Source organism: Phyllosticta citriasiana (assembly GCF_038021145.1).
Source record: "Phyllosticta citriasiana strain CBS 120426 chromosome Unknown IWZ02scaffold_25, whole genome shotgun sequence".
Lineage (NCBI taxonomy): Eukaryota > Fungi > Ascomycota > Dothideomycetes > Botryosphaeriales > Phyllostictaceae > Phyllosticta > Phyllosticta citriasiana.
In genome coordinates this window covers 171,971-236,132 of record NW_027117302.1, presented here as the reverse complement: position 1 = coordinate 236,132, position 64,162 = coordinate 171,971, and the positions used below count along the sequence as shown (strand labels likewise).

Below are 64,162 nucleotides of genomic sequence, written 5' to 3'. Positions count from 1 at the left end.
CCTAACCCTAACCCTAACCCTAACCCTAACCCTAACCCTAACCCTAACCCTAACCCTAACCCTAACCCTAACCCTAACCCTAACCCTAACCCTAACCCTAACCCTAACCCTAACCCTAACCCTAACCCTAACCCTAACCCTAACCCTAAGGCCCTAGCTAGACTTATACTTATTAGGTAGCTAGCTAAATAGTAGGATGTTAGTACTAGTAGAGTAGGTAAGGAACTAGGTCTTATAGTTAGGTAGGCTACTAGGGTAGTTAAGGATAAGGCTACCTATAGCCTTAATTATATTACTAAGAGAGAGAAATAGAAAGAGGTAGATATTAGGGTAGTAAATAATAAATATATTACGCTCTAGCTTATTACTATAGATCTACTATAAGTAGATATAGTAGTTAGTAATATAACTAGGTAATAGGTAGCCCTACTAGACCGTAAAGCGCTTATTAATACTAAGGTAAGAGAATAGGGGTAGAGTATAGATTAAATAGTACTAGCCTTAGAATAGCTTAGTAATACTAATAGTAATAAGTATATATAGCTTAGTAGGTAAGATCTAATATATATTATAACTAGGTATAGATAGAGTATTATAAGGAGTAAGACTAATAATAACCTTATCTATAATAATCTAATACTAGGTAGAGCTAGAAGAAAAGGGGCCTAAGTAGTTCTCCTCTTTATTCTTAGTATTACTAAAGTTAGGAAAGGAGAGAATTATACTACTAGTAGTAGTAATAATATTATAGATAGAGTTATTAGGGTTATTCTAACTAGTATCTAATATAATATAAAAGTAGTAACTATAGAGCTTAACGCTAAGAAGGTCTTTAATATTACTAAAGATAGGAGATATATAGAGAGTAGTACTAAAGTAGAAGTTACTAGAGTAAGTATTAGGGTAGATAGTAGGATTAGCCTTATTAGAAGGGAAGGCTAGGTCTATAGAGGTAATAGAAGAAGCTATAGAATCTATAGTATTAACTAGAAGAGGAGGATTTTTAAGTTTAGTAACATAGTTATATAAGTTATATAGGTAGTTATTATTAGTATCTATAGTATAGTAAGATAATAAGGTTATAAGGATTATAGAGTTAGTAGAATAGTAGGTAGAGCGTAAGTAGAGTTTAGTAGTTCTAGGCTTTATTATAGGTAGGCTTATATAGTTAGTATATATTACTAGTAGCCTTCTATTAGTTAGAATTCTAATCTAGCTAGTCTACTTACCTAAGCCTAGCGCTATAGTATCTAGGCGTAGGTAGTACTACTAGTAGCTTATTTAGTTAGTACTAGGACTTATTAGACGTTCTACTACTAGGGTCTACTATTATTTACTTATTATTTAGTAGTACTCCCTTACCTCTAACCTAAACTTATTAACTAGCTTTAAACTTATTAATAGCTACTATATCCTTAAATATAGATACTAGTTTCTATATTAGTCTTATATACCCGGTCTACTTTACTAAGAACTCTTAATAGTTTTAATATTAATACTTATCTAGTATATACTCTACCTTCTACTTATTCTTATTATTAATAATAACTATAGGTAGCTAATAATCTATATATACCTAGCTTAGTAAGGCGTTATTAGATACTAGCTATAGTAGGTCTATATTAAAGATATTATAGATAGTATCTAGGATATTTAACTAGTAGGCCTTATTTAAGATAACTTATATTATAGTATACTTTACTAACTAGTAGTCTAGTTTCTAAATAGGATAGTCTATAGAGATATTATAAAGACTTAGCTAAACTTTATTACCTATCTTATATATAGGTAAGGCGTTATAGTAGTAGTTTACCTACTACTTCTAGGCTACCTAGAACGTAGTTATTATATTTTCTATCTAGATAGTAGCCTCTTAGATCTTTACTATAATAGTATTACCTTATACTACTAGTATTTATAGGTTAGTAATATACTAGAAGCCTTCTAAGAGTCTTATTTATAAGAGGTTAGTATAATAGCTATATAATAAGAAGAATAGGCTAAGGCCTATAGTAGCTAATATTCTATTATTTAACGTAAACTTAATAACTAGTAAGTAGTTAGCCTAATTATTCTATACTTAGTTAACTAATATAGCTAATATCTACTTAACCTCTATATTTACTCTCTTAGTCTAACTATCTATCTCTAGGTAGTAACTAGTTAATAGATACTACTAAATCTTTAATAGTTTATAGACGCGTTCCTATAAAAGACTTATAAAATATAGACCCTAGTCTAATATAATAGCCTTAGATAACCTATAGTACTAGTAGTATATTTATAGAAATAATATTACTATAGTCTTAGCTATTAGATCGTAATAGGGTTCTAGGATTACGCCCTTTAATAGTCTATCTATAATAACTAGTATATAGGTATTCCTCTTACTAGCTATAAGAGGGCCTATAAAATCTATAGATACCTCTTACTACTATTAATCTAGAACTAGAAGTAGTTAGAGTAGTCCTTACTTATAGTCTCTCTAGAATTTAGTCGCTCTATAGATGTTATAATTACGCCTAAACTACTTTACCTACGCGTTATAGTTTAGCTAAAATAACTTAAGATAGTAGAGCTAGAATACTATCTTATTATTACTAGGGTAGATTACCTCTAGAGAGTTATATATTATCTAGAGGATACTAGTTTATAGAGGTTTAGAATCTAGTACCTATAAGTAACTATACTAATAAAGATTACTCTTATTATCTATTATTAGGTTAGATATTAATATCTTACTAAGGGAGAGTTCTACTAGTACTATTAATAGTTCTTCCTTATTAGGGTATTAAGAGCCTAGTAATTATAATAAAACCTTAATTCTCTACTAGGTTTCTTTATAAATAGTACTAGAGCCGTAGCTAGAGAGCTACTTATATATATAAATCCCTTCTCTAGAAGCTTATATAACGTCTTATATAAGATAAGTAACTTCTTATAGCTTATTCTATATAGTAGTCTCTAGAAGGAGTCTAGGTCCTTTCTATTAGATAGCTTATTTAGCTTAATCTTATACTTAATTCCTAGTTAGTTAGAAGGGAGTAAATCTATAAGAGCCTTATTAAATAATAGTAGGTACTTATTACTAATCTACTAAGGTAGATAGTAATAGATCTTATTACTACTAATAACTAGCTTTATTACTAAAGCCTTATTAATATTAGTAAGACTTACTATAAATATATACCCTTTCTACTATTTAGCTACTAATTAGATAAGTAGTTAGTATACTAGAATAGATATAGCCTAAGTAAAATAGACTCTATTCTTAATCTCTAATCTTCCCTCCTCCTATACTATTAGGCTAGTATCCTTAAATATAAGGCTTCTAGCTAATAGATCTAGTAGGACTCTTTCTTAGTAGAGCTATAGTACTTCTATTAGTAGCTTAATACTATTAGGGAGTTAGAGTACTATATAGATAAGAATTATCCTTAAGTATCCTCCTAAATTAAGTATAAACTCTATTACTATCTTTACTAACTATTCTAAGCTCTTTAGACTAAGTATTAGTATAGATATAATTTTATAGACTTAAAGGTTTATATATATTATAAACTAGAAGGTTACTATTATATATAGTTTACTCCCTAAATTAATAAGAGTTCTAGTATAGAATACTTAATTAACTAGTACTAATACTAGTAGGGATTTACCCCTTATATACTACTTAGCCTTATACTAATAGGCTATAATCCTACTATTTAACCTTCTCTAGTTTATAACTTTACTCTAGACTATAACTATAGCTAGAGCTCCTTATTTTCTAATTTAGGCTTCTTAATATCTTTAATCTTATTCTCTAGTAATAGCTAAACTACTATAGCCTAGAGAGGATAAGTAGGCTTATATAGATACTTACTAATAAAGTAAGTATTAGTACTATAATATAGATAGAGCTTAGATATATATTATTAGCTTACCTCTAAGTCTAATACCTACTTAGTATACTAGATAGCTAAGTAGGCTAGACTAGTAGGCTCCTATTCTATAGCCTTAGAGGTAGTACTTATTTAGTTTAATTATCCTTATAGTATTATTATAGTACTACTAGAGGCCTAACCTATTAACCTACCCTTATAGAATTAGCTATTAGCCTATTAACTACTATTATACGCGCTACTATTATTATTTCTAAGTCTTTCTATAGAATTACTAACTTAAGTAAGGAGGGCTATATACTAGTCCTAAGACTCTCCTCCTAAGGCTAACCCTACTATCTAGACTAATAATTTATAGCTTAGTATATTCTCTAGGAGACTAATCTTAGCTAAATCTAGCTACTTATTACTACTAGCTAACTATAAGACCTAATTAAACTTAGTAAAAAACTCTTAGAACGGTACTTCCTACTAGTATAATATATATACCTAGTATTACGCGTTTACTACTTAGTAAGAATCGCTATAGATTAGCTCTAAGTATATAAGTAGTTACTTAAAGGTTATACTAGGATTATCCCTATATTATTTAAACTAGGGCGTTATTTAGTAGGTAGCTTTACTACTAAGTTTAGCCTAGATAGTAAATAACTAAGTCTTTAGCGCGTAGTTAGTATAGTCTAGGCTTATCTTATTATAAACTATATCTATCTATATATCTAGTCTATTCCTATTACCCTTATAAATAGATATCTCTAGTAAGATCTTAGTTAGTTTACCTACTTAGTACTTATACTCCTTCTTATTAGCCTAATAGGCTATCTACTACTATAGTAACTAGATAATATTAGGGTTTAGTAGACTAATAGTTAGTTAGTAGTATAGCTACTAATTCTACTATTATATATAGAGTACTTTCTACTACTATTAGTATGCCTATTCTATAAGGTAGGCCTACTTATCTAGGAGTAACCCCTACTACTACTATAAGGCTACCTATTAGGCAGCCTAATTATCTTACTACTATAAGACTACTTACTAGGTAGCCTAATTATCTTACTACTACTACTCTATTTTTTATTAATAACTAATTAAATATTAGAAGATTAAGATATAGATATATAAGTTAACTTCTTTCTTATAGTAATAATTAGTCGTAGTAAGCTAGTCTTATAATAGTAGGATTAAAGTACTAATCTAAGTAAGTATATATAGAGAATTAGTACTTTAAGCCTAATACTTTAACTATAGGATCTATCTAAGGATATAAATAGTTAGAAACTATAATACTAGGCCTTAGTAATAAGATAATCTAGAATAAGGACTAGAATCTAAAAGAACCTATAGAAATAAGTTCTTAGTAATAGAAGAGGTCTAGAAGAGTCTAGAATAGTCTAGACTTATTCTTAGACCTCTAATAACTTAGTACTAAGCTAATACTAGTAAGTAAGAATACTATAAGGAGGTATTACTTACTTTATTAAATTTAGTTTAAGAATATCTTTACTAGTATCTTAGCTCTAAGTAGGTACTATAACGCGTCTATCTAGCTAGTATCTAGGGGCTTAGTAGTACCTAGTAACTCCTTAAGGTCTTTTACTTAGAGCTTCTATTATAGAGTAGATAATAGAATATCTAATACTAGCTATTTATCTACTTCTTTAAACTCTCTAGTATAGTTAGGGTAGTAGAATAAGCTATTAGTAGAGCTACTTAAGCTAGGCTTATAGCTAATCTTAAAGTTAAACTCTACTAATAATTCTATATACCTAGCCTACCTTATAGTTAGATACTTAGTATCTATAAAATAGTAGAGGTTATTATAATCTATAAGGACTTATATTAGGGTAGGTATATATACTAGGTAGTACTACTATATCTTAAAGTACTCTATAATTATAAGTAACTCCTTATTATAGGTATTATACTATACCTCTATAGTAATAAATTTACGTAAGTAGTAGGTAATTAGGTACTAATATATAGCCCTATTACTACTAGTAGCTAGCTATAGGAGTATTTATATATATATATATAGTTAGATACGTCTATAATTAGGGTTAATAGATACTTTAGATTATAGTACTATAGTAGGAGGCCTTTAAGAAAGGCTACTTATAGCTACTTAAAGACTATCTAGATAGCCTCTAGCTAATACTATAGTTAGTACTACCTTATAGAGCCCTTCCTAGTCTTCTTCTTCTTTACTTCTATAGTATCTAAGAAGGTACTAGCTAGGGCCTAACTAGCCTCCTATAGAAGTTTATATAGGGGTTAGGTTAGTATAGAGTAGTTCTAGATAAACTAGTAATAGAAGTTAGTAAAGCCTAGAAATATCTATATATTCTTATAGCTTTATAGTTCTAGCTATTCTTTAATAGTATAGACTCTTTTAGTATCTATTTAGATACTATTAGGAGTAATTATAAACCCTAGGAACTTAATATATTTTATATAGAGTATATATTTTAAGATTTTAGTATATAGCCTCTATTTCTATAACTATTATAAGACTAGCTTTATATATCTTATATAGTCTACCTTATCTTAGAAGTATATAAGAATATTATCTAAGTAGATAATATAAATAGAGTCTAGGAGCCTAGCTATAGCTTAGTAGATATATACTTAGAAGGATATAGGAGTATTAGCTAGCCTAAAAGGTATTACTAGATACTTATAGTAGCTATATTATATCTTAAAGGCTATCTTCTACTTATTTCTAGTCTTAATCTAGAGTTAATAGTATATATTATAGAGGTCTAACTTTATATATATAGTAGCCCCTAATATATAGTCTATTAGCTCTCTAATAAGTAGTAAGGGGTAATAATTTTTAATAGTAACCCTATTAAGCCCTTAGTAGTCTATATAAAGATATAGGGTTCTATTAGCCTTTAGTATAAAGAGGATTAGAGCCTCTATAGGTAACTTACTTAGTCTAATCTATCTAAGATATAGCGCCTTTTCTAAGTACTCCCTAAGGATACCTAGTTCTTACTTAGATAGATTATATATAGGTAACTATAGTAGTACTTAGCTATCCTTAAGATTAATTATATAGTTATACTCTATATTTTAGGCTAGTATACCTATAAGTTTACTATTAAAGACGTTATTAAACTTAGTATATTACTCTAGAAGGCCTTAGATTAGGCTTCTACTAGTATCTATATAGGCTACTAGATATAGAGTATTACTACCTTTATTAGTATAGGGGGTAGCTATAGGTAATTAAGTACCCTATAGGGTCCTAATAGGACCTAGATAGCTAACCTATTAGAGTTATTATACTATAGACCTATAGGTCTAGGTACTATAGATATATTCCTTAGAGCTAACCTCCTTTTCTAATTCCTCTAATAATACTTACTTAATTATAGGTTTATAGCTAGGGTTAGCCTAGTAGTAAGATAGACTATATTCTTAGAAGTACTTAAAATAGTATTTAGCTTTATTAATCTAGCCTAGGCTAAGAATAAGTTTAAATACTATATCTTAGCTTTTCTAGAATAGCTAGGGGTTAAAAGGTATAGTAAGTAAGATAGTAGCTATCTTACTTAGTTAGTCTATATACTAGAATAGTAGTATAATACTAAGGTTTTATCTAATATCTACTCTAAATATATTATTATTATTACTTAATTTAACCTTCTATAGTATCTAATCTTATAGTAAGCTAGTCTTATACTAGTAGAGTTAAAGTACTAATCTAAGTAATTATATAGGTAGAAAATTAGTACTAAAGTCTAATACTTAGACTATAAAATCTATCTAAGAATATAAATAGTTAGAAACTATACTATTACTTTTCTAAATAAGAGCTATTTATATAACTTAATCTTAGTCTTCTAATAGTAATTACCTAGATAGAGCCTAATAGCTACTAACTAGAATCTAAATAGAGTTATATATAAAAGTAAGAGTATATAAGAAGCTCTTTATAGATAAAATCTTAGTTTAAAAGGTTTTATCTAGTATCTATACTAAATATATTACTACTATTACTTAATTTAACTCTCTATAGTACTAAATCTTATATATAAATACTACTATAGATACTATAATAAATACTACTTTAAATATATCCTAGATACTTCTACTCTTCTAACTATACTAGGTATTCTAAAAGAAGAGTAGATATAAGTAGTAGCCTAAGCTTTTAGACTATTTTATAAATTTATCTAATATATATTAAAGGTAGGCCTACTAGCCTAGTATAACCTAATAGCCCTTACGTACTATAAAAGAATAGATCCGATGGGTATACGTCGAAACATACCATTCATTACTAATAGGTAAATCATGTTAAGCGCTAGTAAAATTGTAAAAGCTTTTCCTAGGGCGATACGACTCTACTTGCTAAGTTGGCCGAGAATCCTCGACGCCTCGTCCATCTCCACTCTCGCCTGTCTGAGCTGCTCTTCATTTTCCTCCATAGCCCTCTCAATCGATTCCTTGAGAGACTGATAACCAGCCTGAATCTCCTTTGCGCAAGCCTGCGCCCTGTCGCGTGATGCCTTGAGACGCCCAACATTAGCCTCCATCCAGCCAAGGACCGAGGCCATTGAGTCGCGTTGGCCGTCCGCTTGAGCTTGTGTGGGAAAGTAGTACGCTAGGCTGAGACGATGGTTCTGAATGTGCGCTGACTGGGTTTCAATGGCGACGCCATCAAGCTTGACACGCTGGTCGGTCTTGACGACGAAATCTAGGAGTGGTCTGGACATGACAGAGAGATCACGGTCAAGCCTCCAGAGCTTTTTCGCCTTTTCGACCACCTCGAGCAGTCCCGAGAGTATTTGCAGGGGTTGGGAGCCATGTGCTGGTTGATCATGTTGAATAAGACGGCCGATTCCAGTTTCGATTTCGCCCAAGAGTAGGTGTTGGAAGAGCAACCGCCACAGTGGTGCATTGACTGCGTCAGGGAGAGGTGCGCGCGCAAGAATGTGGATGGCAAAGATGACGGTAAAGATACCGCAGTCGTCTGTCCCAGTCTGACGTATACACGTCACCGTCTCGACCTGCCACCCACCCCACGACAGGTTCATGCTGCTTGCGATGGCGCGGGCCATATCGGTGGCATCTTGATTGGTTTGGGTGGCCAGTGAATCATAAAGTCTTGCCCTTGAAGCAGTAATGTCCAGGTATAGCAGTACCCAATGATGTCGCAGTTCCATGTGCACCGGCACCAGGACATGTCTGTGCTCAGCCTCGAGCGTGTAGCGGGCAGTCCACTCAGACCAGGGACCACTATCTCCGGAGCGACCAATGTCGAGCAAACGGCAATCGGGCTGCATGAACTTGGAAATCAGTTGAGAGATGTCGGTAGCGCTTAGCCACCCTGACATTGAAAGCCGACGTCGAGTAGCGGCCTCGGGTCGTTGCTCCAGTTGACCAACTTGAGCAGGTTCAAAAAGCCGGCTTAATGAAGCAGCAGGAGGCGAACGTGGATGACGGACTTGGGGTGAAAGCTGACGTTGAGTAGCGATCTCGGATTGCTGCTCCAGTTGACCAACTTGAGCGGGTTCTGAAAGCCGGCTTGATGAAGCAGCAGGAGGCGAAAGTGGACGACGAATTTGAGGTGAAACCTGACGTTGAGTAGCGGCCTCTGGTTGCTGCTCCGGTTGACCAGCTTGAGCGGGTTCTATAAGCCGGCTTGATGAAGCAGCAGGAGGCGAAAGTGGACGACGGATTCGGGGCATGTTGGCATGAGCAGGCAATTTCGACGGCGCAAAAAGTCGTCGGTTGAGTGGCGGTCCGCTTTGACTGTCCAAACCAGTCCCAGTAGGCACATGGTCCATGGGTTTCGCCGCAGGCATCAAGTCATCGGGTCGCGCGTGACTGCCAAAAAGCACATCTTGCTGTTGCTCTTGCTCCTTGTCCAGCGAGTCTTCTATCTTCCGCATCTTGCCCAATCTCCGATGGAGCGCTTTTGGGCTCGCTGGTGTAGGGCTTATCGGAGGCCTGTTCTTTGACGAGCGCTCGAGGTCAGGGTCAGGTGATGTTGGTGAAGCTTGTGGGCTTTCATCGGACGAGGGGTGCGAATCTGCTGTGTTTACTAGTCAGCTTTGGAGTCACGAATAGCTTCGAGGGACATACACACATGTTTGGGAATGGCCATCCGCAAACTCGGCAGCTCCCTCGTCAGAGATGGCGGTCTCAGGAGACATGGCCCCACGACCTTCCTCTTCCACATCCAGCGACTTGTTGCGGGCATGCTCAATGCTGGCCTCGGAGGCTGAATCGCTCAAGTAATCTGCGGCTGCCTAGGGAATTCTTAGTGCCTAGCTTCTTCAAAGACGCACGCACCAGGGTCCCGTCATCCTACATCCAAAGGCCCTTGTGCAGCAGGTGGTGCAGCAGGGGTGCCGGGACGCTTGCGCTTGCGACTCGTGATGTTTCCGATGCACTTTTTCATGGCGGTGCGCACGTCGATGGGCTGGATGTAGTCATTGCGCTGGACTCCACTCTCCTTGCCGGCCAGCCGATTTGCCTGAGCCTCTCGTATCGTTGCCAGCGCGCGTTGCGAGTTGATGATGGGCGGGGCGTGGGTCGCAAACTTTGCCAGCTCGGAAATAAGGTCGCGCGACATGAGGGCGCGAGGCCCGAACTCGCGCAGGAGCTGATGCGCGTCGAGGTTCCATGGCGACTCGACCATTCGCCGCACTTTCGTTGCGCAGTGTGAAGAGGCAAGGTGGCCGAGGGCAACGGTGCACCTGGCGGGGTCATGAAGGCGCGACCAGACGTCTTGTTTGCGGCGAGAGAAGGCGTCTTTCAGTGCGAAGTAATCCTCAAGAAGCGTGGCAGAAGATTCGGTCGCAGCCTGCTCAAAGTCGTTGAGCTGAGCGGTGAGAGACGGCGTTGAAGGAGAAGACATGGCGAAGCCGATGGTGGAGGAGGTAAAGAGAGGGAAAGGACGTGTGGATCGACATTGGCTGAGGGGAGAAGAAGGTGGCTGTCGATGTTTTGGGCGTGTTCGGGTCGAGGTGGACGCGTTGTTGACGTTGTTGCGCGGGCAAGCACAACGCCGGCACCAAGCATCGCCCGGCCCCGGGCGGGCGACAGGGCGGTCGCCGGCGTCTCTTCGGTCTGGGGGTTCTTCGTACAGTGAAGCCCTTACTAGTACATGGAAGACCTTCTCTGTACCAAGAAGAAACCCGCTGCACGTCATCCAACGCCTTCTCTGAGCCTCAACCTTGCCCCGCTCCGCCACCATTTTCCTCCCCGACCGTTGTTAATCCTGCCGTCTCGCTAACCTCGCCCTCGTCACCTCACCTCCACTGCTCTTGTCCGCCAGTCTTGGATCGCTCGCCCTATCTTTCCACTGGCAGCACTTCTAGGCTAACCTCTGCATTCAAGGAAACGCGTCGCCATTTTCCTTGATTGCCTTCAGTGTCATCAAATTAGGCATGCCTGCTTAGAGAAGTACTGCTTCCTCTCAGCAAGCTACCTACGTGGCGAGCTTCAATCCAACCAGCACTTACACTGGTTAGAACATGGCCTCACAGACCATGGCTCCGCCGTCACCGGCCTCACTTACCTACCCGCCTAACAGCCTGAGCACCCGGATCTATGGCAGCACCGATGATGAAATCTAAATATCGTCGATAAACATAGCGACGAGCGCAGTTAAGCAATCACCCAAGCCGTCTGGGCTGCGCTCCACGACCATCTCGACACCGCGTCTACCTTTGTTACACGCCCGACATGCTCCCTTGCGCCTAGTTCATCTATCCCCATCCCCTGTCCACGCTCCACCTCTTTGTCGCCCAGCATGCCAATACGCCACCGTGATTCCGAAACACCATTTTGAGATTGCGACGCCCAGAGCTGACGCTGCTTGTAGTCCCGCTCGACAGCAGCGCGCCCGGCGGTATGCTGCAGCGCCGTCGACGGATGGCGCAACGGCCGTGCGGATCATGGACAAGTTGGCCGTCGGCTTGCTGCCACTACCACCGTCGCCGCCATCGTTAACGTTGCTACTATTGGCGGCGAGGCTCGGTTTCCCAGATTGTCTGATGCTCCCTGTTGTCTCGTTGTGCGCCCGGCTCGTCGCTTGCCTCTGGCTCTGCCGCTGTGATGTTGGGATTTCAGAGAATTCCTGCTCCCGTGGGCTTGGCAAGCCAGAGCTGTGAGTCTCATTTCATTACACATTTCCGCTGCTCTGATTTGGCTTGCCTTTGGTTCATCTCCCCTCACCTGTCTGTCCCATGCAACCCACGCGTGGAACGACCCCCACCCTACGTGAGGATGCGTCTTTCGTCGGCCACTACTTTGACCGCCCCTTGATGACAGGGTTCGTGGGCTGCAGACGCACATGAAATCGCTTCAGGAACCGGGCCATGTAATATGTCTCCCCTCCCGCAGCTAGGACAGAGCATGGGTCGGCGCTTACGGATGACGCTGGTCTCTCCCCGGATCGCCTGTGCTCAAGTTTCGGGATGCGACCGAAGGCCATCGTCATAGCATCTAGTCATGCACAACTCGCTAGGAGTAATGCATCCTTGCAGGCTACATTGATATGCGCATCGGGCGGAATGGCGCCGACGTGGGTGAATGAATAACTACCGCGTACCCTGGTGAGCTCCTCTAGACGCTAGCTGACATTGATGGACTTTGTCCCGGCCTCCGAATGTCGTTGAAAGCTCGCTGCAATTCTACAGCGGTAGCTTTCCATTGCATTCGAGGCTTTTTGGTTGCATTATCCACGCTTGGAGACGTGGTGATGCACAACTTTCTTTATTCACACTCGATACGAATGGTCTCAGCCCTTGCAGGAAGCGAAACATCTGCACCCCAGCTGCAGATTATGTCTTCACAAGGGTACAAAGCCGTTTCGTTTCTTGATAACATCTCTTTAACTGTCGTGTCACTGGCTTGTCAAACGGATGAAGATACTGCTGCTAAGCACTAAGCCACTCGCTTTCCCTTTCATCGCCACCGGCAGACGCATGACTGCAGCGTAACTGCATGCACAATCAAGCAAACAGATGCAGTGCTTGACTGGAACATCTTTTGGTAAACCTGAATACAGTCCCTTGCTTGAGAGAGAAGACTGATTCGATACGGAGCAGCAGTAGCAAACTTCTGTGCCTAGCCGTCTGCTCTATCTGGAAGACACTCCACCTCTCATGGCTGGACTACTTCTCATGGCCGGGTATATATTCAAGTACTTTCTTTACCTCTCCTTGTAATTCTTCGTCGTCGTCGTTGTCAACCATCGCGCCCTCAAATTTTGCCTGCCAAATGCATTGCTTCTTGACCAACATCGAACACCGCCACGGACGTGGCCGATACGTGCCTTCGCCCCACAACACGGAATCAGAGCCGCCGCGGCGACAAAGGGTCTCGGTTGCGGTAAGTCCTTTGCCCCTGCAGCCAGCCTTGAGAAATTATCTTCTGAGACGCGCGTTAAACAGTGCGTACGATGCCGGAAGAGGAGGATCCGATGCAGCGGAGACCGAGGCAACGGGTTGGGCTGCACCAATTGCTCCAGGGCTGGCGTTTTGGATGCATGTCAATTTCACCGGGTGAGTATGGCGCCTTTTCACACAAGCACATATTTCTTGCTGACTGTACAATGATGCAAAGGTCGGAGATTTGTTGCTCGAGTCCTACTTGCAGCAACGACGACTTGCTATACCGACATGCCTTTCCGTCCTTCACGAGCAGCAGCCTATCAAGCCCCACGCGACGCTCTCTACTGGCCCCCTCGATCCATCATCAGATTACTACCAGTTCCCTCTCGTTGGCAACAACAACAACAACAACAACAACAACAACAACAACAACCCATGCACGCGGCAAGACCTGCGGCTACTGCCGCCGCCCCGTTCTTTGACAGCATATCACAACCGCCATGACACTGCCGCCGCCGCCGCCGCACCGTTCCCTCGATGGTGGGATTCTGGAGACCAAGCAAGCCACGCACCACTTGTGCCCCGGACCCCCGACGGCGAAGCGTCGCCGATTTTTTCGTACTGGTCCCCACAATTCACCGCCTCCGACAGTGGCAGCAGTACTACTGCATCGCCTGTCAAGATAGAGCCAGGCGAGGACATGTCAAGGGACTACTGCTACACTGGTAGCAGCAGTATCGGTTCGGGCAATGGCGGGGCGTCGGGGGGCTACTATACATGTAGTAGCAGCGAATATCGCCCGCGGAGCCAAGCACAGGAGTGGATTCATCCTGGACACTTGTTGAGCGAGGACTTTGGGCGATTTGACAACAGTGTGGTGTAGAGTTCGTTTTTTCAACGTCCTCATCCTTGTTGCTCTTGTGATTTTCTTTTCTGTATTTCTTTCTCTCTCTCTCTCTCTCTCTCTCTATTCCCTCAAACAATGAAAATGCCATCATTATAATGATTCTTCAATCCTGGTCCGGTGCCAACTGAATTCAGCCCGCCCTCGCAGAAGCGTCATCATCCCCCACGCTCCTGATTTGTTGCCGATGGAAGCCAATCTCGACCGTGGGACGCCCGCCTGCAAGGGCGACAAGTACAAGCAGCAGACGTCAAGTGCTTCTCTGTATGTAGAAAAGACATGACTTGACGAAATTCAATGGCACCTGCAGCGCTTCGTCCAGGCCTGCCTGCCTGCTCGTCAGCTCACATGCGCGCCGACCGTGTTGTCCACCACCATGCCACATCTTGTACCGGCCGTCCAGTGTGTATGGGATCCGTCGGCATCCTCGCCGACTCGACAGGCAGGCCCTTTCTTGTACCGCATCCAGCTCGCTTGCTTGCAGCTCTTGCAAGTTGCGCGTCGTCGGAACGGCGGCCTCAGCTCAGGTGGGCGCGATGGAATCCGTCCGAATGCCGTCGCTGGAGAGGTAAACTTGGGCCGTCGGATGGATGGCTTTTTGTGCTAGGCCAGGAGCGATGTTGCATGTCGAGGACGAGAAAGCAGAGGTTGCAATTGGCGAGAACAGGAAGCAAAGGTGGTGTGGTGGTGGACGGTCGCGAGTGTTGCCCTCGGTCGGCGGCCCTTGCAGCGCCTGGCCAGCCTATCGGTTAGTGACGACTCGCGGCTCGGCCTCTTCTGTTGTCCTCTTCCTCTTCCTCGGTCTTTCAATCTCGAACCAGTCAACCGTCAACCTCGAATTCTTCGATCGACCCTCTCTCTACCCTTCAAACCGTCTGACGAATCCTTCGACCCTCTGCCCTTCGACCCTCGACCCTCGACCCTCGACCCTCGACCCTCGACCCTCGACCCTCGACCCTCGACCCTTCGACCATTGACCTCAACCCTCGCAATTGACCTCAACCCTCGCCATTGTCCTTGCGACCTCCCTCAACATCCCGGCATTCAAACATGCGCCGTGTGCGACCTCCATCTTCTTCCTGGCCATTTGGTGCATTGCGGTACACTGCCAGCGCCGAAACACCTTGTACTTGCACGTGTCGACCCGCCATGTCAGATCCATGACCTGATACGCCTCTCGTACCTGGGCTATGCATGCCTCAGCGTCCGCGGTGGTGCTGTCTAGCCCATCGCTGCCGGACACGCCAAAAGCTACCATGGGGTCGTGGTGCAGGAGCTGGAAGTCGTCGGATGGTCGCCTTGGATGCTCTGCCGGCGCAGAACCCGGAGCACTCGGAGCACTCGGGACACTCGAGACTTTGGGCGCAGGCAGCGCGTGTCCAAGCAAAAGACCGATAACGAGGCAAAGAATGTACAAGGCTCGCACGCGTTTTGATGGTCCTCGGAGTCCTCGCAGAAGTGCTCCTTCTGCTATTTCGTCGAAGCCTTGGGGGTCTGCCACCACACAGAGGTCAATATCATTAGAGTGGTTGGATGTGGACTTTGGGGACATACATGAGCTTCCGCGGCTGCTGCCAGCGTCGCTCAACTCGTCGACTACATGCAAGCTTAGACGGCCGCGGACGAAAGTCGTGTCGCTGTTGCCATCGCTCGCAACACGCGTGACGGCAGAGTAGAAAGAGCCTGGCCTCAAAAAGATCAACACCAGGGTGGCGGTTGGGTGGACATTGGCGACGCACATGAACTTTTGCGGCTGCTACTGGCATTGCTCAACTCATCTGGGTCCAACTCATCATCAACAACCGAGTTCAAGCGCAGACGGCCAGCAATGTGAGACGTCCGACCCTCGCTCGTGACACGTGTGGCGGCGGCCGCGGCCGCAGCCGCAGCGGCTGTTTGGGAGCGGGTGACGGGGGGCATTTCAGTTTCGGAGCTGCTGAGAGGCCAGGAAGATGCCCTTCTTTTAGGCCGCCGAGACATGCTGGGTTCCATTGTCAAAGGGCGCGGACGAAAAGAGTAACAAAGAAAGAAAGAAAGAGAGAAAGAGCATGTCCCATCTCTCCATCGAGGCAGGGCGAGTGCTACGATGGTCGACCTTTTCGAGGGTGTGCGTGGCGGCTTGTTTGCTCCCATGCATTACCGATCATCCTCATCGTCTCATGGTCGATTCCGCTGTCACGGAAAGGCGCAGGCTACCGGTCCTCTTCCGCAAGCCTGGTCCCAGCTCAGGTCAGCGCCAAGGCCAAGTTTCTTTGTTCCATCGGCTCATCATCGCCGCTCGTTTCCCCCGCCACCGACTCCCAAGCAACTTGGGGTCGGTCTGGTTGTTGAAGTTCTGGAGAACGCACGCACGCACGCACGCACGCCCGGAACAAGCGCCAGCTTAAAAAAAACACCGGCGGGCCATTACTCTCGACGCCGACGTGTATAAGTGTTTCTCAAGGCCGTGCTGACCCGACTCTGACTGTCGGCCCGCCTCTGCTCGTACTGAAAACATGCCGACTGGCCCTTCGTGCAGGAGCCGTGGACCCAATAACGGCCGATGCCACCACCATCGGCGCCAATCTGCTGCACCATCCGACGTCAGTCACCAAGAACCAATCCATGGCCACGCTTGCTAGGACGAGAGCATGGACGACGGTCAGGACGAGAACATCGACAAAGGAGAGTCTAGCCTGCAGACCTTGCTTACACGGAGGAGCGAGATGGACAAGAATAAGAACGGCAACAAGATGGCCAACAAAGAGAAGGGCATGGTGACCTCGACAGTGAAGGATAGAGCCGGCATGTCGAGCAACAACAACACCACCACCACCACCATGGCCCATGATGGCTGTTTCTCCGCTCCGTTACGCGCTGACCCCGACAATGATACTCTGGATGACTTGATTGACCTGTCTGAAGCTTCTTGGAGCATGCCAATCCTCACTAAGCCTGCTGCTGCTGCTATAATCTCGTGTAGCACTACGCATGCCAACAAGCCACGCACTCCGTATCTGACCTTGCCCTCGAGCTCAACAACCCCGAGTAGATGGTGCTAACCATGAACGTCGAGCTCGAACCGCTTGACGCTGAATCTCTCTCCGGTCTCGGCCCTTGCGATGATTACCTTCGCGTCATTCTGGCTGTCGTCATTGTTATCGTCCATCTCTCTATGCTTTTCGACCCTTGGGCTTGACTTCCTCCGCCTTTTAGACCGTTGAGCCCCATCTCTTGAGTTCCTTTTCCAGCCGTTTGCATGTTCGGTCGTACTCAGCGACGTCGTCCCGGAGCCGCTCGATGATAGCCTGGTCATGGTTTTTGCACAAGTCAGCAGGGGGAAGGTTCGTAACCTCAATTTCGGGCCCACTGACCTCATCAGTCTTTTGCCTGTCGACCAAGGCCCGGGCAGCTTCGGACATCTGCCGCATCGAACGCTGTGTTTCGTTGTGGTAAACATGGACAAGGAGCGCAACAAGCAGGACTGTCCAACTTACCTCGTCATCCTCGCGTTGCTTGACCAAAGACGTGATAGTCTTGGACATGTGTCGCATTGAAAGCTGCGTTCCCGTTGTCGTGGTCAATAACAACAAAGACAGACCGCACAAGAACAACAACATGCTACTCCCAACGTACCTCCTTCTCGTACAGCTCCCGCCTGAGCCTGTCAATTGTCTGGTTCAGCTCCTGGTTGGCCATGCTGCTTTCGCCCCGGGAACGCGACATTGTTCGTTTTGCGATGGTTTGGTTTCGTTGCGTTGGTTTCCGGGTGCCGTGCTCAGTGTTGACGGCTGAGCGTTTGCGGCGGCTCCTCCTGCACATCTGATGCAGCTTTCCATGGCTGGATGGCTGACTGGCCTGACAGAATGGAATGGGCTCGACCAGACGTCTTCTTGTTGTTTCCATGGCGTGGGCGACGTGCTTCCTCACAGAAGCTCCTGCGCGCACGCATCTTTTCCTACGTTTTCTTTGTTCTTCGCCGCCTTGGAGAGTTGACCGAATGCATGCATACTGTTCTCCTTTCATCGTCTTCGTTCCATCACTTTCTTTGTCCATCGCCCTCAATTGATCGAGAAATCCCATCTGCCTACCTGTCTGCTGCTGCAGCTGCTTGCTACCCTGATGTCTTCTCGGCCTCAAATGAACCCTCGCAAGCGCTTCAAAGCTGCGGCTCCGATGCGCAAGCCAACCCGCAGCAGTGCATCATCATCATCATCATCCGACGAGCCCAAAGACTACTCAGAAACCAGCGACTCCAAGGCGAGCGGCGACTCCCTCCTCAGCCTAGGTAAGCCCCCTCCCTCCCCCAACACCCTCAAGGCAACCACCCACGTGACCACAAATCTGATACCCGAGAGCCGCAGCGACGGCACCGGCCCAAACAATCAATCGCGCAATCATCTGGCTCGTCCTCGGCCTCAGCATCAGTTACGGCCTCCGCCTCTGCCACTACTTCTACTCCACCCCTTCGCCTTCTTCTTCTTCCTCGTCTTCAGGAAGCTCGCCGCTGGACACATTTCGCCACCAAGACTTTCAGATCCTGCACTCAGACAGCCTCACCGCCTTTGGCTTGTCGGGCCGGCCTGGCATGCACGCCACGGTCGAGCAGGTCCAGGAGTGCACGCGCCAGCTGCGCAAGGCGCACCGCACATTGTCGCAGATCTGGCATCCGGACACGTGTAGATATCATGACGTCCTCAAGCGGTGGCAGTGCGAGGAAATGTATCGCTTGGTGCAGGAGAAGAAGGCGTTGGCTGAGTACGATTGTTTGAACCTTGAGATGAAGGCGAGGGCGTGGGATAAGGAGAGGAGGGCGGATAGGGAGATGGAGGAAGAGGGGTAGGAGGACAATGGGAGAGTCAGTCGTCTTTGTGCCGCCTGTGTTGGAAGCTTTGGGTTGGTCGGTCTCTCTCTGCAAGCATCTGACCGAATGTTTCCATTTACAATGAATTCTTTGGTGCCTGCGTGCATGGATGGTAAGTCGTACAGTGCAGCCATTTACCTATCCTACCCACTAAGTTTGACAGGCGAAAAAGATCTGTGCCGCCATCATCACCGGCGTTTCCCATGTTTATCTTTCTCTCCTTCTTCCTCTCTCTTGTCATTAACATCACCACAAGTGTTAGTCCGCGACTTTAGTCCTCGGCTCTGCCTCGCTCCTCCTTCCATCAACAACATGGTTGTCAATTCAAATTCTGCCGTTGATTGAGTATGCGATTCTAGCAAGGAGGGTGCCATTAATCAGGAGGATGAAGTCGAGATTGCCGCTGCCGGCCGCGGCCAGCAGCTGAGCAGCAGGCCGACAAACAAAGAAGCTTCAAAATGACATGGGCGCGGGCAGACTTGACACAACACCGCAGACCACCCACTACGATGCGCAACGGCATGTCCCGCCACCATTTTCCAACAGCGACCACCCACGAGCCGCGAGGGCTTCCCAGGAAGCTTGCCGTGCTCCGAGTCCCAAGGCGTACCTACCTGCATCCCGTTTCCATGACAACGTTAGTTGTTGATCTACGCCTAATCAAAGGGTGTCAAAAAAAAAAAAAAAAAAAAACCGGAAAGAAAGAAAGGCAAACTCAAGTACCGATTGATAAGCGAGCACTGACTGACCGTAGGCAGACCAAAAAATTCAAGACTGGTTGTTTCTCCCCTTGTGCTTGTGTTGCATCCACACCGCCATCCGTCCATCCTCCTCTCCTTGCGCCTTCACTTCAACGTCACTTGCATCCCCTCCACCTCTTCAAGCAACACAGCATAGTTGTCGGCAACAATCCCGCCCACCTTCCCACGGTCCCTAGCGCTCCTCGCCAAGGCACGCAATGCCGCTAGCCGGGTCCAGCGTTTGTGGCTCAGCCCCATGCGCTCGTTTGAAAGCTTGTCGATGAGCTGCTCGTTGAGCATCACGAGGTACGCCTCGAAATTGTCGGCGCAGATGTTGAGGACGCGCTGCGATTCCTTGACGTCCTGTTGCAGCTTCTCAAACGTGGTCAATTCGTCGGCCGCTGCGGCGAATGTTTTGCTGCTGCACGTGATCCATGCCGATGCCTTGCCGTACCAGGTTGTAGGCTTCGTGGCGATCAGCCTGTCAAGAGCCTCGATATAGACTCTGATGAGGCTTTCAACGTCTCCCAATGTGCTCGCCCTTTTCTATCACCAGGGGAGTCAAGTCAGCTTGATTTTTCTATTTCCAAGGAAAAGGGAGAGAGGGTACGGTACGCACGCGGAGATCCGGACACAGTGCATTGCCCTTGAGGGTCTTGGATACGGATTCCATCCTCTCCATGACCATACTGAACCTCTTTTCTAGCTGCGCTACAGAGGTGGCGGCCCCGTTTGCCGATATCGCTGTGCCCTCCAAGACGAGAATTATGCTGCTGATTTCGTTGGCGGCAACCTCTCCAAGGTGCGCAGCAGTAGCCACTGTGTCCCGCGTGTTCTGCAGTATGTTCCTCGTGTATTCGAGCGGTTCAATGTCTTCCTGGAGATTCGGGCTCTGGGATAAGACGCCGTGGGTAGCAATGCAGAGAAAATCTTCCAGCAGTTTGCTTTGAAGCAAATCATCCAACGGCTGAACCAGGTCCATGAGGGTGATGAAGTCGTTGGAGGCCGTGACTGCCGCCGCGTTGGGGGTCCCATGCTGACGATTGGCCGGTTGATCGCCATTGCAGCAGTACCAGCCACTACCTTCGGGTTCGGTTTGGTGTTGGTGTTGTTCGGTCGGATCGCTGGTGTCAATGACCGGTGGGTTGTTGTCGTGTATGTTGCTAAAGATGTTGAGCTTGATGGAGCAGCTGATGGTGAAGACTACCGTGACGAAGGATATGAGCAAAACCCAAGCAAAGATGCGGCTGGTGCGAGTCTCAGTATTCTTCTTCTGCGCCTGGGCGGCTCGGGCACGATCGGCGCGCGACTGTTCAATGGCTTGGTGGTACCGCCGCGGGTCAAACTCCATGCTGCTCGAAGTTGAGTCTGATTTGACCGAATCCCTCGTACTAGCCATGGCGAGAAATGAACAGAGTGATGAGTCGGAAACCGAAATTCAAGTTTACGATTCTGGAAAAGCAAGAACAAATCGACGCTGTGCAAACGCTTGGTTGCGAGGTTGCACAAGCGCCCAAACTTGGGGAAATGGTGGTGGTGTATGTATGCAGCCGTCTCGGTGGCCAGATTGACCTTTGTCCGTTGCGAAAACCTTGGATAAGTGAAGTATGTATGAGAAAAGCAGAAAGAGTGGCTGGTCGAATCTTCCATCTTCTTACCGCGGGTCAATTCGTTTGTTTAGCTTCTCCTGCAGTCGATTCTGCTCTGCTCTGTCTTGGTCCATGACACATGCATACCTCGACAATCAAGAGTTTCTTCCCAATTCCCCCTTGGCAGTGCGAATAAGTATGAAGAATGCTCCTGACTGAAAATGGCAACCAACGGCACCCACCAGTCAAGCATACCTTTCATTCAAAAAAAAAACCCCCCACCCGGACCATGCACCGTTCGGGAAAGAACCATAAAAGCCGCAAAATTCCTGATGCAAGAATTCCCTCTATCCATATGATAGGAACATGTTTGACTGACTCCACCTAGACAGGAAAGAGAGTACAAGACTGGATGCACAGCGTCCATCCTGAAACATCCAACATCCCCAGTGATTCAGACCTGAAGCAGCGCCAACGCAAATTCGATGATGCAGTCAAAGCCGAATCCAAGATCCATGACCAGCTTTTGGCTGTGTTCAACAAAAACTGGGTCGAAGAGCTTCTACGCCACTACAACAAGGTCATGCCGTCAACCGTGTCTGCGGCTGAGACACAAACGGTCGTCTTGGCCGACATCCAGGCTCGCGCTGAAAAGCTGGGCGAGCAATACCTGGAGTGCTCTGCGACAAAGCTCAAGGCCTATCGTGAGCTGCAAATGGTGAAGATAAAGAAGCACTTGGAAGAACGTCTTTGAGGATCGCTGCAAGGAGCATTTCCGGGCGCGCTCACGCGAGAGCGACGTTGAGAACTTGGTTTCAGCCATGAGGAACATGATGAATCGGAATCAATTGGGTCGGAGAATACAGGGACGAGGGAGGTATCGCGTAAAAGTAGAATTAGTGCAATTGGATATCGTGTAGAGAAAAAAAAAAAAAAAAGATAGAGCGAGAAGGACAAAGAAAATGTCGTGGGAAGCGCCTTGCATCCATGAATGCCGACGCCACACCTGAGCCACATAGCCACAGAAATCTCCGGCTGCGGTGCACTGCAAATCCAACCAAGTCATCGTCCTTGTCATCGCTCTTATCATCTCCATCCCACTCCTTCAGCTCGGCCTCATCACGCACATTATTACCTTACTGGCACAGCTTGATCCGGCAAACACGCTCCGCTATGGGTTGCAAGCGAAAGATCTTCATGCAAATTTTGACGCGAAATCGAGCCAGCTGCGCGTCAAGCAGCTGTTGCCAACACTCCGCCTTCGATAGGCACTGGCCAAGTGAACAAAATGACGGTGGCGCACACGCGCTGGGCCATGACACTACAAATCACTAAAGGGACCGTGTACGGTAGGTCATGTGAGCAGGATGGGTAAAACAGGCGCGGTGGGCACAGTGGAGCGTAAGTAGCGACATAGTCCGCGCAACGGGCTCAATGGGTGGTGCAGTGAGCAACGTGGTAGGGGACGCAGCAGGCGACACAGAGGGCGGCGCAGTAGTATCTAACGCGTTGGACAGCGCAGGAGACAGCGCAGGCGGATCAGGGGCGGAACACATGACTAGCTAAGCAAGTGATCTGCTGCGACTTGAGCGACCCATCTCTTCTTGACATCCAAGTCCCTGGTCTCAATCTCGGGGTATTTCTCGTCGTAAGCGGGCGGAGCGGATGAGGGGGGAACGAACTCGTGCCACTTGGAATCTGTCGGAGGATGAGCGGTCTTATCGCTAGTTGAAGACGCAGATAGCTGGAGCGTCACCCGGCAACCCTTCCAGCGGCTCATCCGGCGAGTCGTCCGTCCTGGTGTCTTCCATCCATCGCAGGCGGACTTCCCGTTCCGGGACTCGAAGTACACGCGCCCATTGAGAGTTCGCCTATCATCCTTGCCGAATCTCGTCCTTCATGCCGTCGCGAAGCTTGGATAAGGCAGCATGAAACACGCATCCCGAATCAAGTCGTCTTCGTCGTCATCCGATCGGATTCCGATCGGCTGAGCGCATCCGGCACAACGTGATTTCTTCTCGGGCGATAAAGGACGACGTTGCTGCGCTGCGAGAAGAACTGGGATCCACGGGTCAGGCAGAGGTCCAAGCGCTCTGGGGCTGCTGTAAACAAAGATGACCGTGTTCGCGATCACGCTGGGATGAGCCGGTCCAGGGTGCACGGCCTGAGTGGGAATCCGACCGGTTCCATCGAGTCCACAGGTGGCTCTGGGTCCCAATCGCCCATCCTGACTTCGGGATTACCAATGCCGTGGTAGGCGAAGACGCTCTTTCCCGGCTCGAAGAATCGACGTCAATGTGGAGTGGTCGCGTCTCGTCAAAGTGGACAAGTCACTCTCCCACAAAGATGGCGAATTTCAAGCCCTCAAAGGCGTCCTCAACTTCCTTGGTGCGCTCGACCGACATCGCATTGACTGACTTCCATCAAGCGGACCTGCTCTCGGGCGCGTCCTGCAGTAACAGTGTCATGGCCGCCGCCAATGGTTCGGACAGCACAGCGTAGTATGGCGCACGTTGGCGTAGCCATCCGGCGGGGCGATGGACCGCGGGTCATGCGCGCCGACGCCCGATTTCGGCGAGACTCTGTTCGGTCTCAACAGCGCCGTGAGAGTAGGAATGCCGCTTCCGCTTGTCGGTGTGAGGATGCTGGAGCCTGGGAGCATGCGCGTAAAGTTTCTCGACGCCCCTCGAGAAGTCAAAGTCGTGGGGAAAGTTGGTAGTGTTTCCGTGAGACAAGAACAGCGCTGGCGTGTGATTGCCCGGCCCGCCTAAGGCGTATCTTGTCGTCCGTGGTCCAGGCTTCCCCGAGGCCCCAAGATGGTTCTCCATGTCACAAAGCAGGGCCGTCGCGAGGTTATTCCATTCTGCTCGTCTGCGCAATGGGTCGAAGGCCTCTTCCACCGCGCCGGTCGCGAGCGCCAACGGGTAACCGCGTGTTGTAAACCGCCATCCGCCCTTGAGCAACTGCAATTGGCGGTCGACGATCGTCTGGGCGTCCGTGAAAGGTGTCTTGTCGAATTCTCGTACCAGGTCGCCATCAAACCTCATCTGCAGCTGGAAAATGTAACGACGATGACGATGTCATGGCGACGACGATGTCTGCCGGGATGAGAAGACGCTATGCGCGACCGAGGACGTCGACGAGGGCGAGAATTTCGAGGAGGACGAAGTGGTAGGAGCAGGGCGGAGCTGGCGTCGAGTCGAGTCAGCTTCGTAGAGAAAGGGGAGAACAGAGGCATTGAGGACTTCTCTGTCTGTTGAAGGAATTTCAACAATTAGATAAGGGTCGAAGATGAAGATGAAGACGAAGATGAAGGCGAAAGCGAAGGCGGGAAGACAGAGTGTGATTCGAATTGTCAACCTGTGGGTATCGAAAAGAGGGTGAAGAGGGAGGTGTACTTCTGACTGCTCGAATGAATGTGGACAAGGACGAAGAAAGAGGATGAAGAAAGAGGATGAAGAAGAGGACGTGAAGGGATGCTTGAGTCGGGTCGATTTGAGTTGAATCGGGCCACACGAGTCATGCGCCGCTCGCTGCAGCTCCAGCTCCAGCTCCAGCTTCCCCTCGCCCCGTCCAATCTGACGACACCAACAACAACAAAGCCCAGCTGTCCATGCCACGACGTGCACCACCAACCACTTTTAACTACCGCTTTCACCGCCGACTCCTCCTTGACCCTGAGCCCTCCCATCCCATTTTTGCAAGACGCGCTTTCCGGCCATCGCATCGCCATACCTCCGCCGCCGCGTTGACGACCTTACAACCGGGCTGACAGTGAAAATTAGGAGCAGAATGGGTGGAACACTTTCAAGCCTGGACGAACTAGCCGAGTCGCGACGGTGGATGGCAAGCGCTGCTCCTGTGTGAGCTCGAGCTGCCGGGCTGCTGCGTGCCGATGGCGGAGGCGGCGATGAGGTAGGTTTGCTTGTCGCGGATGATTCAGCAGATTCACTCAAACATGAAGAACCAGAGATGGAGCTGTGCAGATTGACTGGACCCGACGTCGGCTTGGGTTCATCTCCACCCAGCCTCAACCTTCATCGACCGTCTCTTTGCTCCACTGCCATCCTCGTCCGCACACTCGTCCAGGTTCCTTCGCGGGTCTGGTCTTGCCTCACATTTTGACTACTTCAACACTGCAGTCCTTTTGATGTCGGGAGCCGACAAGACGAACAACTGGGCCACCAAATACCGACAAGTTCAGCTCAAAACCTCGGCCCCAGCAGCGAAACCTTTGACAGTGGCGTTGGATTGATCAATGCGCAAAACATATCCCGTGTCGCATTGGACAATTTCGCCTCTCATCAAACTGCAATTGTGAAACCCGCAAAGAAGTTGAGGACCACGAAAAAGTCGTTGGCCGCAATTGCTTGAAGTAGGCACTTCGGGACTTGCCAACAGTACCAACGTGCGGCGATTCTTGTCTGGCGCATTCGTCCCCAAGTCTCCCCAAGGATACGCCAGGGCTGAAATAACTTGGCACGGGACTCACTTCAGCAGTGTGGACATGAAATTTGATGATGATTGGACGCTTGCTTCCTATCGGTTCTGTCTCGCGGCCCCAAACCCCATCCGAATGTATCTAAAGCCATGGAACGAAATTGACAGCCCGGTCGCCGGTTGACGGGTCCGAAATTTACGAGAACCCTTGGATGACGAGCTTGGTCTCACTGGCCTCTTCTGTATAGCTGGAAAAGAAATCAGGTACAGCGCGTGCTTAACGATGGCGTCCTCCATCTCACATGTTGATAGACATGGCGAGCGGCTCTTGATGCTCCTCAGACATGCGGGATGGGCTGTGCAAACGACAACTAATTCACTCCCTCCTGTCTTGCAAGTCTCCTAAGCGGCGATTTCAAAAGTGAGGTATATGTGCCACGGCAAGCTTCTCCCAAAGCGTCCTCGACAACTCCTCTTCATCAACTTTGGACAGACAGGCAGACATGGCGAGCCCGACCACGACGCCGACGAAAAAGCGCAAGGCGGTGAGGAACACCATGGCCATTGACCATACGCAGGCTGACATGTATGTTTCAGTGTGACGAGCCCAGCTCACAACGCCTCTACTTTGTCAACGTTGGACAAACGGAAAACGAAAGCCCAATAACGCCGAAGAGACGCGGCAAGAAACGCAGGGCGGTATGTAGGGAAGCATTACCATAGGCAGGCACAGCTGACCCGCGCGTTTACAGTGCTACGAGTGTTACGCGCAACACCAGCGGTGCATGCCGAACGACAATGATTGGCAGGGCCCTTGTGTAAGGTGCCAGAACAAAGGCCTCAATTGCACCATGACCCCGAGCGCGATTCAGCAACTGAAGAGCTTACACGCCTCTCTGCTTGCCATGGACCCCGATGCTCATCAGGCTCTGCTGCGGGAGCTGCTCAATGACACGAAAGTTGGCGAGGAGCACAACAGTCCTTTGTCCGACGCAGTGACGCGACCACCTGCAGCAATGTCACAGAGCAACAGCCCCCTGTCTAACGGCACGACACAACCACCTGCAGTAGCAGCAGCAGCGTTGCAGACCAACGGGCCCGTGTGCAACGTCGACCTGCTTTTGTTGTGCTGGCAAAAGTTTCTGCTCCAGCAAGGGATACCGGAATTGCTACGCGAGTGGTGCCCTACGACAATCCCGGCGGCTCCTATTTCAGCTGGTGCTGCAGCAGAGCCCGTGCAACATCAGTACGGGAAGAGTGTTGGGAACAGCAGCGGCATCGACTTTTCTGTTTCCACAAACTCAGAATCGTCGTCTTCATCGTCTGTCGGCACGGCACACCTGGATCCTTTCCCAGCCTTTTCCGACTCAGCCATCTCGTCGGGATTGAGTGCAGCATTACTGGATCTCCCCGAGTGCAATTCCGAGTGGTCCACTTCGTCGGCCGCATTGTCGTCTTCATCGCCAATTGGCGGCACAGCACACCAGGGCCCTCCCACTCTCTCTTCTAACTCGGCCACCACCTCATCAGAATTGAGCGCACCGATCGATCTCGATGACCTCCTTTCCAAGTATGATGATGTTGATCTTTTCAATAATGATCTTTTCGAAAATGTTGGCGATATCTTCTCCGGTCATGACACGATGACATCTTGGTTCCCATTGGCCAAGCTTGATGACGGCAACCACAACAATCCCAACGACAACCCAAACCGCCACCACCACGGCGGCGGCGGCGACCCTGACCCTGCCTGCGCCTCAGTTGCTTTTTCTTCTTCTTCATCTACTGCCGCTGCTACCGCTACAGTATCAACCCAGCAGGTCAATAATGGTGGCGCGTGGATCGACAGCAACGACATGCTGGGTTGGCCGTAGGGGACATCTTCATCATTGACATTCAAACGTGACATGGAGGAAGACGGCCGTCCATGAGTAGAATAGCGGCCCGCCGTGGCCTGCGTACATGGTGGGTCAGCAGGCAGGCATCTCTCTCCGGCCCAGCAGGTCTGGCTGGCCACGAGAGTGCAAGTGCGCGAGGGAAGAGGCACCTACGCATATTTTTCTTCTCCAGTTCAGTTCAATTCATTCGCTGTTTGCAGCCAGCCAGCCAGGCTTTCTCGGTGCTTTTTCCTTCTGGTCATTTTCTGAACGGTAGTCTCGCCTTGAGCTTTCAAATCGATATATTGTCCATCTCCAGCCGCATCGCATCGAGAACCGGGCTCGCAGCCACGTGACTATCTCGCTTACATAAACGTGACATCCGCACCACCACTCCGACTCCGCTGCGGCATCGCATCACATCGCTGTCACCACAACCGAACCTGACTACTCTCTCCCTCTCATCCCCGCAGATAGTGAAAGCAAAACTGACTGACAGCCGGACTGTTCAAGCTTACTTGGTTGGCCGAAACAACACAAGGAAGGCAACGCAGTAACACCTCGCTCGCTCGCATCATTAAAACCTCGACTCGGCTGTCACCCTCCCGCCAACACGCCTGCCCTCTCCTCAACCCTCTCTCTCTCCCGCGCGCGTCCTCCACTTTAGCCTGCCCTCCCTCCACCAACACCGCCGCCGCCGCCGCCGCCATGCACCGGCCGAAGCGCCACGTTCGCGTCCTCCACCTCCCCTCATCTTCGTCTGCCTGCGTGCCTGCCTTCCCTCCGCCATCCATGCATACATCCATACATATGTGGGCCATGTCGCCATGTCTTTCGCGCACGAGCGGTGTATCTGAGCTGCAGTGCTTGGCTTGAATCGGACAGAGACAGAGACCGATGAGAATCTGAAGGATCAGAGAGGTCGAGACGGATGGACAGCGAGATGGCAACGTGGTGGGATACGAGATGGTAGAATGGTTGACTCAGTGTTAGAGCGTGTGCTTCCAGCATCAGCATTGTCATCACATCACGCACATCCATGGCTTCTACCTCGACGGTATCAATAGATGATGAAGAAGGAAGGCAGGCGGTCAAGTCATCGTCGTTTTGAGCGCACTATTTGCTGGCGGCGGACGGCAATCTCATTGATACCACACACACACACACAAGTAGTTCTTCATCGCTCCGCAGAAAAGCAGGTAGATCGGTGTTGCGTTGTTAGGAAACACACAAGGCAGGACTGTGTATTTTCTCATTACAGTGAGCAGGCCTGAAGACGCTACGAGTCCAACATTCAGCCCCGTCATGGCCAACAACATTCCGGGGTAAGCAAACAAGCTCAAGAACATGTAATAGATAGACGATGAGAGCCGACACAACTCTCTTTTCTCCTCATTGCTAGAGCTCATGACAGCGCGTAATCAGCTAGGTGCGCCTCTAGAGACGAACTCACTCGCTCACGGCGTTGCCAGACAGCCTCCGTGATGGTGCCTGAATCTACTTTAGAAAAGGTCTGATATGCCTCCAACCAAGTGCGCGTGCAACAGGCCGCCGAGTGCGGTCCTGTATGGAAAACATTTCTTCCTTGTGACCTTTCTTTCAGCTGCCGGTAGATTTATAGGTCCGGAAACTCGTAATTAAATCTGAGGCCAGCTACTACTACCACATACATTTTCCTATTTTTGTACCCATGTTTGTCACTTTTCCCTAACGGAGACGGGTAGGGTGAAACAATAGGCAAATTATGAAGAAGCGTGGCTAGCTAGTAGACATGCCGCCAACATCTTTCTAACACCTAGACTGTTCGAGCAGAGAGCTGCCACCACGAAAATTCATTCATCGACGCTTTTCCTCGCCTCGCTTTGCTTGCCCGCAAACCCTAGACAAGAGTATTAGTAGCATTCATTCACTCCACCTACCAGGATGACAGCGCAGCCCGCTTGCCCGCCAGCCCTTTCCTTAAGTTTAGTTTCCAGTTCTCTCCTGTTTATGTGGCAAGGAAGAACTTATAGCCGGCCGGGCGGCCGAGAGAAGAAGAAAAACACATTCATTAGATGTCTTATGCAGTACATACACAACATGTTAGTCTGCCTGCAAAGTACTGTCCTCTAGTCCACCTGTTCAACACTAACACCACTCTCTACATACACTCAAGACTGCGTTAGACGGGAAATGACAAGACTAGGACAACATTTTAAGCCTAGACGGAGGAGAAGGGTAAAAACAATAACAATAACAACAATAACAATAATAGTGTAAGATGCGAATGGGCTAAGATAAACTGCACGGCGATTAGCAATGTTAGGAACACCACCATTCTAAGGCCGGCCGGCTGGTCAATGGCAAGCAACAACAAAAAAGGGGATGGATGCGTTAAATACACACAGATAAGAGTACGTGCGGGCGGCTCCGACAACTGCTTGCCGTACCTCAACTCAAGCACAACTAACCTCAAGCATCAGAAATGACCCAACAGACGCCTGCGCAAAACCCGTCGACACACCTTTCACTTTTCTCCGAACCAAGGTTTTAAGAAGCTTTCTTCTTCTAGCGCCGCCTTTTTCCATCTCATACCTATCCCACAGCCCGCGCCTCGGTGGTGCCGGGCTTGCCCGTATTGTCCCGCCGCTCTCTGTGTGTCTTTCTTTGCTCTTGCTGGTTATCGGTCGGTCAGTCGGTGGGTCGGTCGGTCGGCCGGGCTGAGCAGGGCATTGGCTGGCTGTTGTTGTCTTCGTCTCTCAAAGTTTCGGTTTTGGCGTGTCATCGGAGGACTGCCGTGGGACAGGAGATGATGCACATATCGATGGCTGCCTGCCTGGACAAGCCAGCATATGAGATGGATGATGACGAGCGCAAGCGACGGGAGCGGACCAGGACGAGATGAATGACGGTAGATTTAATTCGTAGTGGGGAGTGGCGACTGAGCGGGAGGGGAGGGCGAAGACGACGAGGATACATGGTTACCGGTAAGTTGTCAAATGTGTTGTATTGTGCTATGCTGCTGTGTTGCTGGAGTGGGCGCCCGCGCATGGATAGCCAACACCTCCAACCCGGCCTTGGTTATTGCCAGCGGCCAAAAGAAACCTACCCCATTCAGGTACCTCTACCTCCGAGCGCTCGACAGAAGCGCATCTGCCTTTTTCTGCCTGACTGAAACCATACGCAGCTTGGGCGGGCCTTGCGGGAGGCCCTGACACGCTTGCTGTTGCTGTTGCGACAATTGCAGTCCGCCATTTTTGTTGCTGTCGGACTCCTGCTCTGATCCATCACCAAAGCGATAGCTCCAGGTTTTGTCGTCTTTCGCTGTTGTTTCTGGCTTTGGAGCAGAATACTCTCCGATGGAATCATGTGTGACGGAGGCTGTCGAGGGTCGCGATCTTTGACTGGAAACCGGTCTGATTGAAAGGTGAAGAATTTCAAGGGAGAGGGTATGCACCATGCACAGTCAAGGCGGGAGAGACCGTGATGATTCTGGACTCGGACAGAACAGCAATGACCCGAGGTACCCTGGCAGTTGGCGGGGCCGTTCGAGGCGTCTAAAGGTGTAGCAACGGTATTTTCACGCGCCTTGTCATGTTTTACGGCCATTGAAATGGATGTTCGCAATGAGAGCAACCAAGGTGCGTTGCTGCCAGACAATGTGTCGGAGACACGAGAGCACCAGCGGCAAAGGGCGAGCCGTCAGATGGGTTTGGTACTAGGGTCGATGTCGATGGTGGACCCTATGAAGACCTCATCTTCATCGCTGGCAGTCACACGTCTCTGAGCGGCGCGTCAAAGTCGATGTGCATGCGCTTGTTGTTGTCGGCGATGAGCTTGCTGCTAGGGATATCTGGAGCGTGGCCCTTTTCCGCGCAACCGGCGTGACATTGCCAAGCTGGATGTCTTTCTTCTTCCAAAAATGTTCAAAACGTTGTTATGCGACTAGGCCTTGTCAGTTAGAGCCCCATCCGCCGCCTCGCCCTCGTTGTCAGCCCAGGAAAGTATACGACGAGCCGGCAAGCCATTCGAGTTCGGTTTGCGGGTACGCGGAGTAGGACGAGGGGAAGGCCGGACGTGCACGCAGGAGAAAGTGATGGCGTCGGGTAATCTGACGGACCTTTTTTCTCTGCCTTGCGCGTATGTGTCCCATCTGACTTTCGTTCAAATTTTGTCGGCTACCAAGGTCTCGCGGCGCTCTGGTTTCATTTGGGCAGGGAGAGGAAATGCAGTTGGATTCTGGACACATGCGAAAGTCAGTCAGCGCGATCCACAGCCAAAGTGTAGCGTAATGACGAGTATGGTGTACAGTACCATAGAGGATGTGAATGTTGCAGAGGGCGCTTTGACGGCGTGCGCGACATGACGGAAATGACCAAGCGGCAGGTTTGAGGGTGGCGGCGAAGGGAGGTGCGCGAGATGATGATGCTTTTGGCAACAAGTTGACGAAGGGTGGTGCCTGTGGATGCTGTGGATGTTAGAGGAGGAACCGATGTCGGGTGTTTACTTAGTGAGAGACGCCAGATCACGAGATGACATGTCGGGTCGGAATGTCGGAATTTCTCGTGCCGATAGTACCCGGACCTGACTTCTCTGTACAGAAAAGCCACGACATGAACACCACCTGCCCGCCCCGACGTCTTTTCTCTCCACCCGACCCGGACAATTCAACTACTCGTACATTCCACGCCCTCCCTTCGCCGTTCCTCGTCGAGATTTTGTTGCATGACGACGCCCTGGACATGGACGCATGTTACCCACACAGACACGAAACAACTGGCGTGCGCATTTCCGTGGGCGCGCAGCCAGCCGAATACCAACCATGACGGCAACAAACGCGAGCCGCACGTTCAATCTGGCCACTAGAGATGTCCATCTACCTACTTGAGGCGCTTTCCTCGGCTTTTCCATTGTTCCTCATGTCTACATACTTGAGGCCACCTTCATTGTTCCTGCGCCGCCGCATCCGGCAACGTCTTTGTAACAAGGTCCTGCCCGACCGACGAAGGGGACAACAATGGAGCCTGGAGAGCCGCGGGCGAAGAGGTCGGCGTCATGGCCTCTGGGCAGCAGCACCGACGACGAGCTATTGCAGCAAATGCCTGCCGTGACGCGCTCCCAGACGGCCGCCGCCAGGCGTGCCATGAGCACCTTTGCCACGGCTCGTGAAAGCCTCGCGGCCACCGCGCATCAAAGACGATATCCTTCAGGCACTGAGCGTCATGTCGCGTTTCGTCGTCGTCTGCGCAGGTTGTCATTTGTTCCGTCTGAAGAAGAGTTCAAAGAGAGCGGCAGCAAGGCTCTCGGACGAGGTAGGCACATCCATCTTCCTTGTCGCTATCCGTCTGTCGTTCCATCTACTGACTGATGTTTATGCAGAATCCTCGTCCTTCTCCTCCTCCGATTGCTCTCCAGAAGCCGCCGACCACGACCACGACCTCGACCCCGACGAGCAGGCCGTCAAAAACACTCCTCCGTCCACACCATGGTTCCTGCGCACGCCAATCTACATCTCCTGCTTCTTCATCCTCGGTTTCCTCGTCGGGAGCTACCTGCTGCTCCCCGAGAATCTCGGCGGCCCAGCAGCAGCAACAACAACAATGGAAAGCTCGCCAAAGCCGCGCTTCTCTTACGGGCCCTCCGACTTCCGCGTCCTCGACCCCATCGCAACAAGGGCGTTTGGCGTCAGCAGTCTGCTGCCCGGGCCCAACGGCTCGACCGCCGCCGCGGAAACGTGCCTTGATACAGTGTGCGACGCGTATGGCGACATGGTGCAGACGTGGCAGCCAGAAGCGTCCAGGTTCAGACCGTGGGTTGGTTATGGTGTGTGCAAGGGAATGTGCCAAGTTATTGACGCCAAGATCGGGAACGCGCTGCTCAAGTGTCTGAATGATGAGATGAAGGATGAGCGGCGGCGCAATGGGAATGGTCTTTTGGATAAGAGGGTCTGTCTCGATCGAGAAGAGAAGAAGAAGAAGAGTGACTGAGGCTTGCCTGCCTGTCTGCCTTTGGCCTGGGAAAAGGGTTTGGTGCGTTGTTGGTGCCTGGTCTCGTGGTTCAGAAAAGCAGCATCTTACTGGGTTGCGCGTAGCAGAAATGGTTGTGTTCTGGCGGCGGCTTGATGCAAGACATCCTCTGCTCTCCCTCTCTCTCTCTTGGTTCCTCACGCTCTACACACATCCTCCTTGCCTGCCTGCCTGCCTGCCTGCCTGCATGTCCACTCGGTGATCAGGCGAGTGATTGCAAGCGGCGGCGAGGGTGATGCGAGAGCGATTTCATGTCTTTCTTCTTTCTTGCCTACAGTATGATTCGACGGGAGAAAAAGAATGAAAAAAATGAAAATGAAAATGAAAAAAAGCGAAGAAACAGAAGTGAGGCTTTCCTCTCTCTCCCTCGCCACTTGACCCGAGAATAGGGCGGGCGCGCGACTCTCTGCCCGGCACTGCAGTCGCCAGACAGACAGACAGACAGACAACCGCCAATTCCAGCAATCATGTTCGGCCCCAAAGGCTAGACTTGGAGAGATACGTGACGCGTCTTGTTTTCTTTCGTTTTGACTTTGTTTCCTTCCCTTTTCTTATTTTTTGGGTTTTTTTTTTTTTTTTTTTTTTTGGTTCTGTTTTTGGTCTTCCCTTCTTTTCTTTTTTTCCCTTTCTCTTTTCTCTTTTCTCTCTTCTCCCACTGCCAGTCTCCGCGCTGGCTGCCCCGTCGCCTCATGCGTGCCATGCATGTTGCCATGCGGGAAACTTGGTGGCTGGCCACAGATAGAGAACCGACTGACCGACCGACTGACCGACCCGAGTGCCGCCGTACAGTGTGCACCCAGTACACGACACTCGGTTCCATCAGATCAGCTCCGATGCGAGCCCAAGATAAGAGAGGCAAACAGCAGAAGCATTGGGTTGTTTTGTTGGTGGTGGTGATGGTACCATATGCGTGTTCGGTTGGTCGGTCGACTTCTTGAGCTCGCAAGCTGCGCGCGACAGAGGTCGAGGACAGACGTGACGAAGATTGATTGATTGACTGATTGTTGGTTGAAAATGTACATCAGATGCACGACCCACAGTTGTTTGTGCCCGATTCAAGCGTACGTGTGTACGCAGCTGCCGTGGTGCTGAGACGCCGTTGAGCGAAGCGACAGGCTGGATATCATGTGCCGTGTGCACCCGGTACGCATAATCCTCTTGGGGTTTGCCTGATGGCTCTGCCACAACCTGACCTGAACCAGCCGGAGCTTGTGCTGCCGCGTCAAGAAAAACGGTTGGTGTTGTTGCACGCCAAGCAAGATGCAACATCGAGATGGGGCTGTATTGCTATCACACCACACGCTGGCAAGGTCAGCAAGAATTCGCAATTGGAAGGAAAGAGGAGGGATTACGTCAATGCGCGAGCTGGTGGACAGCGGCAAAGGACCTGACGAGGCTCAACATTGATATCTAGTCGAGAGAATGCCGCTGCAGCCCGAAATGGGAAGACTCGAAAAGAAGTGTTGAACAAAGCGACGGGTCAAATGGTGGGGGAATGCCTGGTGTCTAAATACGTAGATACCCTCACGCTCAGAAGCGACCGGTGCAGACCAAAAATGAGGTCTAGCGGCGAATTCCATTCGGCTGACTGGACTTGGTTGTGGAGTAATATGCCGCCAACTGTGTGGGTATTATTTACTTTCCTTTTTCGGCCCAAGTCCGCCCACAGCTGCGACAATCGAACAGGAGACAATTGACACGGCCGACAAAAAAGCCGCGGCGGTTCTGGCCGCTATTCCATCTGCCTGTTGGCCTTCTTATTTCTCTCATTCAAGCCTACTGCCTGAACTTGAGCGTCCATCATCTCACCAGGTATGGTAGATAGTCATTGCGGCGAACCTCCGACTTATTCCTACCATATTCTCCCCCTTATCATCCTCTATCCTCTCTCTCGTCTTGGACAAGTGCTTCCTGACCTGATACCAAATTCTGAACCTTCGCCAGTCATCTCATTGCCCCATGCATTGTGAAATCATGCCTCAACGAAACCGCCACCAGCGCTCGACCGGTGCGTCGGATCTCGAAATGAGCTTGGCTTGGGCACCAGGCTCGTTGCAGGCGACTTTGAGGAAGCGGCGAAGAGGAAGACGGCGAGGCATGGTGAATCTGGTGTTGTGGTGTGGAAGAGTGGAGAGCTGCGCAAAACCGTCCTCGCGAGCATGCTCTGTCCTGTGGCGCAAGTCTTTACACGCTGTGGAATCGCTGTTCGTCATCCCGCACGCACTGATTGGAGTACATGGTGAGTAATAGTTGCTTGCATGGTTCCGGGCCTTGAACGCACTTTTCGGAGAGCGCTTGGATCCGGGCGGCGGCGGCACGGACATGGCAGGCGTACGGCAGTCTGGCGCTCGCTTGAGAGCAGCGACTTTGATGCAGTTGATGATGCGACGGTGATTGAGTGGGGGAGTGAACGCAAATATAGGTGCCCGGAGAGGTGGAGAGGTGGAGAGGTGGAGAGGTGGAGAGGTGGAGAGGCGGAGAGGCGGAGAGGGTGCGGGTGTTGGCCTGGGTCGGCCCGACTCGCGCCTGTTCCTTGCGCATCCGACCTGGCGACCTTCCCGTCAGGTCCTTTCGCCACAACAACAACTATCTGATCTATACAGCACCCCCTCTTGCACAATCACCACCGCCGTCAATGCACCATGTCTTCCTAGGAAGGGAAGCAAATGATCGCTTTGACCAACGGCCACGACCAGACGAGGATCGGGAGTGGTGATGTTGATGGCGAGCTTCCAGGACGCCGCAAGGGCAGAAACTCCGGCATCAGGTAACTATTCAAAGACAAGACCTTCCTACCCACCTACCTCCCAGCAGCTTGTGCATCGCAGCCCAACAGCATCTTTCTTTCCCTCGTTATTTTCTCCTTCATCAATCAAGCCACCATTCCACCTACTCCTGCCGCTTCCACCACATCAGCAGTCGTCACCACCGCCGCTGGTCTCCTCCGATTCCGCACACGACCGCAACTCTGCCGCTGCTAGAAAAAATAAACCCCGGCCGACTCCAACGCCTCGCTTCGCCTCCCTTGGATGACAGCCGGATAAGCAACGACGCGTAGGATACAATACAAGCAAGAGCACACAGGCAAAAGGAAAACAGGGGCGCGGTTGCATGGTGGTTTTGCGTTGTTGGGAGAAACCGGGGCTGCGGAGCGTCGCGCTGGCTGCTCGCCGTTGCGTTTGCGCCGTGGGCTGTGTCGTGTCGTTGCGACAAGTCACTCCTGTCCCTGCTTTTGTTGGGCGCGTTGATGTGAGTTTTGATGACGACAATGACTGGCTTCCGTTCACCTGCTGGTTGATGTTGGCCCTTGATGGCGATGTGACAGTCGTCCAAGTTACGCTCCTTGTCGGTGTTTAGGAGCATTATCCAGGCGTCGCCGCTAGACATCCCTTGAACGCACCCACAAACATGTCGGGAAGGGGAGGAGGCGTACTGCGCTGCGGGGCGGTCCACCCGTTTGCCATGTTCTAAAACTCCCGGAACGCCCCTGATCCGTAGCAGCGGCGTGGGTTGATAGATTTTCCTTCAAATCAGACTTGGTCAGTCTTGCTCCTCTCCCTCTGACTCTTGGAATCATTTCTTTCTCCTCTGTCTGTACCAACCCTGCTTCCAATTACGCCATCAATGCCCGTTGAAATCCGCTACAAGGACTCTTGCGACCGTCCGGCTAGAAAGAGGCGCCGCTACTGTGAGTATCTGCACAAAATTAGGAGACTGGCCAGCGTGTGACAGTGCAGATTCTCCAAGCCCCTATCTTAGCAACATCCGGGATGGAAATGTGAACGCTGTCGACATCAAAGAAGAAGAGGAAGAAGAAGAAGGAGAAGGACAAACCGACTACAAAGTCTCTCGTGAGGCCGCAACGACGTCCACCCCTGCTGCTGCCGCGGCTGGTGAGGAGAACAGTAGCAATCGCGGCGATACATCCCTTCGCAGCGGCAGCGCAGCCCAAACAGCCGACGATGACGACGACGACGACGACGACGACGACGACGACGACGACGATGACGACGAAATCGAAAGCGACTACGACTGCAACAGTGCTTGTTCCACGGCGGCCAGCCAGGTCGACAAGACGACGCAACCGTCACAGGCAACCCTCGATGTGATGCGCAGGGTCGCGGCCGACATTGACTCGACTGTCCCCCTGATCCGCGAAGCTTGGGGTGACGCGGTGGGTGCTTGTGGCAAAGGAGCCGTGCGGGCAGACTTTGCGCTTGCGTGCAGTCTCCTTGAGAAAATTGCTAGGGACATTGGGGAGTGAACACCAAAAGCAACGCAGCGACCGAACTCATCCTGTCAAAGCTGCCGAAACCGTCCAGCAAACGTCGCAACCATGCTCCCATCCCGTATCAAGTCCTTCAACTCGAAATGCGGGTTTGGCGCCCTGTCTGCACCTTGTTCCTGGCCGGAACGTTTTCCGATGCATCACTACGGTACTACGTAGTAACTACTTGTCTGCAGGGGTCGCAGCAATTTCTAGGGCAATCAAACTATCGAGACTATCTGTGCAATCTCTATGTGTGTGGGCCTGTTTATTTACGGAGGAGCGGCGAGCCGTTGGTCGAAGATTTCGAATCGGACGTGATCTGTCTGTCAAAAAACAACACCAAAGCAGCCTGCGCCGACGGCCAATCAGGTGAGTAAGTGCCGACTCAATAAGCCGGTCTGCACTCATCCGTAATCGCCTGATCGCGCGCAAGTGAATGAGCAGTCGTATGAGTCCTGATCCTGTTGAGACGCAGCAGGCCGTCGCGACTGTGAGAGACGACGGCAAGCTGCTTGGTGTTGTTACACCAAACTCCTGACACTTTCGAGCCCGCACTTTCTCCCATGGTTGCGAGCAGCACATTCGTAGACTACAGCCAGTATGTACCTTGGTGCAAATGCATCTCTCTGTCACTTCGTTTCCTTTTTCCATCCTGAATGTCAAAATGGCAAAATGGCTGGAAAGCGTAGACCCGTTCGCCGCAGCAGTAACAGGAAGCTGAGCACGCCTCGTCGCACCAGCCCCGGCCCAATCCGACTCCACGTCGGCAATAAGCGTCTGCACCAGGGCGAGGGGAAGAGGAGATGTTGAGTGTTGGTCAACTGTGCCTCCGGGGTCCTGTCCTGTCAGCGTTCCTCCGATCCATGTCCGCTCTCATCTTCACGTGGGCAGTCCTCCCATTACTCTTGTCATTCTCCGCCCATTATCCTTGACTTGTTGGGGTGGGTTTTGCCCGCCGAGCTGGACTTGTCGCCCCAGCGCCCGCCTTCCTTGATTCCAGCTCAAGCGCGCCAACCAAGCCTTGCCTGACCACCCGTCGGATTGTCATATCTCCTGCCAGACCCCATCATAATCGCCGGCCCGACGCGAAACCTCCTGGCCGACGCAGCCAAAATTCCTTTCCTACTCGACCTTTCTTCCAAGGCTTCATCAAGGCCGGGTTGGCTTGTCCGGCGGCGAGGTCCGCGTGTTTGTGGGCCGTTTCGACCATGGCGCGCGCGCGAGTGCTTCTCAGGCGAGGCTTTGAGGTGTTCTGTTGTTCGGCGGTCGTGTTGAAGGTCTTTCTGGTGTGGAGAGAGTGGGTCTTTGTATTTTGTTGTTACTTGAGCCACTTGGCAGAATCCCCAGCCACGTTTTTCGCCGCAGCCGCAGCCGCACAGCTACACCGCCACAGTTGCACCTCTTCCCGTCCTCATCTGGCCCGAACCACAAACTCACTGTCACCTCGTCCACATCCCCACGCACAATCAAAACACCCACCCCCTCTTGATTTGTCTCCTTGGTGTCGATTGATTCCTCCTTAACGACATGCTTGCTGCGAGAACAAGGACGGCTCGTGCCCTTTGTTGCTCGGTCTCGATGTGGCGGTCGACGGAATGCTCATCATGTCAAGATGACGGTGCCTCACTTCGGGTAGTCACTGACGTCGCAGGTGATTGGTCCCGGATGGTAGCTGTTTTGACGCTCTCCTAGACAGAACAGTCACTTCTTCATGAGATGATGCTGCTGTGTCCAGGTCATTCCACTACATTCGTTCCCGCAGTGCTCACGAGTTGACGGAACGATTTTCTGAACGCTTCTCTCTGTCAGAAAGCTTCTCTCGACTTCAGGGATAGAATGACATGAGAGCTTTCCAGATCGTCTCCAAGTAGCGAAGTGACTGCAAGCCTAGTTTGGATAAAATGCGGCCTTTTGCTTCCCTCTGTTTTGCCTATCCACCTCCTCTGCTCGACACACCACGTGACTACACAAGATGGACGCGCCGGATATCCAGGAATTGTGTGTGCCACAGGTAAGCAGACCGGCAGTAACAGATGCAAGCACACTGATGACTTTTGTTCCACAGTCTTTTCTCGGCACGCCAATTGAAGCCAACCGCGAGCCGATTCCGAGGATCGATTGGGAAGGACACCCACTTGTTCTGACCACGATCCAGCGCTGGATGGTCGCCAACGGCTTCGCCGCGGGCGGAGCCAAACCTGTCCAATGCGAAGGACTTTTTGAGCTCTTCAATCTCGAAAATGAAAATACGACATTTACCGAACAAAAGAAGACGACGTTGCGTAGGCGTCTCTTGCGCAAGGCAAATGACTACACCAAGGCTACTCCCGCCGAAAAGGTACTCCCATCATCAGCCCTACCATCTACAAGCGTCCAAGCCGAGACCAATTCCTCGAAAAAGCCCGAAATACCATCTACGACTACCCACACATCCAAAATGTCTACCAAACACACCCGGCTGTCCGATCAGTTATCAAGTCCGGTTTTCGCCACTCGCGCTGTAGACACACCACTGACAGCCACCCACGCATCCAACATGCCCACCAAAAACGCGCGACTGTTCGATCCGTCGACAGATCCCATTTTCGCGACTCGTGCTGCAGAAGTTTCATCCAAAACCACCCACAATCCCAAAATGCCCACCAAACATGGTCAACTGTTCGACTCGGCAACAACTCCCATTTTCGCAACTCGCGCTGAGCGTCGGCCGAGTCCCTTCTCTCCTTCGGAGTGCTTGCCTCTGCCCCTTCCATTAAGCGACAAGAAAAGCACCACCGGACTTGCTGGAAGTTCAATGGCTGGGCAGCTGTTGGGCGAGACACAAAGACAGCTCAACACGGGGAAGTCTCATCACGTTCCAGAGTCACCAAATCGAGCCATGAACATAACGCGACGCCAGATGTCCAAGGACGACTACTTCACCGCTGTCGCGTCGGAGTACCACTACCACAAAGAACTCAACGCGTTGTACGATGCATTCCGCAACTCCTCTCCAAAAAATCACATAGCCGCTGCCGCCGCCGTAGACGCCGAGGCCGCAACCCTGCGACGCCGGCTTGTCGAATGGTGTGCGCGCAAGCTGGAGGCGTACCACGAGCTGGAGATGGAACGGGGTGAGCGGCGCGCTTCGAAAGCGGCTGTGGATGGAGAGACGCAGTTGGATTGAGTACAAACGAAGTTCGCGTGTTGGAGGCTGTCTATCTTACAAATCCCCCTCTGCTGTCTGTCTGTCGGTCTGTTTTTCCCCTTTGCGAATGGATATTTGTCCTATCATGCGTGCATTGCAACACGTGGAGGGTGATCCGGGCGTGTGTCAAATCGATCTCCGCCAACTTGACAGCTCGTCTTGCGTTGGCAAGTCCAGCTGCGCGCTTCGCTTCGTCCATTTTGCTGGAGTCGGCTTCGAGTTTCTCAAATGGAGTGACGACTGTCTCACCTTCCGACGTGGTGGAATTTTCTCCATCGTCATGCGGTTATTCACTCAGTCAGTAAATCAGCTATTGGAGTCGCCATCGACTCGAACTTTGGGCGGCCGGTACTGTTGATTCTTTTGGTTTCTCTAGGACCGATTCCATTTCCATTTTGACTGTCTTATGAACGTCGGCCGGTACTGTTGATTTTTCTGATTTCTCCAGAATCGATTCCATTTCATTTTAACTGTCTCATAATCGTCGGCTCTTTTCTTTTTCGGCATGAAATCGCGTTTGCTCCCTTTGCCGCTTTGGGGTCCGCGCCGTGCTACCCCAAAACGGCAATATCCCGATCAAGCCATCGGCATTTGACAAGGCACCGTGGAATAAGAACACAGCTGCCTGCACCTAGATCTCGTTACATACATCGACGACTCTTTCACCCGCACAAACTCAAACCAAACCCCAGCTCCATCATGCCTGTGTGTACCGGAATCACCCGCGAGGGCAGACAGTGCAAGAAAAATGGATCCTACGACGGCCGCTGCCACCATCATTGGCACCAGACAGAAGACTCTTCAGCAGCATCAATGGTAGGGCGAAACCCCTCTGATTGTGACGCCTCTGCTGACTTCTGCATCAAGGACCGGCTGCGAAACTCCGAGGTGCATGCGGCTCTTCCGGTAGACAACAACGACAACGACAATGACCTCCTCATCCCCTTGACTCCTCCTCCGCGACGTGGACAGGAAGTTACCATGTCAACTGGACATGATCCATGCCATGAATATCCTGTATTCAGCCCTCTTTCAGAGCGAAGGATCAACGACCCATCTGCGAGCCAGCCTTGTCAGCCGTTCTTCCATCCTCGCGACATCATGCAGCAATGCAACGACGCGCAGTTCGGCCCACCCAACGCAGCCATCACCATGGCGCCGGAAGAAGAGCAGCGGCACGCCACAGGCCCTCCTCCGCCTCTCCCCGTCTGGACCACCAAGCCTACGGCGGCGGCCGTCGCGCGTGTCACGTCGCCTTGCTCCAGCAGCAACAACGCAAGCAAATCTGAGCTCTTCTCTCACACCATTCGCCAGGCATCCGACAACATCATCAAGCACATGGACACCATTTGGGCGGTGTACGCGAACTCCAAGGCCGCCTGCACGACACGTGGTCTGGAACTCGACGACGTGGCGGAGCGCGTTCTCAATTTGCAGGGGCGCATGGTGGAGCGCTCCGTCTTTGAATTTGCCGACTTGCTGGCGGCGTTGATGGAGGAGGGGGAGGTGGGGGCACACGGCCGTGGTTGAGAGATTCCGGTTGGAGGACGAAGATCGAGTGATGGATGGAACGGCCATTGATTGAATTTGTGTCTTCCTCTTTTTTCCCTTTGTCTTTTTCTTGCGGCCAGTTGCGATCCCACTTTTTTTGTGCAGGACAAGTAATGGCTTTCAGTCTCTTTCTTAGTTCCCAAAATTCAACTTTTTTTTTTTTTTTTTTTTTTTTATAGTTGCCATTCTAGATTGTCCATGTCAGGCATTAGCAGTAACCGGTCGAGCCGTAGCTACGCTTCCGCATGGGCAACCTTTCAATGCTGTGCTCAGAGACGGCATGGCACAGGGCCATTCAATGCGCAAAAACACGCGCCATCCGAACACCTTTACCTGCTCGACACACAAGGAAGCACTCTGAGAACTCCGCTTACAAGCAGCCAGCTCCTGAGACTTGACTGCCATGTTCACTTTTTAATTTTTTTTTCCTCCTCCCACAGCGACCAGGAATATTTTCCTGTTTCTTTATTGCATTCAATTTGCATCTGCTTTTCGTGTGTGTTGTTCCGAGTACCTGACAGAAATGACGGCGCCGTGCGTCACACTAACTAACTGCTGCTGGCCAGTGGATGGCATGACGCCTCTGCGGGGGAGAGACGAGAGGGGGAGAGGGATGGAGATGAAGGGAAAAGGAAAATCGTTGCGTGTTGATTTTTGCTGCATTTGAACCGACGCGCGTTTCTTCCTGGTCTGGCGCTTAATCTATTCAATTCACCCCTGCTCTTATCTTTCTACTGGTGTTTTGCGAAAAGTAGCAGTAGCAATGCTTGCCACTTGGCTCATAATCCAATTGAACCAAGATGGGCTCTTCTTGAGTGGCACAAGCCGTCCAGTGCAGTATACTTTGCAGGTGATGCGCCCGAGACAAGAGTCAGAGCACCTACCTATCACAATTCTGCCACTACTGTAACACAGACATGCTCCAAGGCCGTTTTTCAACCATGACCGACAGGCCGAGAGATAGCTCTTCTCTTCTTCACTGCTGCATCCTCCAATTCCATCTCCCACACTTTGCGGTCGGTCTTCCGAATCTGCCAACTGCAATACGCCTCCAACATGGCGCTCATGCCCTCCTGCTGCTCGCGCACCGACCGCGAGTGGTTCGCCATGAGCTCCTCAAGCAATTGTTCTCCCTCGGCGTCTGTCAAGCCACGACGCATCGACTGGTGCTGGAAGTCGCCAAAGAGCTGCATGTAGCGCTGCGTCATCCCGTCCAGGTCTGCTTTGGCGGCTTCGTACCCTTGCTGGCATTTTTCCTCGTCGCGCTTGATGTCGTCGAGAGTGAGCGGCGGCGGCGGCGGCGCGTCTTGTTGTTGTTGGAGGACTGCGTCGCGCGTCGTTGTCGTTGCGGTGCAGGCCTAGATGGATCCCGTCAGTGAGTGAGTGAGTGAGTGACCTTCATGCTTCGACGACATTATTGCGGTGGTGATGGTTTTTTACTCTACCTTTTCAAGCCAGGCCAGCGAAACGTCGCCGTCCCAGCCGTCTTGAGCCCAAGCAACCCTCGGCCTCGGGTCCCACGTCCCGGAGTCTGTGACGATGCCTTTTTCCCTCAGCATCGGCAGCTCCTCCCCCTCCATGTAGTCGAGCAAACTGCGCCGCAGCGCGTTGGCGACCTCGCTCGGCTTATCTCTTCCGTCGTTGATGTTGAACAGTGCGAAGAGTTCTTCGCAATCCTGAGGCGTGTGGGCCGAGTTGAAGGACACGCTCGCCATCCACCGACGTATCTCATCCCGGGACTCCGGACGCACCCCCCATTTCACGGATGGAATTTTCTTCCCAGGGTCGATGATGACGCCCAAATAAGACTATCGCGATGGGTTTATTCAGTACCTCTCCATGATGTGCCAGACGCTCGGTGTGGGAAGTGGTAAAACTTGCTCGTCCTTTGGTTTCTTTGGCAATTTGTATCCTGTTGTGCTCACGGCTGGGCATGTTGAAGACGAAGAAATCGACAGTCCGATGTATTTGGTGAGTCAAGTTGGGGAATGGCAATGACGGCGGGAGAAAGGGCTTCGACAGAGGCAGCGAACGACCCATCATACCCGCATAGGTACACACCACCATCCACTGGCTGAGGAAAATTCAGTCTCCGGCTGGCGACTAGTCTGTCTGCAAGAGTCCGAACTGGCCTGATATGGCCTAGGCAGAGGAGTCACACACACTCTCTCTGCAAGACTTGCGGTGTGACGCAACGTCACACAAGCTCGTCCAACAGTACAACATGCAGCAACGTCGGCAGTCCTTCCGCTCGACCCAAGAAACTTTCATAGCGCGTTTCATGCCCCCTGCACGCCCTGACTGCGCTGCTCGATTCCGTCGCGTCTTCCGCGCGTAGTTAGACACGCAATCCGCCGCTTTGGCCGGGGAAAACGATGTCTACGGGCAAACGCCACGCCAGAGTTTCCCACGGTGTGTGTCTGCGGTTTGCGGGAAATTGATCAATGATCAGGCATTGCAAGCTTCCGTTCTCCTTCCCACTTGTGTGGATTTTTGGATTCATCACTGCTCGTCTTGTCCTCAATATCTCCGTTTTTGGCTCTCTTCCATCAGGTGCTTGAATGAATATGAGCCGTCTTCCGAGCCCGAGCCCGAGCCCGAGTGAAATGTCAAGCAACGGCGGCGACAGCGAAGGAGAGGGGCCCACGGACGACGAAATCGAAACAAGGCTTCGACGAGCCGAATCGGAGCACCGGAGGTGGCTACCAAGGTTTTTCAAACAACATGCGTACAAGATTGGCTTCCTGATCATGGGCCTCATGGCCATCATCATCATGCAGCGCAAGCTCTTGCAGCAGGAGGCGCAACCACCGATTGTCGACCCCACGGCCATCATCAATCACCAGCACGCAAGCCCCGACCAAGAGGCCACGGCAGCGTCTGGCCACCTCAAAAACATCAACAACACCATTACTCCTCGGCAAGTTGACGACCTCGTCAGCCTCGCAGACCAGGTCGTGTCGTTTGCGCGTGCCGGCGCGCTCGCTTCGACCGACATGCCGCTCATCGGGCTTGACGTGCTCATGGACACGTCGCTGATCGTCAAGACGGCAAATCGGAGCACCAACGTCGTTTGGCTCGCGGCCAAAAGCATCGATGCGCAGCTCCACGATATCTTGGGGACAGTCAGGGCCGATGCGGAGGTGGTGCCTCACGATGCGGCCAAGGCCGTGATGCATTTGAACCAGACCGTGGGCAGGATACGTATCAGGCTGGATGCTGTGGTTGCAGGAGCCGACTTTATAGTCCCCATCATCACTGTATGTACCCGCGCAACAATCAGCGAGATATGAGAAAGAGAGGGAGAGAGAAAGGCTAACTCAACTGCACCCATGTTCCAGAGGCAATGCGAGAACCTCAAGCTCCTCACCGACGTTCTCACCAAAGGCAGCCAACACCTCGAATCCGACGTCGCCCGCACCGACCAGAGCCTCGTCAGCAAGCTCTCCAAGGTAATCTGGATGCCTTACTGGCTCAGCAGCGTGGTCAGGCATTTGCAACAAGCGCGCGAGGAGATGGCGCGCATGCGCGAGCTGTGCACGAAGCTCGAGCCGACCATCCAACTGCTCTGCGACTCGGTGCGGCCGCTGACCACGTACGCCAACGTGCTCCGCAAAGTGCCGCGCGACTTGTGCAAGGAGACTGTCAAGTTGGACAGCCGCTGGACCGTCATGGCCGACTTGGAGACGTGGGCGGGTGAACACGACCTGCGCGAAAAGGTGGCGCCGTGCGTGGTGCAGAACTACCTGGAGCTGCTGCGGATGCTGGAAAGAATCCAGCTGCGGGAAGTTGGTGGTGCTGGGCTGCACGACTGACTGAATCTCTTTTGTCTTTTCTTTCTCTCCCTCTTCTCTTCTCCGTAGTTGTTGTTGGTGTTCTTGTTGTGTTTTGTGGTCGGATGCGCAGGGGTCCGAGTCGACGCTGAGGCGAGGCGATGGATATCCGCAATTCGCGCAGGCTACTCGATCCAATTTATAGCAATTGATTTCGTCTCTTGGAACGTCGGTGCTGTTGCTGCTTCGGATGTGTCTTTGGGATAGAAGAGAGAAGGGAGTTTCATCAGGTGCCAGTACAAATATCATGATCCCGAGAACTTCATTACACTCTCCTGCGTACACAAGCCCATTCCAGCCCCCCTTTTCCGTAGCACGCATAGTTCTGCTTACTCGTCATCATCACCCGCCATTCCCCAAATGCGCTTCTCGGCCCGCGCCAGTCTCATTTCGGGTGTCAAGCAATCATACTTCTCCGCCATGCTCTTCTTGTTCTGCACGGTCATGTACAGCTCGGCGCACATGTAGTCGTGCATCAAGCCGAGGCGCGCATACTCGCACTTGTCCGTATGCCACACACGCGACAGGCGGCGCGAGGCCATCCTGACAGCGGCGTGGCAGGCGTCAACGTCAGCGGCCGACGTGGGCGCCGCGCTTGCGTCAATGTTGAAGGCCCGGAGCGCGTCCCAGTGCAGGATTTGGAGATCAGCCGCGAGCTTCTCGAGAGGCGGCAGCGTCATCGCAGAGGTGGTTGCATTGTTGTTGATTAGCTGTGGTGCTGGTGATGTTGTCGATTCGAGGACTGGTCCGGCATGGTGCATTGCGTAGGCGCCGACGAGGAAGCCGATGATCAAGGCAGTGGTGGCGGTCAAGGCATGGCCGAGGAATCGGAACGCCGTGTTTGCTCTTTGTTGCCAATTCATGGGGCGGCGGCGCGGAAATGCATCGACTACTGCTCGTCAAATCGACTGCGCGCGATACAGGCATGTAATTACGTACCTGAGGCACTGTGATGGGAGCTGGACTCATCATCAGTGCTGTCGCTGTCTACCTCTGCCATGGATATTCGACAAGAAGATCGTGAATGGCGGGGTTGATTGCTTTTTGCCATGCTGGCCTGAACAAAGACTCGGAGAACGCCGAGTTGGACAAGAACACAACACAAGGTCGTCTTTATCCTTTCTTCGGTTGCCAAGCCAGCCCGGCCAGTCCGTTTTCAGGTCATGCGCCAAGGCGTGTGGTCCTTGACGCATCGCGTACGTACATTGGAGAGCGAACGGACTCAGTCGGCAATTGCAGCAGGTCCACTCTCCAGGAACACCTTACCGATCTTTACCCTCTCCTCAGCAACATCTTCACCATGTCGTTTCGGGCAGCCCAATCGGAACAGACGCATACTGTCAGCAAACGGGAGTGGGAAAACTTGGTTGTACGACGAAAAGCGGCAGACAAACAGACTGGTAGACTGACGAGGCAACAGGAGTCCAATGCTCAAATGAGGAACACAATATCCGTCTTGGAGGAGGACCTTCGAGACAGAATGGTGCGTTCATCTTGTCTCTGTCCATCATTGTCGCTGACCAATCGAGAGGAAATAGGCCATGATCGAGAAGCTTCAAACGACGATCCAGGAACTTCAGAAGAAGAATCACAAGCTCGAGGACCAACGTGATCGAGCACTGTCGTTGATTGGATGACCCCTTAGTAGATTCCCCCGGCCATGTGTGGTGTTGGGTTTCATCGCGCAATGTAGAACACGTCTCGTCGCAAACGATGTGAGATGTTTCACCCACACCAACATGTCCGACGTGAGACCTGGTTTCAACCTTTCCTTCCTCCGTCCGTCCCCTTTGTCATGATTGTACAAGGACATGGTTTGATGCGATCAAGGCGCGCGGTTGGGGTGGAAAGGCTTATGGCGTGGCGAATCGATGGCTTGTGCGTCGCGAAGTCATAGTCATGGCGGGCGCGTTTTCGGTTCTGAGTGTTACGGGCGGCGGCTTTCAAAATCGAATCGAATTTCGGCGGGATAGACAAGGACTGGTCGACGAGTAAGAAGGGAGGGAAGACAATGAATTGAGTCCTATACCTAGGCGCCATGAAATGCTTTCCGGCGTCGTACGTCAGGGCGCTCGTCAGGATCCCTATTCCGAACCGTCTTCCGTATCAAACATAGCGGTATCGCAGGAGGTTCGCAGGCGACTCTGTTCAATGCGCGATGCAGTCGCGTCGTGTGTTGGCGTTGGTGTTGGTGTTGAGGTTGGACGGGCTGCCCTGGCCGGACGAGGAGCCAGTCACGTGCCGATCGGCCCGGGCCGAGTCCAAGATGCCTGACGCGTCATCACCACCAACACCATGCCTACATGTACACATCCATCACGGCACACGCCTTTCAGCTTCCACTTCTGCGCCCGCTTCGGCTTCGCTTGTCCAAACGTGGAGGCTGGAGCTGCGCGTGTCGACGTGGAGAGATGCCGGCCTGTTATCGCCGTCGCAAAAGCGCAAACGAGCTGGGCGGTCCTACGATCCGACTGCTGGCAATTGACGCGCACCAAGTTCCTCGAAATCTTCGGCGCTGACTCGACCTGGTCGGCAAGCTTCGCTGGACGACTTCAGAGTTCTGTGACGAAACAGACCATTCCAAGTGAGTTGCTCTTGTTCTCATCATTTTCAATCTTGCTCACCCATGGCAAGCCTGCTCCTAGGTAATCGCTCCCGTGAATCGATCGCAGAACACTCCAACACGCCAAACCCTTCCGAAAGACCCGCGCCACTGGATACAACTGGGAGCGAAAATGCCATGGACGACGGCACGATGTAGACAGGCGACGGGACTGCACCACCGGACTTGAACGCAATAGAGGATGGGGATATGTGACATGGCCAGTGATTGATCAATCCTGATACGCACTGCTGGGACACAGCGCCGTGTTTGCCTCCCTTCATCATCTTCCTCCGCGCTCGAGGACACGCTGCGCCAAGTCGTTCTCCCAACCCGAGGCTCGTAGCACGATGGGGCTGGGAAACAAACAAACATATCGACCCGTGGCCGCCTGGTGCCCATGCAAGGGGAAGTCCTTGACAATGGCGGTCTTGGGGGACGATGGATGAAACCGTCGTACAACGCTCACAAATTCAATGTGCAATCTGCCAGCCAGTCTCGGAGAGACGTTACCCACAGGCTCCGAAACGCTTCGCGTGCCTCCCGCCACGATGAACATGGCTGGAAAAAAAAAACGACAAGAGGATCACTCGCCGCCAGTTGGTCATCAGCTTGTATACTCAGCATCGTCGACTCGTTCTGCCCATTGATCTGCTGGGGATTACTTGCTGCCTGCCCGCTGTGTTCCCCTCTGTCGGCAGTCTACATGATGCCTCTCGCAACAGCGGCTGCCTGCATCGCTTTGCTGGCTCGCAATTTTCCATTTGCAAAATCTTTGCTCTACTTCCAATTCTCCCCATCCTCTCTCCGTGTCTTTCTCGACACAATCCAACACGGTTTCCTCGCCCTGATCCGCAGCAATGGCCCCCATGACACCACCTGACAATCAAGAGGTAAACCAGCCGCCCAATGATGCAGACTGCGGCGAAAAGGCAAGACAAATTGCTCCTCTTCTCCCAATCATTACCCAATGGCCGATCCACTCGCTCACGTCGACCAGGCATCCCCGAGCCCCATGCAATCGCCGACCGTCGACTCGACAGCAACGACGACCGATGATGGCGAGGCCAACGCCGACGCTGAAGTTGACGTCGACCGGAAATCTTCGGGCACCGTGTCCCCCGTCCCGGTCGTTGAGCCAAAGGCAACACCAAGCAGCAAGGCCGACGCCGACGTCGACATGTTCATCAGCCAACTCCGCGTCGAATGCGAATTCGACGACGTGCTGGAGAACGAAAAGGTCTATCTCGAGAAATACAAAGCGGTCAAAGCGGACGTCGAAGAGGCGATGCAGTGCTACGTAGCCTGCTTCGACAGATTTGAGCAGCTGTTCGCCGGGAGCGAAGGCTGTGCGCGGGAAGGCGACTTCCTGGGCCAGCTGTGCAAGGAGCGGTCCAATCTGGGCGAGGGTTGCGTACGCGCACTGACGAAGATGCTGAATGCGTACAACGACTTGCGGTGCCAGATGATTGCGCGCCGCATGTACGAGGTCAAGCTTGAAGAAGGGGACAACGAGGGACATGGAAAGGGAAAAGAAGCGGCGAGAGAGTAAAGAGGGCCACGCATCTATTGTTGTTGTACTTTGGTTGTCTCCCTCCAACACGTGTGTTTTCTTTGCCTCGTCCCAACATTCACCATGTCTTCATCCCTCTTGTGAGCCATTGCTGTGTATTTCGCTGGATAGCCTGGAGCAGCTACGTCTTCTGGACGCGCTGCAAGGTGCGCTCATGGTGCTCCAGGGCTTCGGGGCAGGCCTTGTGGGACTGCCAGGGCGGCAACGGCCTCGGCGTCGTCGACCCTGCGCTGATGCTCCTCGACGGCGACATGCTGCGCTTCTTGGCTTCGAAGACGGCATTGAAGAAGGAGACGATCTTGCGCTCGACGGGCGTCTTTTGACTGAGGTCTAAGATCACGTTAGTCTTTTTCGTTGCCCCTCCTTTTTCATTTTGCCTTGGGAAAATTTTGGTGGCGTAAGAGGACATGTTGCTTGGTGCTTGACGTGGTTGAAGACAGATCTGACCGGATCAATTGAGTGCTCCTGTAAGTTGAATACTTCCAAGACACTGTGGATCAAAAACTTACTTTCAGAGCGACGGTCTAGGAGCAGTCCCGCGGCCGCAACGCCTTTTGGTTTTTTTTTTTTTTTTTTTTTTTCTCTTCTTTTTTCTCAATTTTTCCTCGAAACAAATGGCCGACGGACGGTAGTATCGGCTTGTTCCCGCGGCTCATAGCCACACGCAGCAGGCCAATATGCCGCGGCCGCTCGCAAAGAACCGCCACGGCTTTGGCTTTAAAAGGTTTCCTTCCCATCCATCACATCAGCTCATCGGTCAGTCCTCCATTCAAGTCAACCATCCACCTAGATTCAAAAAGAAAACATGGTTTCCACCCAGTGCTGTGCTCAACTGCGCACGGCAAAATCCGTCCAATGTATCAAGGACCGCCAGTTCCAACGTTTGACATGTACTCAACACAAGAACTTGGAGAAATTCATCCGCTCGCAGCTTGACTCCAAGCAGCTGAAGCGCGTTCTTGAAGGCGCCGAGGTGGGTTTGTGCCTCTCGTATGAGCAAACAATCAAGCTGACTGCTGCCGGGATAGTGGATGGCACCTATGCGCCACGAACGCGACTTCATCATCCCCGACAGTTACGTTGAATTGTCGGACTCCGAGTCTGATGACGAGGACGAAGAGGAAGATGACCTGGATGATCCTGTCCAGACGACCATCGACGACGAGGAAGTTGCGGATCTCAACAACGACCTCCTTCGATTCCAGCTAGCCACCGCCGGAAGGGCTCGCCGATCATCCATGGCCCTGGAGCATCTTCGCGCCGTCAGAGATGCAGCTCTGGCCAAACGCACCACCACAACTTCTTCCTCCCCGTCCGCGATCCGTTCTGGACCCGACGAGTACCTAATGAGCGGTGCGCTCCCTGACGAGCGACCTCGCCCTGCTGTCGCCTTGAAGAATCGTTCAGTCCGCTTCGACCTGACCCGCCCGGGCTCCTTTACGCCCACGTACGCTTGTCCTGATTCGAACCGTTCTGTCCGGGTCAAGATGCCCCCCTTGACTCCCCTGACACCCCCATCAACGGTCCAGGACCCCGTTTCCGCCGCCGCCGATTCGCCTCAACGCCGCCTGCCAGTCTCGCCCACTCTGACTGTCTACTCGGGGGGTTCCGAGTCGCCCTCGCCCACTCCAACGGTCCACCCGGGTGAGCCGCAATTCTCTCCTCAGCATCTGCCGGCCTCTCCCACTCCAACTGTCCTCCACCCAGCAGGCTCCGAGTCACCCTCCTCGCCCACGCCAACCGTCCATCGGGGTGACGACTCTGAATCGTCACCACGGTTCTCTCCTCGCTATCTGCCGGCCTCTCCCACCCCAACTATCCACCCAGGTGCCTCGTCGCCACGAATTTCGCCTCGCGGCGGCCGCCTGCCGAGGACCAGTGACTACCCAGGCCTGCTGTCTCTGGAATCATCCCCGCGCAGCAGCAACAGCCTGCGCTCGCCGATCACGCCTTCGATCATGTCTCTACAAGCGCACCCTCGCGGCCTCGCCTCGCCGCTCCAGATGCGCCCGCGCCCGGCCACGCCTTCGTCGTCTTCTGCTTTACCCTCTCACTTGGGGTCGCCGCTGCAGATGCCGCCGCCGCCGTCCTCTTCGTCTTCCTCTTCTTCGAGGAGCGGTGTCGAGGCAGCAGACTCGCGTCGTCAGGGCCGTCGTGGCTCGACTTTGCCCAGAGAAACGCCGCTCGTGAGCTACCACCTGCCGCATGCAGGTCTGAGATAAGAGGGAGATGGTGAGGATGGTGATTCTGGAAGGGTTTGTTTGGTTGGTCACGGTGCCCCTTGTCTGGTTGGTCGTTGGTTTACGGATGATTTGAATTTGGGGATATCTTTCTCAAGTCATCGACGTTCTTTTTTCTTTTCCTTTGTTTTTTTTTTTTTTTTTTTTCCTTCCATTCTCTCTCTTTGCTTCTTACCTGCTCTTGTGTATTAGTACTAGCAGCGGTCTGTCTTTTCCGTCAACCATCATGTCCATCTTTCCTTTTCTTTGATTCTTTATAGTAATATGCGGGTTATGTTTCAGAATATTTCCTCAGGATACACAAGATCTGAAACAAAATAAAAAAAAAAATTTCATCATACTCTTGCTCTCCATAATGCCACATCCGGATGTTACTGGCGGCGGTACGTCAATTTGGGTTGGCGGCGCTGGCACTTGTTTGGCGCCTTACTCGTCCGTGGCGTCGTGCATTTCCCGGTCTCAACCACGCGACTGAAAGCATAGAGGTAAGTGTTGCCAAGAGATGCGGACGGGCAGGAAGACCGACGTGACGATGACGAAAGGCAAGGACGATGACGAAAGAGATGATGGAATAGAAACGCCAGCAGCACATGGACGCGATGCAGAGATTGACGTGTGATGGTGATGGTCAACACCAGGGGCGGTGGTGGTAATGGTGATTCGACCAATCAGAAGCTCGGAAATACAACTTCAAACGTCGCAAGACGGCCAGCTCCTTCCTCCTCCGCCGCCTTCACCCCCTCCGCCTCCTCCGCCTCCTCCACCTCCTCCACCGCCACCTCATCTTCCCTGCCACTCACTCTTTCCCTTGCACCCCCACCTCCCAAGTCGTTAACAACAACAACAACACTGACCCAACAACACTTGGTCGGAACAAAGCCTAGAACCTCGTAAACCGTCTGGACAACACGCGCGCGAGATCAAACCCGCAGCCCGATTTCTTCTCTTCATGGTGCGTTGGATGCATGCATGCAGAGTCAGCAGCACCTCCAGCATGTCCTGATTGATTACCTTGGCCTTGGCTCGTGACAGTCTCGTCCTATTCCACCTCGCCTGCTGAGTGAGTGAGCGGGCGCGACCGGCGCGGACACCCTCTCGTCAAGAAGAGAAACAAGTAATTCGTCAACCCGGCTCCTCTCGACACCATGGCAATCTGGCGCGCAATCGCGACGTTGTTTTCGTCCAGCCTCGATCGAGCCTTCGACATGGTCGACTTACCCGTCGGTGCGTCCACCTGTTTCCTTCATTTGTGTCTGTCGTCAACGTGCGGGTTGGCTCGAGGAAGCGGCGAATTGGGAGGTGGTATTTGGGCTGACAAGGAAAGCGACAAAGTAGCACCAAAGGAGACGGGTTGGTATGTGGGAATGGACGGCGAAAAACTAAACCGATGCGCCTCGTCTTTCGCGCCAGCCATGTCCGTTGATCAGTCGACCGGGCTCAGCTGTGCCGGCCAGTCGGTTTGGACCAGCTTCCTGTGTGGGCGCTTCGCTCGTGTCGGTCTCCGTGTCACATTCCGTCGTCGACCCTGCTGCCGACGGGGACCACGCCCGGGCCGGCCAAAAGCGACGCTTTGGCATTGCCGGTGACAGCAACGGCGGCGACTGTGTGGTTGATGCAGATGATGTCGATCGTGACGGGGCACCCTGTGGTTCATGTTTTGTGGGCTCGGATCGAGGTGGGCTCGGATCCGTGGGCCCAAAGTACTCGTCGAGCCGCTCCCGCGCGTCCTGCTCGGCGTCGGCCACCTGTTGAAGCCCTTCCTCTGTAGCTTGTCTGATGTCGCACATCACGTCATCAGCGACTTCCCGCAGACGGTCCTCTGCCAGGCCGCAGATGCCACCCAGCGGCTCGTTCTCGTCAATGTACTGATCGAACATGTCGGTGAAGAGCGGCCGCAGAGCGCCACAGAGCACCCCGTCCGGTTTCGATTCCTTCTGCAGCAACCGAGGCAGAATCCGTCGCAGCGTCTGCCGGAGCATTGCGGGCAAAATATCCTTCAGAGTCCCCTCGAGCATCTCGCGCAGTGCCTCCTTCATCTCATCGTTGTTTATGACGCCTTGGTTCCGCGTATCCCGGTACAATGGCGGGGCGTCGGCGTTGGCAGCGGCAGTGCCCGATTCGTAATGACCGACCGAGCTGAGAGCCAGCGCTGAGTAGTCAGTCTCGCTGTCCGTATTGGGCACGTACGCGCGGCCTTCATCTTTGTGGCAGTGCGGCCGTTTCGGTGGCGGCTTCGGTGCACCGCGGGGAGAGCCTGCGAGTGTCAGAAGCATTCGACAAGCCAGAGGAGACGAGGAAACCTGCCAGAGCCTCTGCGTTTGCTATTTGCTCGCGGCGGCGGCGCTTGGTATGCTGGGGGGTTCTCCTGCGTGTTGAAGACGGTGTGGTCACACTCTCGCGTGCCAATCCCCGCGCTGTACAAGCGCCGACGGAATGAAGAGAGGTAGTCCAACTTCCCATCCACGGCCAATGCTCTGAAATTTTCCAGTCGGGCATGGTGGTTTTCGTTGAGCCCATGCATTTGAACGTATAACCGCAGCTTGGTCGCTCGGCAGACTTCCTGAAAAGCCCCTACTTGTTCGCGGTGTTCGGGCTTTGGTGTCAGGCAGGGGCTCTCTACTTGTGGGACGAGCAAGCGCCCGGCATTGGCGAGCGTGAGGGAAAGGACAAGAAACTTTCCGCGCTGAGGCCTTGGTACACTGTCATTGAGGAGGTTCTGAATGGCAATCGGGACTTGGGCATCTGTTGACACGTCCATGGTGACAAGGTCTCTAGGCGAGTGTTGAAGGTAAATCCATTGACAAACATCATGTTCCTCAAAAGAAGCACGTATGCGGAGGCTGATCATTCCTTGAGTATCTTGCTGATTGTAAATTCTGAGGCCGCATGGGCACCAACGACCGTCGGTGCCATTGGCTTGGGCGACGATTGACGACTTTTCAAACACAGGCGAGGAAGTGGCCATAGATAATGGACTGCAAAGGTACGACCGTCAGCGAAGAGCAGAATGCGTAGATTGATTCATCTATGTGTGTAGCGCAAGGTGTAAGCCCGCAGACAAGCTGCGATCCCCACCCACCCGGGCTTCTGTGGTTCGAGCAGCCCTGGCTCGAGCAACCCAGCCGGAAGGAAACTCTCAACCGCCGTCGAAGGTCGTTCCCACGCGGGCGACTTGTCACAACAGACCGACCGACCCATAAAGGTCCATGCCCCTCTTGTTGGGAAGAGGCCCTATGCAGCCACAGGGATGGCAGGATCATCGTGGGAGAAGCTGGCTGGCGGCAAGCGACGGCGAGGGAGCGAGTCAACGAGGATCGGGGAACCCACGGCCAGGTGGCTGGCAAGGAAAGGGAAAGGTGAGGCTGCGCTCCGAGGTGAGCTGGGCTGTAAGCAGGCAGGAGAAGGGTCGGAAAGAAACGAGACGTACGCAACAAGATGTACGAGAATCGTGGATGAGATGGGTGGACGTGGATGGATGGCGATGAAGACGACGGAGACGTAAACGTAAGATGCTGGGAGAAAGCGGAGGCCCGGGTGTTGTTAGGGAATTGCCGCCCGCCCTAGACCCGTGACTGGTTGTTTACCTCATCCATCTTAGATAAAGAATGACTCATGCGACGCAATGCGTTATGTGACATGTAACTTAACATGCTAGCTGCCCTTACTAACTATGCGCTTATAATAGCTAGCTTACTACTATTACTACTACTATTATAATAGATATTACTATAATACTTTACTACTACCTATTACGTTAGTAAAGAAAGGCTTTACTATAAAGACTTTATAAGTACTAAAGAGCGCTAGGACTATAAGTACTTTATATAGGAGCATGTTATAATATAGATTTAAGAGGGAATTCTACTATAGAGATTTTAGTAATAGAGCTATAACTAGCTCTATAACTTATTTAAAGATAGAGAGTAGTAGTAGTTTATCTAGAAAGAGATAAGGTTTTAATCTTAGAGAAGAAAGGGTAAAAGAATAAATAAGAAAGAGTATATAGAGAATATTTAGAAAAAGAAGATAAATATAGAACTATAGGTAAGTTAATATACTTAGCTAAATTAGTTATAATTTTATATAATATACTTTATTAATTTATTTATAATTACTAAGAGCTACCTCTATTAGCTAGCTAAAACCTATAATAAGGCTAGAAGGTATATAGAGTATACCTAAGTACTCTAGGCTAAGTATACTAATTACTACTAATTAGATAAATAATTTAATATAGGAGAAAGAGTACTTCTTTTATTAAAGAATATTTATACTAAGTAACTAATAAAGAAGTTAGATACCTACTATCTAGGCCCTTTTCCTATTATCTAATAATATAGTAAGATAGTATATAAACTAGACCTCCTACTAAGTATAGTAAGGATCTACCTAATATTCTATATCTTTCTACTAGAACCCTATTAAGGCCTAGTTAATACTAAACTATACCCTATTAAGATTAATAATAAGGGAGATAAGTACTAGAAAGTAGAAACTATTATAGACTATAAACTTACTCCTAGAGAGGTATAGTACTATATTAAGTAGATAGGCTTAGGAATAAATTTAATAAATAGATATATAAGGATAGCCTAGATAACTACTAAGAGATAATAGATATATATAAGTCTACCTATAATATTTCTAAAAACCTAGCTAAATATAAGTAAATAGTATCTAAAAGGGTAGCTAATAGGTTAGCCCTAGTAGGCCCTATAAAGTAAGGCTAAGGATAACCTATAGGGTTAAGAAATAAACCTAAGGGACTAGTAGTAGCTATAAGGGATCTCTTTAGAGCCTAAAAGGATACTAGTAGTACCCTAAGAGAATAGGGAGATAACTTAAGTAGTAGCTTAAGTAATAACATAGATATATTAATTTAGAAAGGAGTATAGGATAGATTATAGAGAGTAATAGGTAAGAGTAAGTACTAGATAAGAATAAGTATATCTTAAAAACTATCCTATAGTCTTAGCTACTATAGCCTAATATAAGTAGACTACTTCTACTAATTATACCTATAAAAGACCTTAGTTACTATAAGGGTATTTAAAAGAACCTAAAAACTCTACTAACTAGAACCTAAAAGAAATAGGAACTAAGAAAAGGAAGATACCTAACTAGTATAAATAAATCTTATAGAGATAAGAACCTAGCTTAGCTACTATAGTAGAGAGTATTATAATAGGTAGATATAATATATATATATATAATAACTATAACTACTCTAACTCCTTATTTATAATAATATTAGTAGGCTTATTAGGACTAAAGAGGCTACTAGTATACTATTATAGATTAGCTAATAGGTACCTAATTAAGAGTAAAACGGTAATAACTTACCTTCTAATACTCCTATATAGTATAGTAACTTACGTAATAATAGTAATCTAACTCTACTAGTATAACTCTCTTACTCTTTATACTACTACCTATAGCCTTAGTATAGTTCTAGGCTATATATTCTAGTATGTTTAGGTAGCTAAACTATAAGGCTAAGGGATATATAAATATATCTTACTAGGCTAGAGCTATAGTATTATAGGTATCCCTATCTAAGAGGTTATAGGTATAGTCTAGCTTAGCCTAAGTATAGACTACTAGTAGGGGAGTAGCTACTATACTACTAGTAACTAGGGGGGTAGAAGATAAATAAGTAGCCTAGGTCTATAACTAGGTCTAATAATAAGGTTCTAACTTATTATATATTAGTAGTATTCTATAAAGATAGGTAATATCTTTATTATATACTATATAGTAGATAGTTTATAGTAGAGAATGTAGTAGATTCTTTACTATAAGAGAACTTCCTTTAAGGACTAACTAGTAGGCTACCTAAGAGTATTTATATAGAAGAACCTATAGATTCTAGAGAGTTCTATCTCTAGGTAATTAGTAATAGGTTCTTCTATTAATAGAAGACGATTTCTAATTAATCTAGACTAGAAGATTCTAGGCCTTAGTAATAAGATAATCTAGAATAAGGGCTAGAATCTAAAAGAACCTATAGGAATAAGTTCTTAGTAATAGAAGAGGTCTAGAAGAGTCTAGAATAGTCTAGACTTATTCTTAGGCCTCTAATACTCCCTCTAACTAATTACGTAGGGTAATAGAGAGGAATTTAGTAAAGAGAGCCTTAGTAAGTACCTTAGTTAAGGCATCTATAGGCATCTCTTTAGTAGAGATATAGGAGAATCTTATAAGATTTTCCTTAACTAGCTACCTTAAGAAGTAATACCTTATATCTATATTCTTAGACTTTTTAGTAGTATCTTCCGTAGTAGCTATAGCCGGTATGTTATCCCCTTTAAGGACTATAGGAGTAGGTATAAGGTCTTTATAACCTAACTCTTCTAAAAATCTTTTAATATAAAGGATAACCTTAGCTAGTATACTATAACCTATATATTCTACCTCTATAGTAGAAATAGAGATATAGGTTAGTCTACTAGCCTTCTAGGCTATAGGCCTATTACTAGAGTAAATAATATAAGCTACTAGAGAATATCTATTAAGTTTATTCCCTAAGTTAGAGTTAGAGTAGGATTCTAGATTAAAACTAGTACCTTTATAGGTAATAGTATAATCTTTAGTTTCTTTTAGATAGGATAAGACTCTTTTAGTAGCTCTAAGGTACTCTACTAGAGGGTAGCTTAAATACTAGCTTAAAGAAGCTAGTATATAAGCTATATTAGGCCTAGTATAGACTATAGTATATAGAAGAGAGCCTATTAAAGATCTATACTCTTTAATAAGGTCTTTACTAGCCTAATAGTCCGCGGGTAGTCTAGGAAGCTCCTTATATAAATAAGAAGTCTTAGAAGGCGTAATAGAGCTTAGAGAGAAAGTCTCTAAGACTTTAGAAAGATAGCCTTCCTATAATAAAGATATTCCCGGGTGACTTAAATTCCTAAATAATAGAAAATAGGTCCTAGGTCCTTAATAGTAAACCTAGACCTTATTAATTCTTTAAAAGAATTAATAATAGATATATTCTTACTAAAAAGTAGGATATCGTCTAAGTATACTAAGACCTATATAAATAAGCCTTCTTTAAAGGTCTTAGTATATAAGTAGGCCTTAGATAGAAGCTGTTTATAGCCGTTCTCTTCTAAGAAGTAGCTAAAATAGGCTACCTATACTCTAGGGGCTTATTTTAGGCTATAGAGAGCTTTCTTTAATTTATAGACTTTATTATTAAGCTTAAAGCCTATAGGTTAATATATATAGATGTCTTCATTTATTTTTCTATTTAGGAAGGCGGTTTCGACGTCTATATATATAATTTCTAGGTCTAAATAGGTAGAAAGACTTAGTAGTAGGCGTAAAACTATAGGTAAGACTATAGGACTAAAAGTCTCTTTATAGTTTATACTATACTCCTAATTTTAGCCTTATACTACCCATCTAGCCTTATAGCGGGTAATATTTCCCTTATTATTAGTTTTAATCTTATAGACCTATTTACCTCTAAGAATTTTATTATTCTTAGGCGGGTCTACTAAGATCTAGGTTTAATTCTTAATAAGGGAATTATATTCTTTCTATATAGCTCTCTACTAGTCTAGGCTATTAGGAGAATTAATAGCCTAACTATAAGTAGTAGGTTCCCTATTACTATAGAGTAAGTAATAAGAGATATCTTCCTCTATATTACTTAGGCCTTCTATAGTAACATAGCTACTACTACTAGGGATTCTAACCTCTTTAAAGGTCTCTCTAAGAGGATAAGGTACTTCTTCTATAGGGCTATTAATAGTAGCCTCTATAGTAGTAGATTCCTTAGAGGATTTTTCTCTAAGGCGCTTACTTCTCCTAGGCTCCTCCCTACTAGTATCTATAGTAGTTATAGACCTAGATCTTAGTCTATTAGGAGGGCTAGTTATAGAAGAAGGAAATATAGGCTTAGTATAGTCTATATCTTCCTTATCTTCTATAGTTTTAGTATAGGGAGAAGGAAATTCATTCTCTTTAAAGGTAACATCCCTAGTACGTATAATAGCTTGTTTTTCTATATCCTAGCATCTATAAATATGCTCCCTCTTAAAGCCTAATAATATACTAGGCCTAGAGCGTAGAGAATACTTAGAGGATATAGTACGCTTTTCTCTAGGGATGTTTATGAAGGCTTTACTTCTAAAAGTCTTTATATAAGAGAGATTTATAGTAGGAGACCTGCCCTTAGCTATATTTAGCCGGGCTAGAGGTGAAATACCCTCTAGGGACTTCTTAGGGGTCCGGTTTAGAATATAAGTAGCTATTTTAATAGCCTCTAGCTAGAAGATAAGGGGGACGTTAGAATTTAAGAGTAGGCACTAGGTAATAGTATCTATTAACCTATATGTCCTCTCTATAAGCCCGTTATGCTCTAGGCTATAAGAAGAACTCTTTTCTAGAGTTATTCCTTTATTTTTAGCTAGTAAATCTAGCTAAGTTCCCCTATATTCTAGGCTATTATCTAGCCTTAAAGACTAGACTTTACTATATAGCTCTATAAGTTTAAGATAGTAAACTATCTTATTATAGGCTTCTCCTTTAGTAAATAGGGGGAATACCTATATAAACCTACTATAATAGTCTATAAAGGCTATATAGTAGATATATCCCCCTATTTCCTTAGGAGTAATAGGTCCTATAACATCTAGACCTATCTTCTTATAAGGTTTAGAGACTACTACTAGTATAGTAGATATAGTACGCTTAGATTTAGCTAAAGGGCATATAGAATAGTCTATTTTACTACCCTTAATAGGTAGTAATACCCTAAGAGCTTCTAAGTTTATATGCCCTAACCTATTATACTATAGGTTTAAATCTACTATATATAAGTAATTTATAGTAGATTCTACCTTAGGTAGAATGAATAGGTTTTTCTTAAGTAAAACTTTAGTATATATTTACTCTCTTTTATCTATAAGTCTTAAGTTCTTTATATCTAGATATATACTATATATATATAGCCTAGATATAGAGATAAGATTTATAGATAAATTAGGAGTATAGAGAGCATCTAGAAGGGTTAGATTTATCCTTCTATTAGCGTACTTAAATGTTACGTGTTCGTAACTCTTATATATAAGCTAAATGTCTATTAATTAATAATTCTCCCCCTTACTAGTAGGGGTCTATCTACTAGGCCTAAGGCCCCTACTATAACTATATCCTCTAGCTACTTAAGGGGCCTATACCCCTACTTATAGTAGTATACCGTAAAAAGTAAACGTATTATAAAATAGTAGCTACCTAGTAGTAGTATCCTTACTACGAAATCCTTAGTCCTCCTAGTAGTTATTCTACTAAATGTTATGTTTATTCCTCCTTATAGTTTAAAAGCTCCTTAAGTAATTCCTTCTAAGACTCTATATAGTTACGGGCTAGTAGTCCTATAATGTTATAGTACACTAATCTAACGCTATAAGTTATATTAAACTCCTCTAGTAATAGTAAGGTAGGTACTATAGCGGTAACCTAAGAAGCTATACCGTTATAGTTATAGAATAAGAACTTATTATAAAGGGCTCTAGCTTTAGTAAGAGCGTAGTACTATAGAGGGGGTATATACTTAAGGCGTATAAGCTACTTATTAGTCTTAGAAGTAGGGTTATAGTTATAGTAGGGCGTAATATAGTAGTAAGTATAGGTCTTAAACTACGTTATAAGGACTACGTCCCTATTATAGTAGCTACGTACTAGGATATCTTCTATAATAAGATAGCTAATAATATAACCGTTTATAATACTTAATATAGTAGGGATGTTATAATTAATTTAGCCCTCTAAAGAACTAGGGCCTATAAGCTCTTAATAATACTAGATAAGGTAGTTACGAGCGTAGTAAACTATAAGCTTAAGGTTTTCATCTTTAATAGCTTAGTTAGCCTAGGATACGAAGGTATTATTAGTATAGAAAGGTTATAGATTATCGCTTATAGCTACTTAGCTCTTACCCTTATCGTAAACTTTATAGCTAGGGCCCTCTCTATTATTAAAGTAAATAGGGTTACTAGAATTATTAGGATTTACGTCCTCCTTATTTAATACCTTAATATCTTTCTTAGTAGCGTTTTCTTTCTTATCTTCTCCTAATTTCGTAACGAACTTACCTTTTATATTTAGAACTACCTATAGTAGGTATAGGGGTAGTCCTAGGAGCGCCTTAGCGCGCGTATTAATAAAGCTAGGGTTAAGTATAATAGTCTAGATATTATCCTTATTAATATTAGGTAGCCTATAGAGTAGGATAATAAAGTCCTACTAGTAGTCCTTAATAACTAGGTTAAAGTAGTACCTACCCCTCCCTACCTTTAGGGTATAGTATTTATTTCTAACTACCTATTAGCTATTTACTTCCTTAAGATACTTAGTAAACTTCTATATAGCCTAGGTAGGAAAGAAGTAGAACGCGTTAGGGTATAGTATTAGGGGGTAGAAACCTTACTTATCTAGGAATAGGATATAGCTATAATTAACTAAGAAGTTAGATACCTTAAACGTATAGTTAGGGACGAATAGAGAACCCTAGTATAAATAGAGATTAATGCCCTTCCTATACTAGGAGTACGTCTTATTAATATTAGGATCTCTAGGCTTCTTATACTTAAGGAACTCGTTATAGCCCTAGTCCCTATAGAATAGATAACCTCCTTTAGGAAAAGTAGTAAAGTAAACCTTACCTTTATAGTCTATAATAAGTAATAGGAAGCCTATAGAGTAATAGAAGGGGTTTAGTCCTCCCTTAAGACGGATATACGGATAGAGCTTCTTAATATTCTAATCTACTAGGTCTTAGTTTTTAGTAAGCTAAAGCACTATATAAAGTAGTATAACTATGAGGCTACTTATGTAGTAGCGTAGTAGTAGGGTGTTATCGCGTAAAATAAAGAACGTAGGCCCCGCGGAATTAAATAATAGTAAGTTATAGGTTTTACGAAGTTTATATTCCTTATTATAGTCGCTTTTATGAAACTTATCCGCGTTATAGGGAGCTAGGGTCTAGCTTTCTTTTAAGAAGGTTTAGTCCCCTACTATAGTAATAGTACGGGAGTTTAAGCTAGCTTAGACTTTATCCTTATCGTTATTAGAGCCTTTAATAGCATCCTTCTTATTATTAGGGTTATCTTCCTTACTATCGCTATTATCTTCCTCTATAGGGGCTACGTCGTTAATATATTAATAGCTATTATCCTTATTATTAGTATCCTCTAGGATTTACTATAATAGTATGGAGCGTAGCTTTTTAGGTAATAGGAATTCTTCTTCTAGGCT

The 64,162-nt window shown here is 48.9% G+C and overlaps 20 protein-coding genes across 20 annotated transcripts; 10 read left to right on the top strand and 10 right to left on the bottom strand.

Annotated features, from left to right (window-relative positions):
- Positions 1-8,066: 8,066 nt before the first annotated feature.
- On the bottom strand, positions 8,067-10,882 carry IWZ02DRAFT_466249 (uncharacterized protein). The gene is made up of 3 exons (XM_066768488.1): positions 10,213-10,882; positions 9,988-10,150; positions 8,067-9,933 (listed from the first exon to the last, which is right to left on the bottom strand). Exons 1-3 carry the CDS (start codon positions 10,759-10,761, stop codon positions 8,240-8,242), a joined length of 2,406 nt encoding a protein of 801 aa, XP_066617552.1. The 5' UTR covers positions 10,762-10,882; the 3' UTR covers positions 8,067-8,239.
- Positions 10,883-12,964: 2,082 nt separating this feature from the next.
- Positions 12,965-14,285, top strand: IWZ02DRAFT_163460 (uncharacterized protein). The gene is made up of 3 exons (XM_066762096.1): positions 12,965-13,241; positions 13,304-13,414; positions 13,476-14,285. The coding sequence occupies exons 1-3, from the start codon at positions 13,131-13,133 to the stop codon at positions 14,124-14,126; spliced, it is 873 nt and encodes a 290-aa protein (XP_066617551.1). The 5' UTR covers positions 12,965-13,130; the 3' UTR covers positions 14,127-14,285.
- Positions 14,286-14,715: 430 nt separating this feature from the next.
- IWZ02DRAFT_163402 (uncharacterized protein) lies at positions 14,716-16,528 on the bottom strand. The gene is made up of 2 exons (XM_066762094.1): positions 15,887-16,528; positions 14,716-15,830 (listed from the first exon to the last, which is right to left on the bottom strand). Exons 1-2 carry the CDS (start codon positions 16,278-16,280, stop codon positions 15,127-15,129), a joined length of 1,098 nt encoding a protein of 365 aa, XP_066617550.1. The 5' UTR covers positions 16,281-16,528; the 3' UTR covers positions 14,716-15,126.
- Positions 16,529-17,263: 735 nt separating this feature from the next.
- Positions 17,264-17,997, bottom strand: IWZ02DRAFT_163472 (uncharacterized protein). The gene has a single exon (XM_066762097.1). The coding sequence runs from the start codon at positions 17,744-17,746 to the stop codon at positions 17,339-17,341; it is 408 nt and encodes a 135-aa protein (XP_066617549.1). The 5' UTR covers positions 17,747-17,997; the 3' UTR covers positions 17,264-17,338.
- On the top strand, positions 17,860-19,057 carry IWZ02DRAFT_163425 (uncharacterized protein). The gene is made up of 2 exons (XM_066762095.1): positions 17,860-18,414; positions 18,485-19,057. Exons 1-2 carry the CDS (start codon positions 17,972-17,974, stop codon positions 18,807-18,809), a joined length of 768 nt encoding a protein of 255 aa, XP_066617548.1. The 5' UTR covers positions 17,860-17,971; the 3' UTR covers positions 18,810-19,057.
- A 778-nt stretch (positions 19,058-19,835) lies between these two features.
- On the bottom strand, positions 19,836-21,129 carry IWZ02DRAFT_495340 (uncharacterized protein; the record flags this gene model as incomplete). The annotated part of the gene is made up of 2 exons (XM_066770129.1): positions 19,836-20,276; positions 20,341-21,129. The coding sequence occupies 2 exons, from the start codon at positions 21,127-21,129 to the stop codon at positions 19,836-19,838; spliced, it is 1,230 nt and encodes a 409-aa protein (XP_066617547.1).
- A 5,133-nt stretch (positions 21,130-26,262) lies between these two features.
- IWZ02DRAFT_437890 (uncharacterized protein) lies at positions 26,263-27,633 on the top strand (the record flags this gene model as incomplete). Its single annotated transcript, XM_066766676.1, has 3 exons — positions 26,263-26,304; positions 26,357-26,458; positions 26,512-27,633. The coding sequence occupies 3 exons, from the start codon at positions 26,263-26,265 to the stop codon at positions 27,631-27,633; spliced, it is 1,266 nt and encodes a 421-aa protein (XP_066617546.1).
- A 2,159-nt stretch (positions 27,634-29,792) lies between these two features.
- On the bottom strand, positions 29,793-30,466 carry IWZ02DRAFT_163278 (uncharacterized protein). Its single transcript, XM_066762093.1, has 2 exons — positions 30,140-30,466; positions 29,793-30,081 (listed from the first exon to the last, which is right to left on the bottom strand). The coding sequence occupies exons 1-2, from the start codon at positions 30,201-30,203 to the stop codon at positions 29,837-29,839; spliced, it is 309 nt and encodes a 102-aa protein (XP_066617545.1). The 5' UTR covers positions 30,204-30,466; the 3' UTR covers positions 29,793-29,836.
- A 1,734-nt stretch (positions 30,467-32,200) lies between these two features.
- On the top strand, positions 32,201-33,976 carry IWZ02DRAFT_466221 (uncharacterized protein; the record flags this gene model as incomplete). The annotated part of the gene is made up of 2 exons (XM_066768487.1): positions 32,201-32,927; positions 32,995-33,976. Coding segments are annotated over exons 1-2 (899 nt in total), but the record flags the coding sequence as incomplete, so codon positions are not given.
- A 243-nt stretch (positions 33,977-34,219) lies between these two features.
- On the bottom strand, positions 34,220-35,018 carry IWZ02DRAFT_163229 (uncharacterized protein). The gene has a single exon (XM_066762092.1). It carries the CDS (start codon positions 34,908-34,910, stop codon positions 34,461-34,463), a length of 450 nt encoding a protein of 149 aa, XP_066617543.1. The 5' UTR covers positions 34,911-35,018; the 3' UTR covers positions 34,220-34,460.
- A 1,442-nt stretch (positions 35,019-36,460) lies between these two features.
- On the bottom strand, positions 36,461-37,347 carry IWZ02DRAFT_163083 (uncharacterized protein). Its single transcript, XM_066762088.1, has one exon. The coding sequence runs from the start codon at positions 37,026-37,028 to the stop codon at positions 36,564-36,566; it is 465 nt and encodes a 154-aa protein (XP_066617542.1). The 5' UTR covers positions 37,029-37,347; the 3' UTR covers positions 36,461-36,563.
- On the top strand, positions 37,266-37,905 carry IWZ02DRAFT_437888 (uncharacterized protein; the record flags this gene model as incomplete). Its single annotated transcript, XM_066766675.1, has 2 exons — positions 37,266-37,333; positions 37,374-37,905. The coding sequence occupies 2 exons, from the start codon at positions 37,266-37,268 to the stop codon at positions 37,903-37,905; spliced, it is 600 nt and encodes a 199-aa protein (XP_066617541.1).
- Positions 37,906-39,883: 1,978 nt separating this feature from the next.
- On the top strand, positions 39,884-41,077 carry IWZ02DRAFT_495333 (uncharacterized protein; the record flags this gene model as incomplete). Its single annotated transcript, XM_066770128.1, has 2 exons — positions 39,884-39,922; positions 39,977-41,077. The coding sequence occupies 2 exons, from the start codon at positions 39,884-39,886 to the stop codon at positions 41,075-41,077; spliced, it is 1,140 nt and encodes a 379-aa protein (XP_066617540.1).
- A 720-nt stretch (positions 41,078-41,797) lies between these two features.
- IWZ02DRAFT_437886 (uncharacterized protein) lies at positions 41,798-42,628 on the top strand (the record flags this gene model as incomplete). Its single annotated transcript, XM_066766674.1, has 1 exon — positions 41,798-42,628. The coding sequence occupies one exon, from the start codon at positions 41,798-41,800 to the stop codon at positions 42,626-42,628; it is 831 nt and encodes a 276-aa protein (XP_066617539.1).
- Positions 42,629-43,106: 478 nt separating this feature from the next.
- IWZ02DRAFT_163212 (uncharacterized protein) lies at positions 43,107-44,851 on the bottom strand. Its single transcript, XM_066762091.1, has 3 exons — positions 44,531-44,851; positions 44,095-44,457; positions 43,107-44,007 (listed from the first exon to the last, which is right to left on the bottom strand). Exons 1-3 carry the CDS (start codon positions 44,714-44,716, stop codon positions 43,585-43,587), a joined length of 972 nt encoding a protein of 323 aa, XP_066617538.1. The 5' UTR covers positions 44,717-44,851; the 3' UTR covers positions 43,107-43,584.
- Positions 44,852-44,937: 86 nt separating this feature from the next.
- Positions 44,938-46,944, top strand: IWZ02DRAFT_163095 (uncharacterized protein). Its single transcript, XM_066762089.1, has 2 exons — positions 44,938-45,909; positions 45,991-46,944. Exons 1-2 carry the CDS (start codon positions 45,211-45,213, stop codon positions 46,462-46,464), a joined length of 1,173 nt encoding a protein of 390 aa, XP_066617537.1. The 5' UTR covers positions 44,938-45,210; the 3' UTR covers positions 46,465-46,944.
- IWZ02DRAFT_163102 (uncharacterized protein) lies at positions 46,581-47,826 on the bottom strand. The gene is made up of 3 exons (XM_066762090.1): positions 47,749-47,826; positions 47,422-47,698; positions 46,581-47,371 (listed from the first exon to the last, which is right to left on the bottom strand). The coding sequence occupies exons 2-3, from the start codon at positions 47,531-47,533 to the stop codon at positions 46,812-46,814; spliced, it is 672 nt and encodes a 223-aa protein (XP_066617536.1). The 5' UTR covers positions 47,534-47,698; positions 47,749-47,826; the 3' UTR covers positions 46,581-46,811.
- A 1,712-nt stretch (positions 47,827-49,538) lies between these two features.
- On the top strand, positions 49,539-50,692 carry IWZ02DRAFT_162999 (uncharacterized protein). Its single transcript, XM_066762087.1, has 2 exons — positions 49,539-50,016; positions 50,085-50,692. The coding sequence occupies exons 1-2, from the start codon at positions 49,945-49,947 to the stop codon at positions 50,634-50,636; spliced, it is 624 nt and encodes a 207-aa protein (XP_066617535.1). The 5' UTR covers positions 49,539-49,944; the 3' UTR covers positions 50,637-50,692.
- Positions 50,693-51,462: 770 nt separating this feature from the next.
- On the top strand, positions 51,463-52,879 carry IWZ02DRAFT_437881 (uncharacterized protein; the record flags this gene model as incomplete). Its single annotated transcript, XM_066766673.1, has 2 exons — positions 51,463-51,630; positions 51,686-52,879. The coding sequence occupies 2 exons, from the start codon at positions 51,463-51,465 to the stop codon at positions 52,877-52,879; spliced, it is 1,362 nt and encodes a 453-aa protein (XP_066617534.1).
- A 1,397-nt stretch (positions 52,880-54,276) lies between these two features.
- On the bottom strand, positions 54,277-55,862 carry IWZ02DRAFT_437880 (uncharacterized protein; the record flags this gene model as incomplete). Its single annotated transcript, XM_066766672.1, has 2 exons — positions 54,277-55,151; positions 55,190-55,862. The coding sequence occupies 2 exons, from the start codon at positions 55,860-55,862 to the stop codon at positions 54,277-54,279; spliced, it is 1,548 nt and encodes a 515-aa protein (XP_066617533.1).
- Between the last annotated feature and the right edge of the window lie 8,300 nt (positions 55,863-64,162).

Coding starts and splice junctions, on each gene's coding strand:
- IWZ02DRAFT_466249 (XM_066768488.1), bottom strand. CDS start 10,761: ATGTCTTCTCCTTCAACGCCGTCTCTCACCGCTCAGCTCAACGACTTT. Junction 10,151..10,212: donor CTGCACAAGGGCCTTTGGAT/GTAGGATGACGG, acceptor AGAATTCCCTAG/GCAGCCGCAGATTACTTGAG. Junction 9,934..9,987: donor GGATGGCCATTCCCAAACAT/GTGTGTATGTCC, acceptor TAGTAAACACAG/CAGATTCGCACCCCTCGTCC.
- IWZ02DRAFT_163460 (XM_066762096.1), top strand. CDS start 13,131: ATGCATTGCTTCTTGACCAACATCGAACACCGCCACGGACGTGGCCGA. Junction 13,242..13,303: donor GACAAAGGGTCTCGGTTGCG/GTAAGTCCTTTG, acceptor CGCGTTAAACAG/TGCGTACGATGCCGGAAGAG. Junction 13,415..13,475: donor ATGCATGTCAATTTCACCGG/GTGAGTATGGCG, acceptor AATGATGCAAAG/GTCGGAGATTTGTTGCTCGA.
- IWZ02DRAFT_163402 (XM_066762094.1), bottom strand. CDS start 16,280: ATGGGAGCAAACAAGCCGCCACGCACACCCTCGAAAAGGTCGACCATC. Junction 15,831..15,886: donor TAGCAGCCGCAAAAGTTCAT/GTGCGTCGCCAA, acceptor TTTTGAGGCCAG/GCTCTTTCTACTCTGCCGTC.
- IWZ02DRAFT_163472 (XM_066762097.1), bottom strand. CDS start 17,746: ATGTTGTTGTTCTTGTGCGGTCTGTCTTTGTTGTTATTGACCACGACA.
- IWZ02DRAFT_163425 (XM_066762095.1), top strand. CDS start 17,972: ATGGCTGACTGGCCTGACAGAATGGAATGGGCTCGACCAGACGTCTTC. Junction 18,415..18,484: donor CGACTCCCTCCTCAGCCTAG/GTAAGCCCCCTC, acceptor GATACCCGAGAG/CCGCAGCGACGGCACCGGCC.
- IWZ02DRAFT_163278 (XM_066762093.1), bottom strand. CDS start 30,203: ATGGAAAAAGGCGGCGCTAGAAGAAGAAAGCTTCTTAAAACCTTGGTT. Junction 30,082..30,139: donor GGTTCGGAGAAAAGTGAAAG/GTGTGTCGACGG, acceptor GCTTGAGGTTAG/TTGTGCTTGAGTTGAGGTAC.
- IWZ02DRAFT_163229 (XM_066762092.1), bottom strand. CDS start 34,910: ATGTTGCATCTTGCTTGGCGTGCAACAACACCAACCGTTTTTCTTGAC.
- IWZ02DRAFT_163083 (XM_066762088.1), bottom strand. CDS start 37,028: ATGTCTAGCGGCGACGCCTGGATAATGCTCCTAAACACCGACAAGGAG.
- IWZ02DRAFT_163212 (XM_066762091.1), bottom strand. CDS start 44,716: ATGGTGGTGTGTACCTATGCGGGTATGATGGGTCGTTCGCTGCCTCTG. Junction 44,458..44,530: donor CCAAAGAAACCAAAGGACGA/GCAAGTTTTACC, acceptor CCATCGCGATAG/TCTTATTTGGGCGTCATCAT. Junction 44,008..44,094: donor CGCTGGCCTGGCTTGAAAAG/GTAGAGTAAAAA, acceptor GGATCCATCTAG/GCCTGCACCGCAACGACAAC.
- IWZ02DRAFT_163095 (XM_066762089.1), top strand. CDS start 45,211: ATGAATATGAGCCGTCTTCCGAGCCCGAGCCCGAGCCCGAGTGAAATG. Junction 45,910..45,990: donor TTATAGTCCCCATCATCACT/GTATGTACCCGC, acceptor CCCATGTTCCAG/AGGCAATGCGAGAACCTCAA.
- IWZ02DRAFT_163102 (XM_066762090.1), bottom strand. CDS start 47,533: ATGGCAAAAAGCAATCAACCCCGCCATTCACGATCTTCTTGTCGAATA. Junction 47,372..47,421: donor CTCCCATCACAGTGCCTCAG/GTACGTAATTAC, acceptor GACGAGCAGTAG/TCGATGCATTTCCGCGCCGC.
- IWZ02DRAFT_162999 (XM_066762087.1), top strand. CDS start 49,945: ATGGCCCCCATGACACCACCTGACAATCAAGAGGTAAACCAGCCGCCC. Junction 50,017..50,084: donor ATGCAGACTGCGGCGAAAAG/GCAAGACAAATT, acceptor CACGTCGACCAG/GCATCCCCGAGCCCCATGCA.